This window comes from Nicotiana sylvestris, chromosome 3 (assembly GCF_000393655.2).
Source record: "Nicotiana sylvestris chromosome 3, ASM39365v2, whole genome shotgun sequence".
NCBI classification, from domain to species: Eukaryota; Viridiplantae; Streptophyta; class Magnoliopsida; order Solanales; family Solanaceae; genus Nicotiana; species Nicotiana sylvestris.
In genome coordinates this window covers 9,795,252-9,867,340 of record NC_091059.1, presented here as the reverse complement: position 1 = coordinate 9,867,340, position 72,089 = coordinate 9,795,252, and the positions used below count along the sequence as shown (strand labels likewise).

The window sequence follows — 72,089 nt, the reverse complement described above, 5'->3', positions numbered from 1 at the left end:
CTCGTGCGTCGCATGAAAACGGATGCGAAAAAGGAGAAAACTAAAGGCACAAAACACCAAAGTGAAGTGAAGTCACGGATTGCTTCGCGAACTGGAAAATTACAAAAGTGGAGTCTGCGTCCATGGGTGCGCAATGCGAAGGCAGACACGGATTCCAGCTCTCCTATCCGAGATTGTATTGTATTGGATGGCCCTTCACATTGCCTCGGTCATATAAATACATATTAAACATGATTTTTACAAAACTTTGGAGGAAGAGACACTACTTTAGGGTTACACAACACCTTTGGAGGCAAGAATACACTAGAAGCAAGGCGGAAGATTCAACCACGAGTTTTTCTTTTCTTCTTCATGTTTTCTATTTTTGGTTATGAATTTTAGTATTGTATTTTCATATACTACTATGAGTAGCTAATTTATTATTTAGGATTTTGATAGAACCATTTGGAGGATGAATTCTTGTTATGTTTGAATATAATTTAGCTTTTGAATTTCTTTACTTGTTCAACTACGTGTTTATTTTTGTTGATTGGATGACCATCAATTGACTGTGCCTATTTATTATGTATTGCTTGAGAAATATCGCATATTTAGGTAGTTGTTGAATAACTTCACTCCTAAGGAATCAGTATGGCAGGTTTAAATGTGGGAATAACAAAGTCTTGACGTGGTCAAAGTGAGCAGTAAGATTATGCCAGCTAGCGTAGTTCGGAAAGTAGTCACTCGGGAGAGCATTACAATATCTGAAGCGCTCACGATTAGTAGAGAATAATTACGTGAAATTATATGATATATAGCGGGAAGGATTCCGACAATTGGGGAAATCATAACTCTAGAACTCCTTAATCTTGTCTAACCTTTAGTATCTTTAGTTGTTAATTCAACCCCTTTAATTTGTTAGTTAATTAGTTAGACATAAGAATCTTGATATTTATAACTTAGGAATTATTCAAACGTGTCTTTTTGGTGATAGTGAACAATTGTAGCTAAACCTTAGTTCTCTGTGGGATTCGACTCATGACTTTTAAACCGGATTATATTTGCAACGACCGCTTATCCTTTTTAGGACTAGAGTTGGGCGTGATCAACCACCCATAAAATCAACACGTCGAGGAGCTCTCTTGTCCGACAAGGGCCATTTTAAAATTCTGAACAAAAATATGATATTATTCATCCAGCCTTCCTTATCCCCAATACGATAGTGCAAATCATAGGTCCAAAACCTCATCTCGCCCAATACAAGTAGCCCAACCAACAAGCCATACCAAAAGCCCCATGGAACCTCACACAATGCAATCTGTACACCCAACAAGCAATAACTCAGATACATATACAAAAATAGAAAGAAAATAAAGTACGAGGACTATTGTCATGACCCAAAACTAACTCGGTCGTGATGGCGCCTATCATAAAACTAGGTCAGCCGGCACAAACCTCAAAACCAACCAAACATTTATAATAAGGCATTTAAAGCCATTAATTAGCTAAAATTCCAAATATAAGTTAAAATCAACAGTGCAGAAACATAACACAGCCCGACATCAGGGTGTCACCAGTCATGAGCAACTACAACTCGTCCAGGAATAAGAAAGGACAACATAGTCTGAAAACAAATGCTAATACAAAGCTGAATAAGATAGGAAGGAGAAACATTAGGGTGTGAACGCCAAACAACTACCTAATCAACTTCGGAGACCTATTGGAAGACTGACCAGAACACACTATCGCGCCTCGAGATTCCTGGATCTGCACACAAGGTGCATAGAGTAATGTGAATACGTCAACTCAGTAAGTAATAAAAGTAAATGAAAGCTGAGCAGTAAGAAAACACGTAAAACATGTCATAACACTACAGTAAATACAATACATTTCCAAAATAGTACAGAAATCATTTACTTCATAAATCAAACTCGGTTTCAGTAAAACATTTTAAAACAACTTTCACTAGTTTCAGACGAGTGATGAAAACATCTTTTAATAGTTTCAAACAAGTGATGAAAACATCTTTCAATAGTTTCAAACGAGTGATGAAAATAGTGAGAAAAGGATAGAAACATAAACAGACCTTTGGGCAAAACATGTACCATAAACCACCCCTTGGGCTACCTCACAATCACTCATAATCAGCCCCTCAGGCATAACATGAATCAAGAACCGCCCCTCGGGCAACACATGGATCAAGAAAAGCCTCTCGGGCAACAATATGAAATAACAAAACCCCCTTGGGCTACATCACATCACTCACACTGGGTACCCGCGCTCACTAAGGGTGTTCAGACTCTGAAGGGGCTCCTACAACTCAAGCGGTATAACAAGCCATTTCGTGGTATAATCAAATAGGCCCTCGGCCTAATAATAAGCCACCTCGTGGCGTAACAAATCAGGCCCTCAGCCTCATAATCATGAATCAATAACAATACATTGTGGCGCGCAGTTCGATCCCGTAATATCCTTACAACACTGGCCCTCAGCCTCATTCAGTCAGAAATCTCTCAAGCCACTCAGGCAATAGTAAAACATGATGCTCAGCCCAAATTATCATTTAAAATATCAAAATTGAGTAAATATGGCTGAGTTATGAAAACGGTAAAGTACAGCATGACTGAGTACAAACATGAAGTCAAAACAGTGAGGAATATTAGTAAAAAGCCCCTAAGGGTCCAAAACAGTTGGCACGAGGCCCAAATACGACATTCAGCCCAAAACATGGCAATAATTTCCAAAACACAATGATATCAAGCAGGTTTTAATAAAATACGCGACTTAACAGTTGTACGGGATGGATCAAGTCACAATCCCCGACGGTGCATGGCCCCACGCTCGTCATCTAGCGTGTGTGTCACCTCAAAGTAGCACAACAATGTGAAATTTGAGGTTTCCTACCCTCAGGACAACATTTACAATCATTACTTACCTTAATTTGGTTCAAACTCTAGCTCGCGATGCCTTTGCCTCTCGACTCGGCCTCCAGATGCTCCAAATCTAGCCAAAAAAATACCATACCATCAAAATATGCTAAGGGAACAAAGCCCACTCGAAAATAATCAATTTACATTAAAAAATCCCACAATTGGCCAAACCCGACCCCCGAGCCCACGTCTTGGATTCCGACAGAAATTACAAAACTAGAATCCCTACACTCTCACGAGTTCATACATATTAAATACATCAAAATCCGACCACAAACGACCCCTCAAATCCTCAAATCAATGTCTCCAATTTCAAGCCCTAACTCCCTAATTTTAGGCTTTAGATTCCACAAATTTCATATCTAATTAGGTAGAAATCACAATAGGATTGAGTATTGAGTCCAAAAATCTTACCTCCAAGTGTTTCCCTTTGATTCCCTCTTCAATCCTTCTTAAAAATCTCCAAAATCACTCAAAAAGGGTGGAAGATAGCCAAAAATCGCGAACATGGCTATTTAAACATTCCGCCCAAGTGAAACTTCCTTCTTCGCGAACGCGGTCAAAGCCTCGTGTTCGCAAAGTACAAAAACTCATTGACCAAAAATCCTCTTACGCGAACGCGACCTCCTTAATGCGAACACAAAGTTTCATCTCCCTAGACCATCGCGAATGCGACACACACAACGCGAATGCGAAGAACAAACGACCAGGGCCCCCAGCCGCTCTAATTAGTCTATGTGAACGCGGGACACACATCGTGTTCACGATACACACTGAGCCTCTCCCTTCGCGAATGCGGGACGAACATCACCAATGCAAAGGCCAAATTTCCTGCCTTATACCACATCCCTTCACGAACGCGAAGGCCAAAACTTTGCAACACAAATAACAGAAAATCTGCAACTTCCCAAAGTAAGATTTGATCCGTTTAACCACCCGAAACTCACCTGAGGCCCTCGGTACCTCAAGCAAACATGCTAACATATCCCATAATGTCATTCAAACTTGTTCCAACCTTCCGAACACTTAAAACAATATCAAAACATCAAATCATCATTGGATTCAAGCCTAAAAATTTCCAAAACTTCCAAATTCCGCTTTCGATCAAAAAGTCTACAAATCTCATCCGAGTGACCTGAAATTTTGCACACATATCACAATTGACACAACGGACCTACTCCAACTTTCGAAATTCCATTCTGACCCCTATATCAAAATCTCCCCTATCAACCGGCAAAATACCAATATTCTTTTCGCCAATTCAAGCCTAAATCTACCTCGGACCTCCAAAACCCATTCCGATCATGCAAAGCTATCCGAACCATAAGAACCAATTTCCGAGATCATTTACTCATAAGTCAACTTTCGGTTGACTTTTTTAACTTTATAATCAACTTAAGAGACTAAGTGTCTCATTTCTCTCTATAATCATTCTAAACCCGAGCCAACCAACCCAAAACAACATAAAAGAGCTGAACCACACAAAATAAAGCAGAAATGGGGGAAACTGGGCTAAACTCTCGAAACAACCGATCGGGTCGTTACAACTATCCAACAAGTATGATTGATATAACAACAAAGCATAATCTCATGAACTCATCCCACAAAGTGGAAAACAAAATACACGAAATAAACACAATGAAGAGTATCACACATAACTCCATTATGGCGCAAACCGATCCCAAACATATCATTCCACATAAAGGTACCCATCGGACCATAATGCTTATGCTTACTAAGCACTTGTGCTTCAACATTAAGCATGATAGAGTGCGCAAATATGATTGTAAGAAGATGAAATGTGCATAATACAATATAGAAAAAGACAAGCACAACTAAGGTGCAATACGCAAATCAATATCACAAGAGACATTTCGCTCACATATCCCCACCAGGCCTAAACATGATACAACACATGTACGAATAATCAAGCAATTTCACAATTCATCATAGCATACAAAAGAACCACATAACATAAACCATGGAGTGAATAACATCCACTCCTCCCGATAATATACATGTGGTAACAAGTATGTAAAAATAAGCAAACCCGATTTGATATAGAATATACATTCTCATTAGGCTTACAAATAGCCCCCAAACATCCCCAAACAAGTATATAACCTTCCAAAAGTTCATAGAAACCTATCCACAATATACCATATGCTATCTAATTCTTAAAATATCTTCACAGTCTGTAACAAAGGAATAGTCTGCCTACGAGAACATCCAGTCTCTAAACCTTAAGAATAACAGAATCTCCATATCTGGTCCCAACTCCACTGCTCAGATGACTGATACATCACTCATACTCCATCATCTTACAGAAAATGCTCATATAGATCTCTTACGCCATGTAGCAAAACCTGAACCTCGGCAACCCAAAACCAGGCAATCACCGTAACACTAAGCAAGCATCCACAAGTCAAAACACAATGCGCCTTCTAAAATGCGCACTCTTCTCATGCGACATCAAATAGTTCCACCATTCTCTTAGACATCTAAAATCATTTGTGCCATCTAGAACCCATGGCCTTCCCTTCAAAATTATACCGCAACTTTATGCTCACAACTTTCAATCCCACACGGCACACCGCAGCCACCATCATGCTAACTCGTGAAATTAGGAAATTCTCATAATCAACTCTGAACCACAAGCAAGTTGAACACATCATCAACCGAGAACCTTCTATTTAACTCAGTATAGGAAGACATCACCACACACAATATACATTCTATACCTGTAGAAGATATCAACCCCGAGTCGTGGCCATAACCATCATGAATCCTTTAAAACCCATTAATAGATAATCAAGTCTTCAGAACTTATTTTCCTCTAATTCAACCGAGACACGCAGACTGCCAAACCCAAAAGTAACTCAATCTGAAATGCTCGCTCTGAAGGAATCTTATATGAATCCAAAGTCATTTCTTGCATCTCTCTAATATTGTTATGAAGACTCATTCGTGATATAGAAGTACCACAAATCCAGACAACATCCATTGCCGATCCTAAGACCTAAACATACACAAAGCTCAAAGTCCTTAAACACCACATGTGAATCTTGAACCCATCATGACCTTCTCGACAACCCTTTACCTTGCACTAATCTCTCATACATGGCCAATACACACCAAATAACCCGTGCTTCATCAGCACACGGATATTAAAAAAATCAACCAAGAAATTCCTTTTTCCTTGCACACCACATCACATCGAATATCAAGCTCGAAACATTCCTGAAGCCATTCTTTAAAAGTCATAGTTAATCCACAAGCGTCTCTTTGTCTCGAAATTGGTATGACACATGACCCTGCAATCCGATTGTCAATCCAATATTCCCTCACTTAGCTTGAAGCCATAGAAGACATCGTTGGTAACCCACATCACCCTTCCTTTATAACTGCCCCGATCCTGTAATGTAATCAGCTGGATACTTTATAAACTTAGGTAACGCTGGTCATAGAACACTCTGAAGACTCTGCTAAGTGCATACTCATCTTCGTGATGGTCAAGCAAAGTCCACCAAAGGCTCTGAATGATAATATATGCATCCCACTGAATGAAACCTCTTATGAAATACATGACCTCGAATCTTCACACAGGAAATAGCCCACCGGCTAGCCTCAAATCAACATCTCCTCATAACCCCACCATGGTCATAACAACTAGGGAACTAGTCGATCCTCTCGAGTCCATACTCATCAACTAGATACAAGAATCTGCTTCGTCCCACAAATGAATAACTGAAAGATCTATCAATGCATCTGCTCCCAAGACTAAACAATGCATTGCTATGATAATCAAGCATCTACAACTCCTTTTCAGCCTATCCGGAACACCACAAGTCATCAGTGTACAATAACATTTAGTGCTCTGCATTACATGCAATTGAATAAGAAGAATCAAAGTTGCAGGTTTCAAGTCGAAACAAGGTCGCACGATGAGGAAATACGTAATGGAAGTTTTCTATGTTCCATGTAGCCTCTTGAAGATAGGTGTAGACGTCATCATACCGATCCGCAAGACTCTACTAGACATTTGATCATGACTCGTAAACCTATGAACCTAGTGCTCTGACACCAACTTGTCACGATCCAAAATACAATTAGACCGTGATGACACCTAACCCTAATGTTAGGTAAGCCAAACATGGAATAAGATAACCAAAATGACAAATTATTCATATCAAGAAATAAAATGACTGAATTCTATATAACTTCCCAAGAATTGGTAGTACAAGTCGCGAGCGACTATGAAAAAGATTACAAATTGGCGAAATACATAAACTGCTCCTTTAAGTTATCCACACTGATCAAAAAACCACCTCAATTGACTCATTTACCATTTAGACACTTCAAGTAATTATTAAGTGAAGCAAGTAAACACCCGAGTATAGAAAACCATATGCGTGAGCTACACTTGCTAATAACGTGTCAAATGAGCCAATTAAAGAACGATACATGTAAATCATAATAAAAAAATTGACATATAATTAACAAAAAAGAAAAGGCTAATCTAAAGAAGAAAAAGAAACCTTTTTCCTTTATTTTTATCAAACCAGTGCTACCCCTCCCCCTTACCCCTTTCCCCTCCCTTTCATCTTCTTCTTTGTGCCATCCGTCCCACATCCCCTTTTCTTAAATCCACCCAAAAAATTAATAAAACTCACACAAATATGCAACAATATAGAATAACCAAATAGAGAACCCACTAAGGGATCGATACTGGACCTCGTAGGAAAGCTCATTATGCGACCCCTATTGCCAAAAGTTTGTTCTCCAAGCAAAGCTAAAAAAATAATTCTACTGGAATCTTCAATCATCTCTCCATTATTTTCTTGATTATGAATTTGGGCTTGTATTACTTTTTTTATCTAATTTGTTATTTGTGGTGTAAAATTTTCTGCTGTGAATATAAAATAGGGTGGAGAAATTATTTTCTTATATTGGAGATAAGGGTGGCAGGACTACTGAGAAAAAAAATTGGTAGTTTTTTGTAGCTCTTGTTGCTGCTTCTTTCAGCTGGGTTTGGACTGATTTTGGGTTGATGGAACTAGGCGAAGTTCCGAAGGTATGGGCAGTAGAGTTTTGTGGTGAAAGGTGACAATTTCTGGTGGTTTACAGTAACTTAGTTCAAGCTTTAATGGTTGCTTTCCTGACCTCCATAGTGATTTCATGATAGGTTGAGGTGGTTTAGCTAAGAAGAAAGCAAGAAAAAAGGCTAAGTTGTGGCTGCTTCAGCTAGCTACTATGCTGCTAAAAGGTTTCTTGATTTTTTTTCAACGAAAATAAATTAGACTGAAAAATGACTTCACGCAAAAATGACTTTACGCGCCCAAGATTTTGTTAGCAAACACGCATATGCCACATCAGAACCATGTATTTACTTCATTCACTTAATAATTACTTGAAGTGTCTAAATGGTAAATGGGTCAGTTGAGGTATTTGTTTGATCGTTAAGGACAACTTAAAGAGGCGATTTATGTATTTCTCCTTACATATTCAATTTGAGAAAAGATACATCATACATTTGAAATTTACATTAACAAATTTATAAATCCTAAACTACCGCGAACAAATGGTAGCCTGTATCTAGAGTGCTAATATGTATTCAATGCTAGGCTTCGTCCTCCAAGAAGTATAGTATGAGTATAACCGACCCCATGTACTCAATAAATATCTTGACTAACCTCGGTGAAGTAGTGGTAAGTTTTTTTAAGTCAAAAAATACTCACTAATATAACCTGTGTAGGTAGATTTGTAAAAGAAACAATACTAGGAATAACAGAGAAGAGTACAAGAACAAATATGCGAAGCAGTAAATAACTACTATAGAAATCATGGTCAATTTCCTTATATCACAACCAAACATTTTCTTAAATCGATAACCACCAAACAATATAGTAAATTCACGAATCTTCATAGTATGAGGAATGTGTTCAAGATATCAAGTCAAATGGCACGGTAACACCCTTCATGTTTTTATCTCATCTTCACCAAATATATGAAAGTATGTCAAATCAATAGGCACGTCAACACCATTCATGCATTTATCTCATCCTCACCAAATATATACATAACACTACCAACCAGGTAAAAAAATGCCAATAACATTAATAGTAAAGTGAAAATACACAGGTAGCGATAATGAACAAGGCAGAGTACACGAACAACGATAACAGACATTGTGGAAGGTACATACGCAATGATAGAAATTAAGGTAAGAGAGTATAAATTTCACTTTCTAGCAAAGTAGAAGGTTTAGATAAGAGCACAACAAACGAGAAAAAGACATAAATGTAAATATAACAAACAAGACGGAAAACATGATTGTGACTAGATAAACAGATAGGAAACATAAATAGCACAATAACAATTAAAGTAGGAAGCAAAGACGTGACAACAATAATAAGTCACATAAAAAGCATATGTGCAACAATGACAACTTGGAATGAAGACATAAATGTATATGTAATGGCACGAGATCTTCCTTCGTGTTTTACTCTCTTCCTCACATGATAATGTAAAATAATGGCACGACATTATCCTTCAAGCATAATAATGTATAGGAAATGGCACGACATCACCCTTCGTGCTTTACACTCTTCCTCACATGATAATGTATATGCAATGGCATGTCATCACCCTTCGTGCTTTACACTCTTCCTCACATGATAATGTATATATAATGACACGGCATCACCCTTCGTGCTTTATACTCGTCGTCATCAAGCGTATGTATAACAATGAAAACCAAGGTAGGAAGAATGGATAATATCAGGAAGAGTGGTTTAACAAACATACTGTCACACCTCCTTTTTGCGCGCCCGCCCCGAAGGGTTAAATGCGCGGGTGGAGTTTTTCCAATTTAAGTGACAATATTCGAAATGGGATTTTGTTTAATTCAGAGTCGCCACTTGGGAAAGGTTTGGCTTTTGGTGTCCCAAGTCACCGGTTTATCTTGAATCCCAAATCGAGGAAATTTTCGACTTTTCCAAATGAAGTCTGCGAACCAGAAATTCTAAGTAAGGAATTCTGTTGACCCGAGGGAAGGTGTTAGGCACCCTCGAATCCCGTGGTTCTAGCACGGTCGCTTAAATTGTTATAATGGCTAAATATCTGATTTAAATACATGTTGTGACTTATGTGCTTTTATTAAGTTTTAACCGCTTTTATTATTATCATTTACTTTTATAGAATTGCAACGTCGTGAAAATGTATCTCGAACCACGTCACAATCAATGCACCCGTAGTTGTTAACACATTTCGACTCCGTTGAGATTTGAAATTGGGTCACATAAATGCGCACCCGAATTTAAGAATGTGATTTGATTAAGTCGCGCCTAAAGAATCTAACGCGTTATTGTCTTCGGGGAGGGCAGTGGGAATTCACTAAACAGCCCGTCCCAAATTCTAAGTATTTATTATGACCAATTATTGAGGGCCCCGCAATTTGCCTTTTGATTTGGCGAGGCTCGTCTCATTATTTTAGAAGGGTACCCTACAAGAACTACATTTTACTACATTTATCTTTTAAGGGAAGGATGATGCCGAATTTTGCTGGTTTAGACAAATACGGACTGAATCCTTATTATGTTTGCCGAACCTAAACTTGTTTGATTACTTGATTGATTGTTCATGAGGTGAGAGCTACGGCATGCTTTGTCTTCAACAAGTGAATATGCTTATTAATTCGCTAAGTGAGATTGCAAACAAACTAACCACATATGTTGAGTTATGTTTTAACGACCTCCAAGTTCTATTCTTAACACTCTAAACTATTCGAAATTGATAAAGAAATCGGCTGTTTTATTAGGAAAAATTACTACTAATTGAACTCAAAAATGATTATCAGTTTTCTCAATAATCATTACATCATTTCGAAATAAAAATCTGTGATGAAACCCAGTATCGAACCTGTATTGGAACGAATGAACTGACAAGAGAACTGGCATTCATAGCCATACTCTTAGTGTGACTGTATGGGAGTTTGTTTGGGGATACATTTATCCCGGACCCCAGTATCGCAGTTTTGTCAATTCAGTGGTCTAGGCAAAATACATACAATGCTTACCATGACTCTATGTTATACAGTCATACTAAATCAAACAAGTGTTATACTTGAACTGAATGTATACTAAATCAAAACATGTTGTCCATGTCATACTGTCATTACTATTGAGCCATGCTATCTAACAGTTCATCTTAAACAAAATGTATGCTAGTTCCTACAGAATATTTGCAGTTCACAGTAAGAATACAGGCCCAAACAACATTCGAACTATCTTTTTACACCAATGCTATAACATAAACTGGCGTTCATTCCTTTATTTCTGCTTCAACTTCAAACTTTCAACAATACAAGGTTCAAAGGTTGTGTACCTGGGAATATTTGCAATTGAAGAAAAAGGGCAATCAGTAGAGTAACAATGAACAAATGCAGCAGCAGTAACAGCACCAACAGCAACAGGGCAGAATAGCAGCAGGCAAAACAAATAGCAAGAAACAGGCTCGAGTGCAGAGATGCAAATATGGCCAATAGAAAGTAATAGCCAAATAGCAGCAACACCCAGTGGAATAGAAACAGAAATCCAAACAGACCAGACCAGTAGTAAACCAATGAAAACACTCGACTAATAGACACAACTGGAATTTCAAAGAATCAGAATTGATTTGAAACAGGTTTAACAACTGAAACCCAGTAATAATAGGAGGAAAAAGCTTCTGATTGTTGGTTGTATAGCTTCTATCCCTTAACCTCTCTCTATCTGTGTTTTTGTTTTTCCTTTTCAGCTCTTAAAGTTCCCAATCCCCTCACTGTGTGTGTATATTTTCTTTTCAGGTCTGATCCTCTCTCTCTATCTCCCTCTTTTTTTCTTTTTGGTGTATGTCCCCCCTTCTCCTCCTTTTTTCTCTCCCTCCTTTATAAGCCTCAATCTTACTCCTTTTACAGCCTGATAGATCAAAAGAAACCCCTCCCATGTGCCCATCTTCTTTTCAGTTCTACTTTTAGCTATTTAATTATTAAACCCCATCATTCCCTTGGCAGGCTTAACTTTCCCATTTTATTAACTAAAAGCAGATATGGGCAGCGGAATATGTTGACAGCATATGCTGTCAAACCATTTTAAAATCAAACAAAGGACCTTTATGCAGGCTACAGGCTGTGCACAAAGCACATGAGATGCACCAGTGCACATGCTGTGCACGAGTGCACATGCCTTCCAATTCAGAATCTAAACACAAACAATCCAACAGCTATAAGTGAACTAAACTGGCTCTTAATTGATTCAGGCAAATGTTCAATAGAAGCAAATCGATTTAACTTTGCTCAGACAGTTGAAACTAATTGACGACACATGTCGACTCGACTATATTAGTTATAACTCATATAGTCGTAACAAAAAATCAGACATTTAACAGTATCGACACACGGTTCTAATTATACTGACTGAGCAAAGTGGTACTCGAGGAACCAATTGCTCAGTCAACATTTGAAGCTCAATTATTGCACAACAAATACATACATACACGCTTATCAGAACAAGTAGAAGAAGATACTCAATCAAAACAACAAAGGTTCAGGCAAAGTGGACAGGGCATAGTTGATAAAATTCGGGGACAACCATTACACAACAACAATAACAGCCTTTCAAACAAACATGGACTAAAGAACAAAGAAAAGAGAACAGAACTCACCTCAAATCCCGAAAAATCAAAACCTTAACTCGGACTCGGTCAGGCCTTTCTTAAGGCTGAACGGACTTTAATCGAAGTGTTTCTCAGATGAGAAACACTTCGATTAAAGTCTATTAGACCTTAATCCTTTGGTTTGAACAAAACACGGACCATCGACGAAAACCTTTAAAGTTCAAAAACCAGATCCGGGATTCACGCTTCCCTGGTCAGATTCGGACCAAACCAAGTATGGTTTGGTCACGAGGGGGGTCTGGGGAGTGTCTGGTATGATTTCAAGGCAGATCGGTGTAGATTAGGTTCCGACTCGAATCTTCAAATGAAGATTCGAGAAGGTGGGATCGGATTCGAGGCGTGTGGTTGGTAGATTTGGGTTCAGGACGTCAAGGGGGTTCTATGGTGTTAAAGGGAAGATCACCGGCGTTCATGCCGCCGGTTTTCATGGTGGGGGATACTAGGGCGGCTCTAGGGTTTGGGGGTTGTGGTGAGGACGACGAAGGCTGGGGTTTGGATAGGGGGGCAGGGTAGGATCAAAGGGTTTATATATGGAATAGGTGAGTTGATCTCAGCCGTTGGATCAACTGAGATCAATGGCTTGGATCTAAGGGCTTAGGGGAAACGGTGTCGTTTCAACTAATGGGGGTTTGGGTTGGTCCGGGTGGAATGGGTCGGGTTTTGTTCGTGGGTTGTGGGGAATTGATCTTGGCCGTTGATCACTCTGAGATCAACGGCCCAGATCGGACTGCAGTAAAACGGTGTCGTTTGGAATGCCCCCTGAGGCCAACTGGTCTGGACCGGGTTTAACATGGGGTTTGGGCTGAGTTGGTTTGGGCTTGTTTGTTTTGAAATCGGACTGGCCCAAGTCCGAACTCCTTCTTTCTTTCTTTTTTTTTTCTTTTTTTTCTTTTTTTTAATTCCTTAAAATAATTTGCCAAATAATACCATGTAAACATTGGACAACAATTATCACACAATTAATTATACTAAACACTTAATGACAAAATACAATGAAGGACGCACATATTTTATTTTTATTTTAATAAACAGACTACGGTTCACACGACATATACACATATATATTTATATATTTTTGAATAAAACAAACATGGGCAAAATCACAAATAACCAGCAAAAAATGCCACGTAAAAATCCAGCAAATGTACAGCAAGACCAATTGCTATTATTTTGTTTCTTTTGGAGTGATTGTCGCGTAAAAGCAAAAATCACGTGCTCACACATACCACGTAGACATCAATCTTAGCTCTCGAGCCAATAATAATCCAATAAACCTCAAGAACCTTATTATTCAAGTATCTCAATAAAACTCAAACGTGCTTTTCAACATAAATATGGAACCCAAGTACCTCAAAACTTCGGTTATTGACATGTAATTGTGATTAGGTATAGTGATGATCAAATCTAGCATATCAACATTTTCACAAAATGCCATAAAATTTAATCCAGTTATGACAAGTTGAATCATGGTTAAAATAATAGTCCTACAAAACACAAGGAATCGTATAATCTACCCCTAACATGGATATCCTGTCACATGCATATACGCTCGTCACCTCACATATACATCACCCCCGTATGTAGCAAACAATATCATTTAATTAGAAAAATTTCTCCAGCAAAGCTAGGCAAAACACTTACCTCTTCTGAAAATAAGTCAACAATCAACCACGGCTTTCCCTTTAGAACAAGCCTCCAAACCAATCAAATCTAGCCAAATATCGTTCAAATAATTCAAAAGAAGCTTTAGAAACTACCCACGAATGAAATGTTCAATCTTTAGCTAATTGAAAAAGTTAACAAAAGTCAACCCCATGCCCGCTTGGTCAAAATCCAAGATTCGGAGCAAAACTCAATTACCCATTCGCCCCCGGAGCTCAGTTATGTGATTTATTTTGAAATTTAACCTCAATTTGAGGCTAAATTTTAATTTTCTAAAATTCCTAAATTCTACCCAAAACCCTAATGTCTATCATGAAATTCTTAAATTGATGTTAAAAACTCATGAAAAGTAATTAAAATTGATTGAAAACTAGTTAAAAATGCTTACCAATGGATTGAAAAGAAAACGTTGTGCAAAACAAATCGCCTCTAGAGTGTTTAAGGTTGAAAATGAGCTAACTTCCTAATTTTTTCCTCTTTTACCAGTTGCCGATATCGCAATTGCAAATAAGATCTCAAAAGCGACCAGTGTAACATGCCCCAAGAAAGTAGCAATTGCGATAAAATATTTGCGTTGCGACTGCACCCTCGTGCGCACTTGCGAAGCTGGTCAGCCTTCCAAAGTGCCGCAAATGCGACAAGTATATCGCATTTGTGGAGCTCCCACAGTCCGCATTTGCGATCAAAACTTCGAATTTGCAAAGTGCCCATTCCCCAGCTCCCTTCACAGATGCGAGCAGTCACTCGCAAAAGTGAGGCTCGCATTTGCAAGCAATACTCTCGCATTTGCGAGAATTATTCTCGCATTTGTAAGATCTGCAAGTTGACACCAACAACAGCAGTTACAAACTCATCCGTAATGCACCCAAAACTCACCCGAGCCGCTCATGCTCTAAACTGAACATGCACACAAGTATAATAAAATTCTACAAACTTACTCACTACTTCAAATCATCAAATTAACACCAAATAACAAGAATCGATCATCAAAACCCAAGAATTTCAACTTTAGAACTCATTTTCATAATTTTTCACATAACGCATCGAAATGCGCTCGGTTCGCCCCAGAATCCAACCAAACATGCGCATAAGTCCAAAATATCATACGAACCTACTGGAATCGTCAAAATACCGATCCGATGTCATTTATTAAAAAACTTGACCATGGTTAACTCTAGCCTTTTTTAAGTCAAAAATATTTTCTTCAAAATTTTACATAAAATTTTTCAAAAAACAACACGGATCACGCACGCAAATCAATAAATATCATATAATGCTATGGGAGGTCTCAAAATACTGAAATTAAAGCTAGTACTCAAAGTGACCGGCCGGGTCATTACAAGTTAGAAAAAACCCATTTGATGAGGTCCAATTATGCCCTTGAACTATGTGAAATTGAGTGAATTTGCCCGTCATTATTACTTTAGCATAAACATACATATGTCTTCCAATACTTGATCCGAATATCTCTTGATTTTAAACGACCTCATATGGAGGCATATTTGGTCCCACATACATATTTTGAGGTCATATTTGGCCAATTGTAGTTCTTAAACTTTTATATTATTAAGTTATGTCTTGTTTGGTTCATGACAATATAATGATAAAATCTATCTTGGATTGATTGCTTTTCTTTTGTAACTCTTAAATACAAAAAAAGAGAAGCAAACTATAGAAGAAACTAAACTACTTTACAGGAAGAGAAACCTACACAATGCTAGGTTTCTCTTCCAATAAATGATTTATATTTTTATACACTTTGTTTCTCTTTGTTTCTAAACCGTATTTTTCTTTGTTCCTAAGCAAAATGTATCGTATTTTATTTGAATGGAACGAGTAAGTAATTTATTTTTCTATTGAGTTGAGATTTGATATATTTAATTGATGCAGTTGATTGGTTTATTGCTTATTATGGCTAAACTCGTCTATTATATTACTTTTATTGTTGTAATGTCAAGAGTGACTATTCAGTGGTGTTTTGAGGCAAATGAGGCTGTGGATATACTTATTGATATAGGTTTTCCAAGAAATGGTTTAACTTTTCTATTCTTTGCTTCTATTTGTTCGTATTTAAAATTTATTGAAGGAAAGTAATCAATTTTAACGGAATGTTATCATTACAACTTTCCTTGTATTACCAAAATACTCAATAAAATAAAAGTTTAAAAGGCCAAATATGACATCAAAGTATGCGTGTGCCTAAATATGTACTCCATATTAGGCCGTTTAAAATAAAAATATATTTGGAGCAAGTTTTGGACAATAAGGGCGTTCCTTCGGGACATCCGATAAAATTGGACAATAAGGACATATTTATGTCAAAAAGTATTAAGAATGGGCAAATCTGCTCACTTTCACATAGTTAAGGGCCATATGTGGACCTTTTCCGTAAGCTCTAAAAGGGCAAAAAAAGAAGGGGACTTAAAAGAAATTAAAAACTGAAATTCCAGCAGAGAGCAAAGAGGAAAAGCGCCAGTGCTAATCGAGTAGCGAATATCGTCTGAGTACTTGAACTTGTTCAGCAAAGCCCTAAATTTCAATTTTCTAGCTACAAAGTAAGCATTTTTTTTTTCATTGAATTGATTGAGCTATTATTGATTTATATGTCCTGATTAAATGATATAACACTATGCTGGCTTTGAGTTAGAGTTGTAGCATCCTAAAGAAATAATTGATTTTGGCTTTTTGCACAGCTTGAAGTAAACCAATGATCTATATTTATGGTTAATTAGTCGCCAGAATTGTTTGACTCTTACAGTTAATTCATCCAACTTGGCCGTCTAAATTTTGTCAACATATGTTTTCGTTTTTGCAATTGAAAATTTATTACTTGAATGCTCCCTCTTTTTGCAATGTGGCACTGTTTTGATTATGACACCGTACCCCTGATTATATTGTTTTACACAACTTGCATAATTTTCAAGGATTCAGATTCATTTAGGTATATCAAATGTATACTTTGGTGTAATGTTTTTCCCCCCCCCCTAGTGGAACGGACTTTCAATTGTTTTTCTAACTACTGCTTTTATAATTTAGCAGTCAAAATTAGCAGATGAAACTCTGTGATCAGCGAATAGTGTCACGTAAATTAGGGGAAATTGAGTAGTTGAGGACTTCTACCTTAGTTTGATACATTCTTACTATTTATTACTCCCTCTCTCCCAATTTATGCGACACATAGTTCTTTTTAGTCTGTCTCAAAAAGAATGATAACTTTCTATAGTTAGAAACGGTTTAACTTTAAGCTTCTCATTTTAACCCTTAATAAGATGATTTGTTGTCACACAAGTATATTTTATTCTTTCTTTCTTAAACTTCGTGCCTTGTCAAAGTGCATCACATAAAATGGGATGGAGGGAGTAATATGTTTAGGAATTTGGTCAGGTTATTAGATTTTGGACTAAAATCAATCTCTCTCTCTCTCTCTCTCTCTCTCTCTCTCTTTTGGGGTTCCTTTGTTGAGTTTCTTGTTGATGTTTTAGCTAAACTATTTATGCATGATGAGGTTGGTGTTGATTGCTATTTGGATTTGGCGGTGATGCCCATTTTCTTGCAATGATGTTAATCACATACGTGCCATGCATTCTAGTTTTTCTTATGGCCCATTGAATATGTTGCGTTTGATTCTGAAGTTATGATATCAATGAATCAATTCGGGGTGGTTTTAATTCTGATTAAATTGTGCTCTGTTGTTCTTGTGATATGTCATATGTGTGGAGGTGGTGCTTCTCTTTTAATACACATGTGCTGCTGTGCAGTTTGTGTGTTCTGAGAAGATGAGTTCTAGGAAGAAGACACCTTTCCAGAAACACCGAGAAGAGGAAGAGGCGAAGAAGAAAGTATGAACCCTTACTGTCTTTGGTTTACTTTGTGTAATGAAGTTTCTTGGTCTTGTAACATACATGTATTATGTTGGCAGAGAGCAGAAAACGAAACAGCTCGTCTGTACCAAGAGTTTGTAGAGTCATTTCAAGCGGATGATACACCTGGTTCTAAAGCTTTTGTTAGAGGGGGAACCATCAATCCGAATGATAAGTTGAAGATTGATTCTGAAGGTCCGTTGCAGCAATTTATGTTCTTAAATTTTCATTATACTCCTTATATATATGAATCATTCTCTATAAAATATGGTAAATAATTTCTCTTTACACGGACACATTTAATAAAAATATGGGCCTTTTCTATTCATTCACCGATGGCAGGTTCCAAAGATGAGGTTTCTGGTTTAAAGAAGGGAAGTAGGTAAACAAATGCTTTTTGATTGACCGTGCTGTAATACTACTGTATAAATTTAGGCCTTACGTACCTAGTCTTTTGGTAATGATATCACTGTTAACATTAGGGTGCAAATGTTTGTGGTAAAATATTATTTTGTCATTTAGAGTCTTTCTGAGTCATTTGATTAACTTCACTGCCAATCTTTCCTTGAATTTATCTGAAAGATAAATACTAATGCTGCTGCATGTGTCTTGAGAGCATGTGCGGTCAATCTGAGCATCTAATGTTCTCTTTTCATATATGTTTAGCTCTCTTTTTGCTGTTTACTCGTGCCAATAAGCAGTGTTATCAAAGGTGCGCTTAAAGCGCGCTTAAGCCTTGAAGCGTGGCTCAAAACATGTTGAGCGCTTTGCCTCGCTTAGCGGACTCTTCAGTGTTGTCATCAAGGCTTTAAGGCATACTTTCCCTTGCCAATGAGCGTAATATTGAAGAGGTGATACTAAATAATTGATATTTCACTTTATTGTAAATTTTCTTCAATTTCGTTGTCCATATATTTGGTATTCATGCTTATAGATATTAATCTTGGACTATACATGCATATTTATAGTTTTTCTCCATTTGCGCATTTCTTCATTAAAGCCTACGCTTAATTTGCGCTTTGCGCTTAAAGCCCCAACAGACCTTAGAGCTTTTTTGCGCTTTTTGCCTTTGATAATAAGATATACGGAAAGGTAAAGAGTACTACTGGTTTCTGGTGATGATACCGTTATTATTAGGGCTGCAAAGTTAATTACGTAAAATATTATTTTGTCCTTTTGAATTTTTCCGAGTCACTTGATTCACTTTAATAACGATCTTACCGTGCATCTCTCTGAAAGATAAATGCTAATGCAGCTGTGTGTGTATCTCAAGAGCATGTGCAGTCATGCTGAGGCGCTGAGCACTTAATGTTTCTTTTCATTTTTGTATAGCGCTTTTTTTGTTAATTACTCATACCAAGAAATAGATAGTATAGAAAGGCTAAGAATACTACCAATTTCTGGAATTGGGATTAACATCCTATGCACTTTGCTGGGCAAAATTTTGTGCCTGCATGTTATTTTCTGTTCTTTGTAAAAGCACAGAGATTATCAATGCTTGTTGCTAAATTTTGAGATTTAAAATATATTACAATGAAAAGAAGTCCTATTGGATGGAGCATATATTTTCAGCAGTCCTCTTGAGACAGCCATTCATCACCAGAAACACATTACTAAAGATGGCCTTTCTAATTCATCACCAGAAACACATTAAAAAAGAAGTCCTATTGGATGGAGCATCTATTTTCAGCAGTCCTCTTGAGACAGCCTTTCATCACCAAACACATTACTAAAGATGGCCTTTCTAGTTCATCACCAGAAACACATTACAAGAGATGAGAATGCGAATGCTTTGGAATCACTTTTTTGATAAGTCAATATTTCATTAGAGAACACTAAATCCATGCCAAAAAATACATGGACACTGAGTGGCTCCAGCCGAGTCATCCACAATGGTCTATTAAACTTTGTCAACTATCATTAGATTATAGTATTCTCCTTACACAAAAATGCAAATGAAATAAGAGGGATATTTTTATTGATAAGGTAAATTATTTACTTAGTGTTAGGAAGAAACTCATGTATACAAGTGGTAAACCAAAAAGTAGTCACTCAGTATACAAATAAATTGATACCTCATGGATGCACCAAAAAGAAACAAGGAATATGAGGCTATTCATCAACAATACAAAATCTTCCTCTATCCTTCAAAAGGTCTCATATTCCTCCCTTTCCAACCTATCCACATGAGTGAATGGAGCAACATATAAGATTGTTAATAGTTTGATAAAAAATACTAGTGTAATTGATCTTGACAACATTATTTGTTTTCATTCATCCGTGTCTCATTTAAGGCCACTGGAAAGTATATGCAACAGCTAAAAATCCAAAAATTGTATAGTGTAGAACACAAACAAAAGCAATGAATGTAATGTGAAGTTATAAATTGTCATTTGAATTAAACATCTACTATATTACTTGTTGAATTTTCTAATTGTGAAAGTATACCCTCTCCATATTTCTTCACCTGCGACCAAAAGCTCCATAATAGAAGGGTAAACTTTTGAAATCACTTAATAGTTGACTTAAACAGGTGGATTCATGTGATCATTGAAGTGTCTTGATACTTCCCATGGCTCAAAAATTAATGTTTTGTACGTGTAATTGATGTGTAATATTTTTATCAATATATTATTAGTAGGTTGAGTTTGGTATTTTCATTTTCTTTACGTGAAAATAAAAACCTCTTTTAGTTATCAAGTGCAGTTATAGGCTCACACATAAGCCTATGTATTTATGGTGAAAAACCTAGAAATCGGACCGAGGTTTGGTTCGATTCAATTGTTTTTAAAAATCTTTGACACCTCTTGCAACAATCCATGCATTTCTTCTTCGCTTTAGCCTAGTAAAAGCTCAGTTGAATAATGCCTCAATTGGGATCACTCAATATACCCCGAAATATCTCAAACTTTTCCGCCACAAGCGAGTAGCTACTTAGACATACTTCCATCTAGTGTTTCATGTGCAAATATCAGGTGAGACGTGGATCAACTGTTGCTACATCGTTAGGTGGCAACTCGCTTGTGCTGAGAGATCATGGGATGGTTCGGGTTAGAATGAACGATGACAAGCACAATGTAGGATACGCTGTTTAGTTGGATTAGATGAGTGCTTGTGGGGCAACTATTTCACGCCATCCATCTTCTCTCCTTTCTAGAATTCCATCTAAACAATGCATCCTACACTGTGTTTGGCATTGTTCATTGTATCCCAAACATCCCATGATCTCAGCAGAAGGGAGTTGCCACCTGACGATGTAGCAGGAGATGTCCACGCGTCGCCTGATTTTTCACACATGAAACACTAGATGGACGTATGTAATCTTCTTTTTTCGCAAATTCTCAGTTGTGAGATTTTTCTCTCTCATTGTCAACGAACTAAAAAAGCATATCTTTCTTGACATGCTGATAATTCAAACCGGTTAGTGCTGAAGATTTTATGGTAATGACTTTACTGTGAATCATCCTTTTCTCCTCGCTCCTCACCTCCACGAGTGTTGCTAGCACACATCCTTTGCTTGTATAACCTTTCAACTAGGCCTTAACACCCAGTGGAAAACTATCATATTGGATGGCAAAGTAAAATTGGGACATGAAGAAACACCCCTGGAGTAAAGGTGGTTGTAGAAATGGATCTGATGCCATTAAAACTAGTCATTGTTGCAAAAAGAACACTTGTATGGATTTGGTACCGAAAACGACAAGGTCTTCTATTCTCTTCTTGGAATGATATAGAATGGCTAATAATGCTTTAGCTGTGTGGTATAATGAAGGTACTGTGGTAGTTCCATAAAAAACTGAGTGATGAAAGGGGTGTGAATTAAACTTTTACTCCCTTTAATATTATGTGACATTTACATACTTTTTTTTTTAGTTTGTCCTAAAAAGAATGACACATTCCTATATAGGGACACAATTTAACTTTAAATTTTCCATTTTACCCTCAGTTACATGATCTCATAGCCAAACATGTCTATGGCATGTTTTAGACCACTTGTTTTAAAAGTCTTTTTTCCTTTCTTAAATCGTGCCCAGTTAAACACCACCACATAAATTGGGACGAAACTATTTTATTTCTCATCCAGCGGGAAACTGTCAGATCTGAGGGCAAAGTAGAACTGGGAAGTGAAGAAACAATAGCAAAGGAGGCGGTAAAAATGGATTTTATGCCCTTAAACTAGTCATTGTTGCAAGAAGAAGGCTTTGTATGGATCTGGTACTGAATTCTGCAAAGTCTTCTCTCCTTTTCTTGGGATGATACAGAATGGCTAATAATGCTCTAGCTGTGTGGTATAATGATGGTACCATGGTCGTTCCACAAAAAACTGAGTGAGGAAAGGGATGCGTAATATATTTTTAGTTGAAAAAGCGACGGAACAACGAGTGTTCTTCATGATACCTTATGTCACAAACTTGGCATATCATTATGACTCCTAAACCTAGTAATTTGGCAGAAGTAAACTCCTCTTAAAATGACTGAAGAAGTCGCGCGCAAGTTAAGAACATATGGTAGGTTAGGATTTCTACTGTAGTAGGTATTGTTCCCTGGTTTAGACAACAATTTAATCAAAGCTTTTACGAGGAGGGATGGAACACCTGACACACGTCAGAAAGAGGAAACTGTAAATAATGAGATTGATTTTGTAAGCTGAAACTTGGTGATTTTCTCTGCCAAAGTGGCCATTCTTTCAGAAGATATATACATCACTTTCTTTCTTTGTTAAATGCTTGTATTGGTAAATTGATTGTGTCAATTGAAAGCATGTTCAATTCAGCTAATGATAATATCGCCACCCACATGTAAAAGATTGATTCTATCATTGTTTAAGAATATGTTTTTAAAAAAAAAATGTTTTCAGTTATTGGTGGTAGATTCTGGAATGTAGTTCATGTATCTGCAGGTATGTTCCATCTTTTTTACCACCTCCTACGGCAACCAAGAGCAGAGATTATGAGAAGGTATGTTGGGCAGTTGAAACATCTCTAGTACTAGAGTAGAAAAGTTGTACCTTTTTGATATTTACATATAAATATGTTGGTCTACATTATGCTGCAGGAGGAGAAAACAAGGGAAAAGGAGAAAGGAAAACCAAGGAACATCGACTATTTTATGGAGGAACTGAAGCATGAGCAAGAAATGAGGGAAAGGCGTAACCAAGAACGTGAACACTGGCGCGACCGTCATACTGATAATCCAGCTGTAAGTGGCTCTAAGGATATTGGTAGAGTGTATGAAATTAAGCCATTCAATCTTCCCTTCCTTTAAGATGAAATATCGGACAAACTTTTTCTTGTCTTTTTTCAATGAGATTCTGTTTAAATGGGTTGAAACAATTGCAGTCCAACGTGAATGTTATGATTTAGATGGTTGATGCTCTTTGGCAGTGGTCTGAGTACTTGAATCTTTTAGGAAGAAGATAAGTTATTGGTTGTTCTTATAGCATTACTGGTGCCTTTCATCTGCTTTTGATACACATTTTATGCACAGACATCAGAGTCTTCCTTGAAACATCATGCCACATCTGCTGATATATGCACGATACATTTATTAGTAAAGTTGCTGCAATAGCGCTAAAATTTACTGTAAAAATCACTTATTGTCAAACTACTTCCTTTTATATCTAATCTGCATTTTTGGTGTGCTTTGTATTACTTTTCTCATGTTTTATGACAAACTTTCCTCAGCTGTCTAGTCGGTTTGATGAGCTGCCAGATGATTTTGATCCTAGTGGAAGGCCTGGATCATTGGATGATGGGGACCCACAGACCACAAATCTATATGTTGGAAATTTATCGCCTCAGGTAATGCTTTTCTTATTAATGTCACTTTTGTTGCTTTAAGCACTGTGAAGCTGTCTTGAGTTTCTTTATCACCCTATTCTCCTTTCTTGTTTGGTTTACCCTTTTGATTATTTTCCTTATAGGTTGATGAAAATTTCCTTTTGCGTACTTTTGGGAGATTTGGCCCTATTGCGAGTGTAAAAATAATGTGGCCGAGGACAGAAGAGGAAAGAAAGCGACAGAGGAATTGTGGATTTGTATCTTTCATGAATAGGGCTGATGCTCAGGCTGCAAATGATGAGATGCAAGGTTAGGCTTTAGCTACTACAACTGAAACTTTTGCTTAATCCTATATCTGTGAATAGCGTTTCCCTCTTCTTATTTTCCTTCCCGTGATATTTCTTTTTAAAGAAAAGTTAAATATCTTCCCTTGCTATTTTGTTGATCAGGTAAAGATAAATTTCATTCATCAAGCATCCAGTCGATGCAAATGTGTTATAAAATAGAATTAGTTCCTGTACATGCCTTTGACTCCTAGCTAAAACTTAAGGAGATGACAAATCCAAAAAAAGATATTATTTCAATATGAAGTTTACGCCAAGCAATAGCTTAAGGAGATGACAAAATCCAAAAAAGATAACATTTATTACAATATGAAGTTTAGACCAAGCAAAGAGATTCGTTAAACATCCAGCCTTCAAAACATGAGTCAGAGTTGAAATTCCTTGCTATTATGAATGTCTCATTATTCTTTTCCTAGTTTCATACAACATAACAAATTTACCATGATGTTCTTGTTGTTCAAGCTTTTAATACACAGTTATAAGGAGTTAGAGATGCTGATGTTCAAGCAAAACTATGGCATATTGATAAGTGGAGTAGGTTATAAGGGTTATTCCACTACCTGCATTTATAGCTTTTGAGTGTACAAACCTGTTAAACTGAAAAAGGGAAAATGTTTTGATGGTGCAATATTGTGTATTATGTACTTGTACAGTAAGTGCCCGTTTGCTTAGTGTTTTGAGGAGAATTAATCTGTTGCTAAAACCCAGCATAACATTTACTTTGTTTGGTTGGTGAAATAAGGAGAGTTAATCTATGCATAGAAGCCAACATAGCATATACATTTTCGGTTAGCATTTACTTTCTTCCTAACTTCCGTACCAAATCGGTCGATCCGGAATGGATCGGTTAAACATTCACCGGCACAAGTTATGAGGAAATACATGTATGATTTTATGTGGGCTAGGATATCTAATAAGAATATGGGTATTACTAATACATGGATTAAAATAATATGATAAAATAAACTTGATGCCACCTGGATAGAATAGAAACTTCTTGCAGCTTATTTACTGGAAAAATGCAGAGAACGTCACCCCAACTTCTTCGGTACACAGATAAGATAAGTGAATCACTGTAATTTAGAGTCTTTAGTTTTTCTTCTGATAGAGTTGCGGTTGTACTGAGTATTGCTGTGTTTAAGGAGCAAAACCTGAAGTTGTCTACTACAGAAAAACACCCTAGCCCATTGACTCTTCCCTTATTTTTAAATATTAAAGGAAGACACAGATTTTAAATCATACAATGCGTACTATTTTTTAATACAAAAAAACCAAACATCCAATAAGAAATAATTCTTACATTATAATCCTTACATTACTATTTCCTGCATTACTCTAAAAAAAGGGCAGCCCGGTGCATTAAGCTCCTGCTATGCGCGGGGTCCGGGAAAGGGCTGGACCATAAGGGTATATCATACGCATCCTTACCCTGCATTACTCTCTCTCCATTAATAATCCCTGTATAACAATCTCTAGTTCTCTACAGTACTAATCCTTGCATTACAATCGCATTACAATCTCTGCATTACTAATTCCGGCATAACTTGTTTTCGAACCAAACGACGGCGACGACAACATCATACCCAGTGTATTCTCACAAGTGGGGTCTGGGGAGGATAGTATGTATGGAGTCCTTACCCTACCTTGTGAAGTTAGAGAGGCTGTTTCCGGAAGACCCTCGGCGCAATACATCAAAATCACAGTAGTTATGACAACGAACTACGTAAAACGAACTAGCAACGACAGCCAGAAAAAATAAAAACGAAGGACAGGAAACATCAGGTAATAATATCGTTCTAAAATAAAGGGAACATGAGGAGTTTTTGAACCAAACGATGCCTAATAAACGTGTCTTTTTTTTGCGTTGCTTTTTTTGTCTTCTCCTTGGGAGATTCGTCCCTTCAACTCTTGTGGGTGTCGCCTCCTGTTTGCTATGCCCATTTTGGGTTTGCTGGCACTGGAGATATTTGGCTAAATAAGAGGGAATGCAGTAGATATTAGAATCTATATTTCTAATATTTGCTCATGTCTATCCAGGATATATCAACTCTTGCTCAGTTTCCCAGTGTTTGAACTCATCCTTGTGCAAAGATCTTGCTTCACCTGGGACACAGTAGTGAGAGGCAGAATGGAGACTGACGATGGACTTGTTTTGGTTGTTTTAACAGCAGTGTGCTCTTGATAATGTTACCTGCTACATAACTATTACACAGAGCTCATGGAATTTGTTTTATTGCTATGTGGCTGTCTACTCTGTTTGCTTATGTCATCGTTCTTTTTGATTATTATTCGTTATCTCTTGCAAGTACATACAACTTTAAGCAGTGAAGCAATTAAATACCAAATTTTCTTTTTATGATCCAGGAGTGGTGGTATATGAGTACGAGTTGAAGATCGGGTGGGGCAAATCTGTCTCTTTACCATCCCAATCACTCCCTGCACCCCCTCCGGGACAAATGGCAATCAGGAGCAAGGAGGTTCGTTGTGCTCTATAGAGAATATGATTTGTTAAATGCATGTTATGAATGCATAACTTGGCAAGCTTAGGTGTTTATCTTTCAATATGTTCTAAAGGTGTATGATTTCTTGATGAGCTATATATGTGTGTAGATAATACACTGATTCTTCTATCTAGGAATGTATGATCAGTTGAATGCATGCCATGAAGATAGATGAATGGTCAAACTTGTTTTTTTTTTTTTTTTGAGATGATAACAGTTTTATATATTCAAAAGGCACAAAGGCTGTGCTGGCCATAATTACAGGAGGTTGTACCAAAATATACATCTGAAATTTCTATCCTATTACAGGGATCCTAGAACATCTATTATAGCTTCTAGATCCTCTGTATAATCCTGCTTACACCAAAAATAAAACAACAACAAAGAGTCCATTTTTATCTTCTGAATTGAGCTGCCCTTGTCCTCAAAACACCTTGAGTTCCTTTCTTTCCAAATAGACCACCATATGCAAGCAGGAATTAAATCCCATCTGTTCTTCTGAGCTAAGGGACTACTCCCTTTATTCCAACATGACAGTATTTCCTTTGTGTTGTTTGGCATGACCCAGTGTACCCCTGCTAGTGCTAAAAATATATTCCAAACTTGTACTGTCACTGAACAATGTAAGAAAAGGTGATTAATAGTTTCTGCCTCCCTTCCACATAGATGACATCTTGAACAAGAGTGGTAGACCCCTTTTCATCAGGTTATCCTCTGTTAAACAGGCCTTTCTAGCTACCAGCCAAACAAAACGTGACACTTTATAAGGAATCTTTACTTTCCAAATATACCTCCAGGGCCAAAACTCAGTTATAACATTAGTTTGATTGATCGCTTGATAAGAAGATCTAACAGAGAAGCTACCTGACTTGTGTCCCAGCCACCAAACCTTGTCATCATTCTGAGTGACACCTGTGAATTGATTGATTGTGTTGAAGAAGTCTGCAATTCTAATGATTTCCCAATCATTCAATAATCTCCTAAAGGTGAGATTCCACCCTTGGACCAGTGTTTTGGAAAGCGTTAAGCGCAAAAAAGCGACGAGGCCTCGCTTCACAGAAGCGAGAAGCGCGAAGCGAAGCGCGCGCTTTTTTGCTGTGAAGCGCAATTTAACACAAAAATAAATAAAAAAATAGCTAAGAACTCGTTAAAAATAACATATTAAGCAAATGTTTCATAATAGATACTAAAACTAGATAGTGAATAATCCTCAAAAATCATAATATCTTAAGCAAATGCAAAACAAAACCACAAAAGGAGCAACATCCTATTCTTCAACAAGATCTCCAAACTCTTGAAGTGTCATCACGTTCGAGTTATTATATTGGTCATCATCTTCTTCTTCTTCTTCATCAACTTCATTAGTTAGGGTTCTACTTGTACATGTACTTGTACTTGTAGATGTCTGGATACATTGTCTTCAAAGGTTGCTGCCCCATCCAATTATCTTCCCAGAAGAAGATTTTTTGCCCATTTCCCACTCTATGATTGATTTTATTGCTAAAAATCTGCCACAAATTTCTGACGGTCTTCCAAACACTTACTCCACAGACATTGTTCACTGCCTTAGTTTTCCAGGGTCCTTCCTCACCATATTTGTCTGTGATTACCCTCCTCCATAATGAGTGTTCTTCATTTGTGTATCTCCAGAGCCATTTCATGAGAAGGCTTTGATTTTGTTTCTTCAAATTTTTAACTCCCATGCCGCCCTGTTTTTTGCTTAAGGTGATAGTTTTCCATTTAACTAAATGGAACCCTCTTCTAACTTTGTTGCCTTGCCATAGAAAGTTTCTCCTTAAAAAATCCATTCTTTTTTCTATCTTTGCCGGGATAGGAAACAGTGACATCATATATGTAGGGAGAGCATCTAACACACTGTTTATAAGCACTAATCTACCTCCTAATGAGAGGTATTTGGCTTTTCCACCTAGCAAGCCTCTTCTCACATTTTTCCAGAACTCCGCTCCATATATCAATGGATTTACTTTTTGCCCCAGAGGCATTCCAAGATATACAGTTGGGAGGGTACCTATTTCACCTCCAAGAATCTCAGCGAACTGCTGAATTTGTTGAGGTTCATTAATCGGATATATTAAACTTTTCCTCCAGTTTATGTGGAGTCCTGATATCCCTTCAAAAATTGTCAAGACTACTCTTAACATTCTTATCTGATCTGTCTCAGCATCACAAAGAATGATTGCGTCGTCTGCATAAAAGAGATGAGTAATCTCCAAACTTCCCCCTTGTCTGTTGCTAACCTTGAATCCCCTGATCCAGTTGTTCTGTTGGGCTGTTTGAAGCATATTATTCATCCCTTCCATAGCAATAATAAATAGGAAAGGGGATAACGGATCCCCCCTGACTTAGACCCCTATATGATGGAAAGAAACCTTCTGGACTCCCGTTAACCAACACTGAAAAACTTGCTGTGCTTATGCAAAATCTGATCCAGTTAATCCACTTTGTACCAAAACCCATATTCTTCAACGTGTTTGTCAAGAAGTCCCAATTCACATGATCGAAGGTTTTTTCTATGTCTAGTTTACACAGGACTCCAGGCTTCTTTTCCTTCATTCTAGAATCAACACACTCATTGGCAATAAGAGCAACATCCATTATTTGTCTTCCTTTGATGAATGCCATTTGATGTTTGCCAATCAATTTTGAGATCACTGATTTGAGCCTTTTCGATAGGAGTTTGGAGATGATTTTATATACACCGCCTATCAAACTGATTGGCCTGTAATCCTTTAACTCTTTTGCACCATTCTTCTTTGGAATCAAAGCTATGAAGCTGACATTTAGACTTTTTTCAAAGTATTCTTGATTGTGGAAGTTCTGGATGGTTTGCATTATATCTCCCTTGATGATTTCCCAGCACTTGGAGTAAAAACCCATACTGAAACCGTCAGGCCCCGGACTTTTATCAGTTGCACAAAGTTTAATGCATTCATGTACCTCCTGCTCCTCAAAAGGCCTTTGCAGCCATTCTTTCTCTTTTTCTGTGATTTCAGGACCATCAATCATGTTGAAATTTGGTCTCCATGCTTCTGATTCAGTAAAGAGGTGTTGGTAAAACCTGACTATCTCCCCTTTTATCGCAGTTAGATCCTCCATTGTTACACCATTAACCACTAGCTGATCAATATTGTTGTACCTCTTATGTGCATTGGCTGTCCTTTGGAAGAATTTAGTATTCCTGTCTCCTTCTTTCAGCCACAGGGCTCTGGACCTTTGTCTCCAGGCTATCTCTTCTTTCTTTGCAACCTCTTCAAATTCCATGAAAAGATTAGTTTTTAACTGTGCTTCCTCTTCATTCAGACTCCTCTGTTCCTGTATTAAGTCCAGTTCTGATATTTGATTGAGAATATTGATCTTATTGGCCTCAAGGTTCCCATGCTTTGTTAAATTCCACTCCTTAAGCTTTCCTTTCAAAGCTTTTAGTTTACTAGCCAAAACGTAGTCTGGTCTGCCATCCACCTCAAAAGAGTCCCACCAGATCTTCACTTGCTCATTGAAACCCTCTACTCTTAACCACCAGTTTTCGAATTTAAAGTAGGATTTGTTATGGTCCCAATTCCCACATTGAAGTGATTGGGGGAAATGGTCTGAAACAACCCGCTGCAACATGGACTGCTTAACACTCCTGAATTCCTCATCCCATTTGGTTGAGATGAGGAATTTGTCAATTCTGGAAGAAGAATCTTGGCTGCCTCCCCAATTCCATGTGTATAGACCTCCATTTAGTGGGAGATCCACAAGCTCCATGTCGTCTATGAAATTTGAGAATTCAGTCATATCTCTGATGACCGTAGTGCAGTTCTTCTTTTCTGAAATGAACCTGGGAGTATTAAAATCCCCACATACCACCCACAGATCTCCACAAAGACCACTAGCTGCTCCGATTTCTCGCCACATACCTTGCCTTTCTCTTCTGCTGTTTGGGGCATATGCCTCTGTTAGATGCCATGAAAAATATTGAGTCATTGCAATGAAATTACTAGTTAAGGAATTAATTCCAGTGCATGTAACTTCCCCCTTCCAAACTCGACTGTCCCACATCATTAGAATCCCCCCTCTAGTACCACTTGCCGGTAAACATTCATACTTCATCCATCTATTGGCCCAGAGTTGCTTCACATATTCATCTATATCCCCTTCGACCTTAGTTTCTTGTAAACAGTAAATATCAGCTTTCCACATGTGTATCAAACTCTGTATCGTGCTCCTTTTCCCCCTATCGTTTATTCCCCTAACATTCCATGAGATTATATTTATCTTCATGGATCAACAACTGATTGTAGCTTCCCCCTGTTTCTGTCCCCATTGCTTTTGAAATTGACATTAAACTTAACAAGACTTTTGAGTTCCTGTGTACCTTTCTATCTCGAATTTGGAGGAGTCTCTGGAACTTGAACTGGGTTGTTATTCTTCCTCCTGCTATCAATTTTCCTGAAAAGAGCAAAAGCCTCTTTTTCGCACCCTTTAAAATCCACTCCAAATTTGTTGCTCAATCTAATTATATTGCTATGTACCCAGAGAGTTGCATCCATCTCATCATCTTGTGCTTGGACATTGATTGGCTCTGCATATTCTAACACCCATGGTTGTTCCCCTGTAACTTCAATCAATTGCATATTTGAAGTTTTCTGGCCACTTTGTTGAGGAATCACTACTTCTTCTATGCTTGTAACCACCTTCTATCTGATCTTCGTCTATCTCTGAAGAGTTGAAATTGAGAGCAGGTTGGATTTGGTTTTCCATAATTTCTATGTTGTTCTCCATGGGAATAATCGAACAGCCTGCAGCTGTCTTGTGTGGGTGTGTTTGTAATTCAAGAATCATGGGATCTGATCCATAAATTATGTCCATCTGGCCTTGGACTACACTTATTATTATAGGATCAATTGGGCCTGGCTGCATTCGGCCCAAAGTCAAATTGTGAATAAGAAGAGGATCAGGTATTTGTGGGTTTAAAATATCATGTGCGTCCTCACGTGCCTCCTCACATATCTTTAATTTGAGATTCTTTGCATCCTTCGATGTGCCCACGTGATCTAGGGTTTGGTGAGAAAACCCAGTACCCTTATCCCCCTCTTTATAGAGTCTGCTGACCCTAGACTCTGTAGCTGCAACAGTACTTTTTTCACCAAACCTGTCGCCAACCCTCACTGTTGCCGGAATCTCGCACCAGATCGGAATAGTGTAAATATACCCATCGCTTTCGACCTCCACTACCTTTGGAACATTTTCTCCATCTCCCTTCACTTTAATCCTAGCCCATCTCATATGATTTCGTAGGCTGGTTTCTTCTTCTGTTTCAATCCATCCGCCGCAAAAGTTTCCAATTTCTTGAAAGACCTTTTGAGACCATAGGTTTAGAGGAAGCCCTTAAAGACGGATCCAGACCCAGCTTCTTTCTGTCGTATTTGGCCAACATCCGACTGTAGGACTCCACCAATCAAGACTCATCTTCACCTTTTTCCAACTCCATTCACCTTTAAGAATATGTTCAGCAGCTTTCCTTGTCGGAAGTTCAAACAGAAAGTAAGAATCATTCATCTCATAGACATTGATTCCGTGTGCCGTCTTCCAGACTGAGGTGACCCATCTCCGGACATCATTGAGTGTTGGGGTGTCCTGTAAAGGGTTGTTGAATCTACCGATGATACTTCTCCGTAGAATATCTCTGTCTGTTGTTTCAGAGCTTCCAGAGATGACGATTCTGGATTTTGGAGTTCTTATCGGCGATGCTTTGATCCCTGCTGTTGACCATTTGTTGACCCTGACTGCTTCAGCAAAAGGAGAATTGATGGGAGCACTGGAGACATTCTGTATTGTCATGTGTGATGCATTTGTGAATCTTTCTATCTTTAATGCTATCTTCCCCCAGCCTTCCTTAAATTCCCCTCAGGAATAGTTGTGATTGATCTACTTTCTCCTTGTACTGCAATAATGCTGATGTACCTTCCATATTTGTTGTATTTGAGTGTACCATAGAACTGCGCAAAGAGATATTCTGTTTTCCAACGTTTGACTGACAATGTCTGGACCTTAGATGCCATGTTAAGAACATGTACAATCCACTTCATGACTTTATAACTCAAAGTAACTCTCCTAAACAAATTCCTGCTGCGTTCAACCCAGTCAAACCGGATTTCAGACCTTGAATATGTTCTTGTAATTTCATAGGATTTGAAACCTGAGTTAAAATAAATCTTATCTTCCTCCATAAAGAAACAAAAGAAGTTTTAGGATTAATCACTGATGAATGATTAAAAATAAAACTCTGAAAAGGACGCCGGAAACTTTTAGATCATGCCGGAAAAGAAGTGGTCTTTTCTAGCCTCGAAAAGTGTGCCTGGGAGCTTCAACTAGTTATATGTATCAATCATGTTAATTTAATAGATAGATACAGAGTACCTTCTATGGGTTAATTATTCATTCTTGGCAATGGATATTTGGTTTTCTATCTGAAGCTAGTTATATTTCCTTTAAACTGCAATTTTCTGTGGCAAGGTTTCCCTTCTGCTGTCCTCTCTGCCTTCTCTTTCTTAATACATTCCTTTGAGCTCCTGAAACTAATTTAAGTGATTATCTTATGTGGTTTCAGGGTAGCACTGTCATCTTATCTGGTCCATCAGGTCCTCCAGTTACTTCTATACCAAGCCAGAACTCTGAACTGGTATGTTAGCTGTCTGAATAGTTATATAATACAAAAATCAAATCACAGTTGAATGGTGCAACATAAAATTTGATGTAGTAGTCCTTAAGAATTCTCAGTTCTCTGGTAGTCTTATTAACCAGTTGGTAATATGCTTGTGCTTTGTAGGTTCTTACCCCAAATGTACCTGATATTATGGTTGTCCCACCGGAAGATGATCACCTTTGCCATGTTATTGATACCATGTCTCTGTATGTTCTCGATGGAGGCTGTGCTTTTGAGCAGGCCATAATGGAGCGAGGCCGTGGGAATTCTCTCTTCAACTTCTTATTTGAGCTTGGCTCCAAGGAGCATACATATTATGTTTGGAGACTTTATTCTTTTGCTCAGGTAAAGCCTATCATGGCTCTGAAATATGAATTGATAAAATGACCTTTCTTCCTTTTGTTTCCTGATAAGGAAGTGACCTGGTGACCTAACTTCATCAATTGCTTTTAAAATCAATCCATATTTCTCTTATAAGATGGTGAAGAAACAAATTTACACTGTGCTAGCTAAGATCTTTTTGGTTCTTGTGAAATAATAGGGGGATACTCTTCAACGCTGGCGCACAGAACCTTTTATCATGATAAGTGGTAGTGGAAGGTAACTAACTGTTTTTTTTTTGCCTTTTGGATTGGAGTTTCTGGTGCAGATATTGTGGGTCCTAATGCAAAGCGTTTGAAATCAGTCTCTACCGTATATATGCATATAAAGGGGTCGTCTGATATGCGTTACTAACCACATGGAGTGGAATGATTTTTATTCAACCTAAACCTGCTATTGGTAGGCCTCCGGGTAGATTAAGTTATATGGATAAACCTCTCTTATCCCATGGTGTTGCTCAGATAAGTTATCGGGGCCAGGTGATAAGTTATCACCTTTGACCTGTGCCAAACTCTACTTTTGCGTTCTGCTGTTCCCCGTGAGTGGTCTACCAATCTCTGAAAGGGCCAACATGACTAAAATGTCCTGCTAATATAAGACATTTTTATTTTCTTTGTTTCTTGTGTATTCCTTTTCTGTGAATTGTTTTGAAATTTGATGAGGGTCATTTTGGAAATGACGGTGAAAATTTCAATCCCCTGTATAATCTTCTTTAACAATCCAATCCGGAGGGACTGGATACCACCTTATTCAGTCCCTCATATTGAACGACCTGAATAGAAAGCATCTGGAAAGTACCTTACATAGTGGATATGCTTAATGGAAAACTTAAACTATCTATTTAGTATGTAACTGAACTCGTCTATTTTATTGTTGCAAAAGTTAGAATCATGTGTGGATGGAGGGACGAAGCCCTTTGTTTTTTTGGAGTTTTAGATTGAGTATTGTATGTCGTTGACCAAACTTTTGTTAATACTTGTAGGTGGATACCACCTCCTCTGCCTACATCAAAAGGAGACGAGAATGAAAAGGAATTGGGGACTGCATATGCTGCAGGAAAAAGCAGGGTACATTCATGATGCTAGAGATTCATGTCAAGTTAATTTTGATTTTTTGGGATCTTCATTCTGAAAGTGTAAGGGATTTTCTTTTCATCTGACTAATGTTTTCTTATTTAACTTTTTATCTTTTAACATTTGCAGCGTGTAGAAGTAGAAAGGACATTAACTGATGCACAGAGAGATGAATTTGAAGATATGCTACGTTCATTGACTCTTGAAAGAAGTCAGATAAGAGAAGCAATGGGTTTTGCTCTAGACAATGCTGATGCTGCTGGAGAGGTAAATTTTCAGTTGGTGTTTTACAAATTTTCCGTTATTTTTGTACTGCACTTTTTGTCTATTCAAATACTTGAACCGTCTGGAAGTGGAAGAGGGCATTCTGTTGAGGCTACATTCATTATTTGGTATTTTACTATTTACCTTTCAAAGCTTCTATTTCATGTTTAGCAGTTGAATAAACAAACCTGCTGGTGATTTCCACATCTAATTTTCAAAGTGCCATCAGCTTCTTTGAAGGTTTTTTATATTATTTAGCATAAAGATGAGACTTGAACATTAATTCTAATTGTAATAAATAGGACCATGAATGAATTGAGGGATCCTGTGATCGTAATTGTTTCCATTGTATTTTCCTGAAATAGTTACCCTGTTGCTACTGAGTTGCAGGTAGTTGAAGTTCTAACAGAGTCTTTGACGCTTAAAGAAACTCCAATACCAACAAAAGTTGCCCGGCTTATGCTTGTCTCAGATATTCTCCACAATAGTAGTGCTCCTATTAAGAATGCATCAGCATATCGCACTAAATTTGAAGCCACTTTACCAGACATAATGGAAAGTTTCAATGACTTGTATCGTAGTATTACAGGAAGGATTACTGCTGAGGCCCTCAAAGTAAGCCATTCCCATTACCATACTGGTTTTGCAAATGTTGGATTTTTAGCCTGTTTCTATCCTCCTTGATGTGTTGCTAAGCTTTGCTTGACACGTTGCAGGAGAGAGTTCTGAAAGTTCTTCAAGTGTGGGCTGATTGGTTTTTATTTTCCGATGCTTATGTCAATGGTTTACGGGCAACTTTTCTTCGATCTGGGAACTCCGGTGTCATCCTCTTTCATTCTCTTGGTGGTGATGCCCCTGAACTAGAACAAACGATCAGCACTAAAACTGCCCTGGATGGTGACAAGGTTAACCAAGATGCTGCACTGGCAATTGGGAAAGGAGCTGCCATGAAAGAGCTACTGAGTCTTCCGCTTCCGGAGTTAGAAAGACGATGCAGGCACAATGGTTTGTCTCTCATAGGTGGTAGGGAAATGATGGTTTCTCGGTTACTTTACCTTGAGGAAGCAGAGAAACAGAGAGGATATGAACTGGATGATGATCTAAAACATGTAAACCGTCCAAATTCTGACAGATACCTTAGTAGCCAAAAAGAGACCAATAATAAGTTGGATCAGATGGCTTCAGGCTGGAATAGTTATGTGAATGACGACAAACAACTCGAAGGCAAAGTCTCTATGTCGTCGGTTCCCTCAAATTCTAGTCCACAGTTTGATTCAAATGACTTATTTGATGAGGGTAAAAATGGGTCTATTTTGCCAGCCTCTAAATGGGCCAGGGAGGATAATGATAGTGATGATGAACAAAAGAGAGATATGAGAGACCTGGGGCTGACATATTCATCTTCTGGAAGTGAAAATGCTGGAGATGGCATTGGTAAGATTGAGGAGATGGGACTTACAACTGACACGAGCAATTCAACACATCTAGAAAGTGGAATGACTGAAGAACAGAGGTAAATATGTAAATATAGATGTGTTGTTTGATGCATCGAAATAGGTTTTGTTTTGCTAAAAAAATTTTGATCTTCAAGTCTTCATGTCGTGTTAGTTTTTGACATTTGAGTGTACTCCTTTTGTCGAAGGAAGGTAGTAACATTTACTTACTATTTTCAAGTAGATTAGTCTTGAATTAGATTGTCTTTTATAGGTAGAATGTAGAGAAGTAGTGAGTAAATGGAAAAACTATGAACAATGATTTTGTATTTCAAGTTTAATGCTTTGGCAAATTTGGTTGAAGAATTTGAGTTTCGGAAGTAAAAAAAAGACACTCTTTTTGGACAAAAAGAATAACACACAACCTAATGAGTCTTGCTTTTTTGCATACACACTACCCTCCTGAGACCCCACTTGTGGGATTCCATTGGGGGGGTTGTTGGTTGAGGGGTCTGGTGTCATGTTCGTTTATTGTTTTTGCCCATTCATAAAACTGAAGTCTCCCTCTAGCGCACCATTATTTCAGAGAAATCAAATGCGCTCCTTCATTATTCTTTTCCTGAATGTTACCATATTTGCAGTGGAAATAGGTTATTAAGCCCCGTCAACATTTGAAAATCTTGCAAATTACCTCCCTTCTTGTTAGTGTGTTCCAGAGCTTAATGTACGGTTCAATGACGTGTACAACCATCAAAACGTGTATCTTAATTGAGATGATGGATGTGGCCCTTACAGTTTAAAATCCAGTTTTGTTGACGTGTAGCTTTAACATAATTTTGTCAATCATTCCTTTTTACAGAATGAGGAATATTTTAGATAAAATTATAAACTACAGGTGCAGAAGTAACTGTAGTTTTGATCTAGCAGAATCTTTAGAGAGAAACAGAAAGAATTAAAACTAAAATGGCATGACTGCTCTGCATTCTTAATGTTGAGTCAGAAGTTTGTCAGAGGGGTACACTCTGTGAAAAGAGTAAGAGAAGGGAGAAGACTTATTGAATTGGTTATTCACGACGTACGAGATGGCTCCTTATGTAGGAGTTCTGGGCTACATGAAATTGAGTTTTCTAAATCGTGAAATTCCTTATTATTATAACATGCACATTGATAATATTCTACAGTCTTCTAAATGTTTTTGGAACAAGTACAGAGTCATTAAGAGCATTCTACATAATATTCGTATTGATTCTTTTTGACCCTGAACTGAAAGATTGAAATTTTGGCATTCTATAATTGCCCAATAATCATGATAATGTGGTTAGCAGGAAGCTACAGAACCCGGGTCCTAATCTTGCTGTAGATCAAGTTAAGATTTACCATAACAATAACAACAACAACGACCCAGTAAAATCCCACAAAGTGGAGTCTGGGGAGGGTAGTGTGTACGCAGACCTTACCCCCTACCCTGATGGGACAGAGAGGCTGTTCCGATAGGCTCTCGGCTCAGGAAGACGGAAATAAAATAAGAAGAGACAATTCATCAGTAATGTCAGCAGAAACCATAGAAATAGTAATAGAAGCATAAAAACCATAAAATAGATGACATGCAATAACCATAACCAGTAATTAAGGCCCGGGCTATGATAAACACAAAGGATAGTGCGGACTCAACATTAACCACTAACCGTCTAAGATCAACCCTATCAAACCCGCCTCACCCCTGGTATTAAGATTTACCATAAAACTAAAGGAAATTGAAATACAACTTCTTCTCCATGTTGTACCTCCAGTTTAATCTAGTTTTACTTACAAGTGGTTATCAATTTCGGAAAAGAAAGCTAGCATAAACGTACAACTTGAAGAAAAGAGAATGAAAGAAAGGATAAGAGAGGAAATGTATTGGAGAATGTCAGACTTCAACTGTCACATATTGAGTTTTGAAGATGGATAGGCAAACTCCTGTCTCTAGCGCACACAGTTGACCTAGACTAGTTCCTTTTTGTGTCTTCTTTCAGTTGAATACTAGTTTTTAATGAATATACTTGTGCTCAATGCTTCCTCAAAGTATGATGTGCATGCTACGCAGTATAGTAAATGACAGCCTGAGGTCATTTAGTAAGCTTAGTAAATTGGAGGAGGTAAAATGAACTATGAATTTCTGGCAACTTACAGAGAAGATTTCATCTGTCACAATCTTCAACTAATATGGATAGAGATTTTTATCTTTCTATCGATAAATAGATCTATTGAGAAATGGATATTGATCTGGTTTCAAGATCTATGAACAAGAGAGATCCCTAAATATCCATTTGAAAAAATAGATGAATAGATAGGGCGAAGCCAGCTGAAGCAAGGTTGCGTTAGCGCCCTTTATTTCACTAAAGCAAGAAGGGAGAAAGCTTACTTTGAAAAAGAAGGGCTTCTATTTAGATTAGTTTCTTAGTAAAGGATAACAACAACAACATACCCAGTCTTATCCCACACCGTGGGGTCTAGTGTGTACGCAGAAGCAAAGGCGGATAAGGCAAGAAGCAAAGGCGTAGCAGCTGCGCGAAGTTGCGCCGTAGCACATCCGTTTTCTTGCTAACACCATTGAATTGCTATAAATTTGATTCCGAATTATTTATATTACATTCTTCAATCCTGTCTTTTTTTTTTGGATTTTGATTGGTATACGACTTGCTCATGGCAGACAAAAGTTGAGGCGCCTTGAGGTTGCTTTGATTGAATATCGCGAATCTCTTGAAGAGCGAGGGATAAATAATCCAGATGAAATAGAAAAGAAAGTTGAAATCCATCGGCAACGGCTTCAATCTGAATATGGTTTAGCAAATTTCAGTCAAGATGTTTCAAGAAAGAGTAAGTGATAAATCTGCAAGTAGTTTGCCATTTCTATATCTTTTGTGTTCAGGTTTAAGATTTCTCAGATTCTTTGGAAAAGATATCTTCTATCATATAATTTTGCACCCGTTACGGCTGTCCAATTTCCTATTGATCTCGAAGTAGGTTAATTCCAATTAACAAAAGTTTGTTGCTTCCTTTTATGTCTAATCCACTGGACCCCTCAAATGGCATTCTTCCTTCTCCAAGAATTTAAACTAAGATGCAGGGAGTATGTTATTTTAATCTTGACGTGATATCTTTTCAACTAAATATTTTGACTTTGTACTTTCAATAACCCCCCCTTTTCTGTCCCCCTTTTTTTTGTACAAGTAGTTACTTATTTCTGCTTTTGCCAGTGGTCTTTCTCTTACACAGTTAAAGCCTGCATTTTATCTCGGTTAAGTTGATAAGTTCTCGGATACCCAGGTGACTGGTGGAAGTTAGGATGTTCTCATAGACATTAACTGAAGCCTGTTGCTCTAATCTCATTATATGCTCTTTGGAAAGCACTATCAGATATTTTGTGTCAAGCATCTCTGACTCCTCTTGTTTGTAGAGGAGTGTTCTTCTTCTTTTGTATCTGGTGATAAACACAAAAATGGAGTGAGGCAAATATTATCAGATATCCTTTTTTCTTTTGACTGAAATATCATGCCTCGAACACTTGTTCATCTTCTTTGCATTTATTGCGAAGGCAGTGATGGTTAATGTTTATTGCCAACAGTTACGAGATTCCTCATAGTTTATACCGTATTTGGAGGGCATGTATGAGATGAATCGTTTCTTGCTTGCGACTGTTAATCATCTTCTTTGTTACATTAAGATAAGATGTACATTTCCCAGATAATAGACACAGCAAAATTTTGCTGTCTGCACCAGTGTTATTAAAAGCGCTCGCTTCTCGCTTTAAATGCGGAAGCGAGGCGAGGCGCTGGGCTATCGCTTTTCTGCCCCAAAAGCGACTCACATTTAAAAAGCGCAAACCGCTTCAGCGAGAAGCGCCTCGATGGAAAAAGCGCAAAAAAGCGCGCTTAAGCGATGTGAGGGCATCTGCTAGTTTTTTTTTTTTTTTTTTAATTTGGCAAATAAACCATCTGTTAACAAATAAACATACGCTCTTCTGCTGCTCCTGTTAGATAGTTATGTGTAAATAGTCCTGGTCCCATATATAGTAGGTAAAATATGTCCTAGTCCCATATGTAGTAGGAGTAGAATAAGTCTACTCCCATATGTGGTAGGAGTAGAATATGTATTATATATAGGCTCATTGTATCATTGTTAATAGTAGATTTTTCTCCCGTGCATTCTCACAGCTCCAATGACTGCTTCTTCTCCGGTCTCTGTAAGTTTCTTCTTCTTCTTCTTCTTCTGTTCTTCTTCTTCTTCTGTTCTTCTTCTTTTTTCTATTTTTCTTCTGTTCTTCTTCTTCTTCTTCTGGTCGACTCCTTTTTTCTCTTTTTCTTTCTATTTTTCACTTTCTATTGCTCTGTTCTACACATCTAATTTATGTCTGTTCTTCTGCCCTATTTTTCTCTTCTTCTTTCAATTTTTTTCACTTTTTTAAGCGTTGATTTTGTGCCCTAAAACTATGCTCTGTTTTCTGGTTTATTGCTCTGTTTTGTACCCTAAAACTATGCTCTGTTTTCTGTTTTTGTGATTTTGTTTGCATTTGCTTAATATGTTATGATTTTTGAGGATTATTCACTATCTTGTTTTAGTATCTATTGTTTGCTTGATTTAAGAAGTGAAACATTTGCTTAATATGTTATTTCTAATGAGTTCTTAGCTATTTATCTATGCCTATTTTTTTTTTTAATTTACGTGTTAAATTGCGCTTCACATGAAAAAAGCACGCGCTTCGCTTCTCGCTTCGATGAAGCGAGGCCTCGTCGCTTTTTTGCGCTTAACGCTTTCCAAAACACTGGTCTTTACTTTCTGCACACCTACCAATGTGAAGGTGCTTTACTTTCTGCCTTCAAGCTGAAACTAATTCCTGTATTGTATCTGTTCTTCCAAATTAAACAGCGAGTAAGTTAACTTCAGAGAGGAGGGATAAGAGAGAGGATCCCCGGGAAACTTCAAGGAAACGTCATCGAAGCAGAAGTGGAAGTGAAAGCCCTCAGAGGAAATCTTCCAGCAGAGACAGGGAAAATGATGTGAACAGAGACAAGGAAAAACGACGAGAGAGGGAAAGGGTTCACGATGTAGAAAGTGAAAAACAGAGAGACAGTGGACGGGAGAGTAAGAGAGGAAGCAGGGAGAGGGATGACGATAGTAGAGACAGATCCAGGGAGAGAAGACGAGTCAGATGAATACATTGTGCTGTTACTGTATCTTGATTGATGGTAATCGTGTTTGCTCGCCTTTCATTTTGTAGAAATATCTTTAGTTTGCTAATCTTATTTTCTAGGCATCTAAGGTTCATAGTGAAAATCCGTAATGTGAAGCTGTTTGGCCAATGGAAGGGACCTGTAGACTGCATTATGTTCCGGAAAAGATGCATCACTTGAAGAACGTCTCATGTTTGTATTTCCAAGTAGGACCTTGAACAGTAGATTTTGCTCTTGTATGTAGCCTTTTTTATCTAAATTTTAGAAAATCGTTTGGATTTCCTATTGAAGATTTGCATTTCTCTCGTTCAACAAAGGCGGCGGTTGTCACCAAAACTCGTTCTCTTTTGTATTTGCCTAAAAAAGTGCAAATATTTGGTGTGCTCCTGCTCGGTAAAATTTAGGCTAGTATTATTTGCTTATTTTTGATGATCGTATTCGTAGCAAACTTTTCTAGACTTATTTAATGCGTGACAAATCAAAAACCATCGCTAGATTCTAAGAACTTCACGCAGTGTTTGTTAATGTTTGGTTCATTGCTGGATGTCTGTACAACTCATTCGAGAAGATTTAGCAGAAAGGACTTTAAAGGCGACTCTTTGACCAAACATTGTTTATCCTTTACACAATGTATCCTATATGCAAAAGGGTAAAACTTGATTAAGTGAAAATGGGGGCAGAATTATAGGGGCAAAAGTGTAAACAAGAGAATTTTGGAGCTGCCTGAAAATCGAAATTGGTTTATAACAAATGGTCGATTGGTAGCATGACACGTGAAATCGAAAATAGCCAAAAGGCAAGTCAAGTAACAACTAGTACCGGATACAAAAGTTACAAATGACATGGGGTAAATTCCGAAGGGAGCGTAGCCAGCAGGAGCAGATCGAGTATTTGTCATTGGATAACATTCAGTGAGAGAATATTCTCTAGCACTAAATGGACAACTGTTACAGGGAATATTTGTATTTATGGCCTGCCATTACATATTCATCAGTGACACTTTATTATCATTTAAGAGGAGCTTGATCCTTCCCTAGATAAATCTATAAATAGTTGGCTCAATAGCCATTGTAAGGAAGGAATTTCTTTGCAAACATCTGCTATATTTTACATTTGCTTTCAATCAAACAACTTTACTTTTTTTTATCATGACTTTCGCTTTTATCCCCGGGGATATTGCATCGGAGCCAGGCTTGTCATCTTCTTCAATTTTAATTACTAAATCTCATTTTTAATCTTATTTCTTTAACATTTTTGGATAAAATCAGTTCGCTTGTCTATAAACGACGTAACAAATTTAAATGTGCCATTTTACGCGTAAATAATTTGGCACCCACCGTGGGGCTTAGACAGTTGCATAATTGCTTTGATCCTTATGTTTGTCACTAACTTGTTTGATTTTTTCCCCCAGTAAGAAATCAGATATGGCAGCTAATGATGTCAACACCACACACAACATAGAGGGGCACAAAGATTTGCCTCAACGTGATGACTCAATCAGCGACACCCGTAGTAAAGGGGATGAAACAACCCCGATTCGTGAAGGGCAATATCTAGGACATGTGCGTGAGCCAACTCCCGATGATGCAGAGGAGGAACATGTGGTGGAAACAATGAAAATCTTAAAAGAACAGCAGAAAGCAATCATGAGATAGTCACCTCCTAAGGTAGGACCGAGTAATGACAAAGTTAAAAAAGCGTTGTCAAAGTACAAATGAAAGGGGTCCAGTTCCTTCCAGCGTTCCTGTAAATTAAATAGCTCAGAGGGTCGACAATAACACCCCAAGGGGTGAAGTCGATTTCGATGGTGCCGGGGCAACCAATAGCAGATGTGGGAATGACAACAGGAATGACCCCTTCAAAACTGAACTCATGAGGTTTATGAGGGAAATGAACGAACGGATGGATCAAAATGCAAAGGTGTTTCATGCTCGGATGGACCATATTTCAGATGCACCGCCAATTCTGAAAAGCCCAAATTCGAAAAAATACATGCAATTACCATTTAAGCTAGTGCATCGTCAGAGTTAATTTCGAAAACGTTCAAAATGCCGAACATACCAAAGTACGATGGGACCTTGGATCCATAAGAGCACATCACAACCTGCACCATCATTGTGAAGGGGAACGATTTGGCTCAACATGAGATCAAGTCGGTCTTGCTGAAGAAGTTTGTAAAAACCCTCACAAAAAGGGCCCTAACATGGTATTCACTCTTACTCGAGCATTCAATTGACTCTTATGAGATGCTTGTAGACTTATTCATTAAGGTCCATGTCGGGGCAATGGAGGTCAAATCCAGGAAGGCGGACATATTCAGGATTGCACAAGGTAAGTCCGAATTGATGCGAGAATTCATGATCCAGTTCCAGAAAGAGAGGATGTTGCTACCGGCTGTACCAGATGAGTAGGCAGCGAAGACATTCACAAAGGGTTTGAATCCATGGATCTCCGACGCCACCTAGAAATTGAAGGAAAACATGCTCGAATTTCAGGCAAGCACATGAGTGGATGTCCATAACTATTATGAGTAGAAAATAACCATATAGGATGATCAGCTCGAGTTCTTGACATCAACCGAGTGACGAAACCGAGATAAGAATCAGGGCAAGTTTAAATGTGACTTCGATGCAGATCGACGATCTTCTAAAGGTCGTTTCCTGCCATATGAAAGAACCAAGGGTCTCAACAACAAATGGTTTCAGTCCTCAGATAGGTTCTCTCCTGATAGAAGAACCGACCGTGGCCGGAAGCCCGGAACAACATGTCATTACAAGAAAAAGAGGTACTAGGGGCCCCAGACTCCACTTATACCAAGTTATCGGATTATACCTTCAACATCATCTTAGTGTAGTTGGTATCGGCAATGAGGAATATCAAAGAAGCACAGTTTTAGAAGCCAATTAGATCCCAGCGAGAGGGATCTCAACTTGTGGTGTGAATATTATAGGACTCGCGGCCATAGAACTGGGGACTGCCAGCATCTACGTGAAGAGGTGGAGACATTATTAAAGAATGGCCATCTTAGGGAATTTTTAAGTGATCGAGCCAAGAACAACTACGGCCAAATCTGGGACAATGCAGAACCTTCAAAGGCGGTAGAAGACACCCTTCGATTGACCATTAATATGATTTTTGGAGGGAACATAATTAACGGTGTAACCTTCTCGACGACCAAAAAAATAAGGATATCGGTAACTCACAATAAGAGACTTTGTAAAGTCACGGAGGAAGACATTGACGAACTTCTTCTACCACATAATGACACCCTGGTAATATCTATTAATATTTTAGATTTTAAAATTAAGCGTGTTTTAGTTGACCTAGGGAGCTCGGCCAACATTATCCAATGGAGTTTGCTGGAGCAAGAAAAGCTAGCTTGAAGCATCATACCGACGAGAAAAGTCATAGCTGGATTCAATTTGACAAGTGTGACAATATGATGAGAGATCCTGTTGCCCATGAGTGCTGAATGGGTAACCAAAACTACCTTATTCGAAGGTGTAGATGGTGACATGGGCTAAAATATAATTCCCGGGAAGCAGTGGATACACGAGATAAAGGCCGTACCCTCGACATATCATTAGTTATTGAAATTTCTAACACCGGAAGGGATTTAGCAGACAAGAGGGGACTAACCGACAACAAGGGAAATGAACACAGTAACAATTTCCAGCCGCAAGGGGAAAGAGCCCAACAAATAGCAATTACAGGAACCGATGTCTTCTCCCTTTCCGAATAAAGATGGTAAAGTCAAGGAATAATCCGAATCCCACCAAGTGTCGAGATACTTTCAGGTACCGGAGGAGACAAATGCGACCAAGTCAATCGCAGAGGACAAAAGTTCTTGGAGAGGAAGTTACACCTGGGGACAGGATTAAACCCCGAGCTCAGGTTGGGGTTTATCAATTTTCTTAAAGCTAACATCGACTGTTTTGCATGGTCACACTCGGATATGACATGTATCCCATTAGAGGTGGCCGTGCAAAATCTAAGCCTGGGTCCAAATTTCCCACCAGTAAGGCAAAAGAAACGCTCGATGGCGGAGGTACAAAACAGGCTTGGTAAAGAAGAGGTAACCTGATTACTAGATATTAGTTCCATTTGAGAGGTAAAATACCCATAATGGCTAGCCAACGTAGTTGTAGTACTAAATAAGAATAACATAGAATGTGCACAGACTATAAGGATTTAAATAAGGCGTGTCCTAAAGACATGTTTACATTGCTGAACATTGATCAATGATTGATGCTACGACCGTACACGAGTTAATGAGTTTCCTTGATGCTTACTCCGAGTACAATCAAATTAAGATGAATCCGGAAGATTAAGAAAAAACATCTTTCATAACAAACTTTGGCACATATTTCTATAATGTGATGTCATTTGGGCTTAAGAACACCGAAGCCACTTATTAGAGGCTCGTCAACAAAATGTTTGAAAATCAGATAGGAAAAACAATGGAGATATACATTGATGACATGTTAGTCAAGTATTTGAATGCAAGATATCATTTGAAACACCTCAAAGAAACTTTCAGTATCTTGAGAAAGCATAACATGAAACTCAATCCGGAAAATATACATTTGGGGTTGGTCCAAAAAATTCTTGGGATTCTTGATCTCACAAAGAGGGATCAAGGTAAATCCCAACAAAATCAAAGCTATCGAGGACATTCTGGTCCAATTGACAAATGTAAAGGAGATACAGAGGCTGACCGAAATATTGGTGGCCCTAAGTAGATTCATCTCGAGATCCTCTAAAAAGTGTCATCACTTTTTCTCACTCCTCAAAAAGAAAAACAATTTCGAATGGACTCTGGGATGCCAACAGACCTTGAAAGACCTAAAAAGGTTAAAATAGCACGGTATAGCCAATTTTCAAACTGGTCATTCAAAAATAGCCACCGTTTACAAAGTCAATAAAAAATAGCCACTATTTTGCTGCTACAGAGATCGGTCCCGCATAATATACGGGAGTTCGGTGCATCTGTGTACAAACTCCAGTATATTATGCTGGACCTGTATACTTTGCTGACTCCTGTATAATATACGGGAGATTGGAGAACCGGTGCTCCAAACTCTAGTATATTATACGGGACATTTATACTTGCTGGAACTCCAGTATATTATGCTGGAGTTCTAGTGTACTTATGCTGGAACTCCAACATATTATGCTGGAGTTCCAGCATAGTTATCCTGTAACTCCCATATAATATGCGAGAGTTCAAGCATACTTATGCTGGAACTCCAGTATAATATACGGGCGTATTTTTCTGGTTTTGAACAATATTTTCGCTCAGATTTATCTTTACATGAAAAGTGGCTAAATTTCGATTACTTTTAAAACTGGGCTATTTTTGAATGACCAGCTGTAAATATGGCTATTTTTAAATTTCTCCCCCTAAAAAGGTACCCATCAAGCCCCACGTTACTGTCAAAACTGGGGGAAGGAGAGAAATTGCTAATATATCTAGTGGTCTTGGAAGTAGCGGTAAGTGCTGTTTTAGTCTGAGAGGAAGAAGGTATGCAATTTTTTTATTATGTGAGTAAAATATTATCGGGAGAGGAGACTCACTATCCGCATCTCGAAAAGCTGGCTTCTGCTCTCGTAGTCGCCTCTCAAAATCTTAGGCCTTATTTTTAGTGCGACCCCATAGATATTTTAACAACATTTCCCTTAAGGAATGTCCTTTACAAGCCTGAGTTGTCAGGCCGTTTAGCTAAATGGGTAGTCAAAATTAGTGAGTTCAACATTGAGTACAAAACTAGGACTGTGATCAAGTCACACGTTTTGGCCGTCTTTGTGGCCGGTTTCACTCCCGGTTTAATGCCCTTGGCTGCTAAGGAAGTAGTGCCGGTGTCGGAAATGACATAAGGAATCTGTACCTTGTTTACGGATGGAGCTTCCAACATAAAAAGGTCCGGTCTCGGGATAGTTCTGATCACGCCCTCGAGAGAAACCCTGAGGCAGGACATTAAGATTATTCCATTAACTAAAAAATAAGCCAATTATGAGGCTTTGGTTGCGGGACTTGAATTGGTTCGAAGACTCAGCTCCAAGGTTATCGAGATAAAATGTAATTCCCAACTGGTAGTAAATCAAGTATATGGGATTTTTGACGCAAAGGAAGAGCATATGCACCAATATGTGAACAAGGTTCATGTATTGCTCACATGGTTCAAGGAGTGATCGATCTTACACATTCCAAGGGAAGAAAATGTGGAAGCAGATGCATTGGCCAATTTGGATCATCTACGGAGATGAAAGGATCTGACTCTAGTATAGTTGTTCAACTTCTGTATTCGGTGCTGGATGTTGATGGTTACTGCGAGGTCAATTCAACTAATTTAGTTTGGGACTGGAGGAATGAGGTCGTCAAATACCTTCGGCATGGCAAGTTACCCGAAGACCCGAAGGTATCCCGGGCATTACAAACCAAAACAACTCATTACTGCCTCGTAGATGGGCGTTATATAGAAGGTCATACCAAAGACCATTAGCCTGATATATGGGACCCTCAGAGGCAGACTACGTGATGAGCGATGTCCATAAAGAAATTTGTGAGAACCATTCAAATGCAGATTCATTAGTTCTAAAGGCGGTTAGGGCAAGTTACTATTAGCCCCGAATGGAGTAAGACGCAAAGGCATTCGTTCAAATATGTGACAAATGTCAACACCATGCGCAATTGGTGCACCAAACAGCAAAACGATAGCATTCGGTGTTGTCCCCATGGCTATTCATGAAATGGGGAATTGTCATTATCGGTCCTCTGCCACCCGACCCCAAAAAGGTAAGATTTCTTTTAGTTTTAACTGACTACTTCACTAAATTGGTTGAAGCAGATCCTTACCAAAAGATCGGTGATGTCATGACCCATGTTTTCCACCTTCGGGAGTCGTGATGGCACCTACTAATGGGAGCTAGGCAAGCGAAACTTTAATTACTTTTTCATTAATAACATACTCTTTTTAACAATTATCGGCAATAATGTAAAAGCAACAAAATTAAATAAATAAGCGAAAGTCTTAAATTAAAGAAACTGAATAGAAATTTAGAAATTCAACATAAGCCTCTACCCAAGACGGGTGTCACAATACTCAGGAACCACTAAGAATACTAAATACAATCGTCTGAAAGAAAATATAACTGTTTGTCTCGAATACAATGAGATAACAGACTAAAATAAAGATAGAGGAGACGCCGGGCCTGCGGATGCCTGCAAGGCTACCTCGGTGTCTCGCTGGACTGAAGGCTGGCTTTCGTGCTACTGTTGCTGCTATCCAAGACCTAGATCTGTGCAAAAGAGCACCAAGCGTAGTATCAGCACAACCAACTACATGTGCTGGTAAGTGCCTAGCCTAACCTCGGCAAAATAGTGACGAGCATAAGACCAGACTACCAATTAAACCTGTGCAGTTCAAATGTATATATATACAACGAAAAAGAAGTACAATAGATAACCAGTCAATGCGGGAGAGGAAACATGCTGTGAGGGGGATAACAGTTTCGAATAGAAAACATCAAATAATGAAAGAACAACATAACTCGGATAATAACCAAGAATCAGAAATCAACCAATGCACGACATCACCCTTCGTGCTTTTACTTTCATCCTCACCCAAGCAATATTTATAACAGAACTGTGCACGACATCACCCTTCGTGCTTTTACTCTAGACCTCACCAAATCAATCGTATCAATAATCATGTGCATGACATAACCCTTCGTGCTTTTACTCTCTTTCCTAACAATTTAGTCAAAAAATATCAGTACGGAATGGTATATCGTACGACACGGCATCACCCTTCGTGCTTTACACTCTTTCCTCACAATAGCAAATAGTGCACGACATCACCCTTCGTGCTTTAACACTCTTCCTCACCCAAACAACAATCACAAACAAGGGGCAAGGGAGTAAACAGAGTAATAATGGAAATCCCGGCAAAGGAACAACAATTAAACAATTAAATCCCGGCAAGGGAACAACATCAATAATCTCGACATCCCAGCAAGGGAGATAATCAAATAAGCAACAATAACCCGGCAAGGGGACATTTTAGTAATTCTTTCTCTTTCTTTCACTTCCATCTTATAACTCACATTATCACTTGAACCAATGCTCCAAAGGATTCAATTACCTCATATAGCTTCCCAATTCATATTACAACTCGAGCCAATGCTCCTCGAAGTTAAAAGATCACAATTTCTTTCACATGCTCTTTACAACATATAGAAATCATTGTCGACCGCCCCCTTTTCCATCCAAATCGGGGTTCAGAATCGGGTATACGACATTATGGGAGGACAACTCTTATTCCCTTGCGAGAATTGGGTTTTGGAATTTGGATAGTCACCACCTAATGATTATAATGCATTAGGACACTTTTAAAGAAGAAGAAAAAGAGATTTGAGAAAAATAACCAGAGTTTGGGTAAGGGCTTTGAGATTATCTCAAGGGGAAAGTGTTAGACACCCCTCAAGATCCACTAGTGTGGTTCCCGGCCATACTACAATTGTGACTTTAGAATATGGAAGAAGCAAATAAGGTTTTCACATAATTATTGCAAATAGGTTCAAACGTTTTAAAAGAAAGAAAAAAAAAGAAATGGAAAGTTTTAGAAAGTTAGTTAAAAGAGACCAAAATTAAAAGAAACATTATAAGTAAAGGGAAAGGGGGTCCTAGGTTTATACATAATATGGATCACATCAATGCAATACCCGGCATACACTCCTTAGAAGAGGGGTCACACGTGATATTAGCGCACCGTTCATCATATCCATATTCTACCCTTCCCACTCCGTTAAGGTATTAAAGTGCGAATAGTCTCGTTTACTTATTGCATGCTAGTACCCACCCAATCCTATTAGTCCCGAGGCATTAGTGTAATGACCCGACTAGTCATTTTGTATTTTAGAACCCCGTTCCCTTAAATAAAACTTCCCGCACTTGCTTTGACTAATTTATGACTTGCGGGGATGGGCGGTTCGGGAGTTAGAAGAGTTTTGAGCAAGAATATGTCTATTTACTTCTTTAAGTTTTTCTAAAAAGGCCAGGTTTGACTTCGGTCAACTTTCTTGGGAAACGGACCTGGATTCGTTATTTGACAATCCCGAAGGGTCCATGGGAAAAAATGGGACTTGGGCGTATGCCCGGAATCGAATTTCGAAGTCCCTAGCCCGAGTAGTGAATTTTTCTGTGAAATTGTTAACTTAGAGTTTTAAGGAATTAAATAAACTAAATAATCATTGATTTCCTAGGTATCAGGCTCGGATTTTAGTTCCAAAACTTGGTACATGTCCGAAATATCAGTTAAGACTTACCCGTAAAATTCGGTGTCAATCCGAGTAGTTTAAGGGCGTTTTGACCTGTTAGAAGGAAATTTAGAACTTGAAGATTCAATGATTTGATCTATTTGGTGTTGGGGTTAATTCCTCGATTTAGAGTTGTTTTGAGTGTTTCGAGGGTTCGAGTAGGTCCGCCTCGTGATTTCGGACTTGTCGATATGTTCGGGCAGGGCTCGGGATCCCCGAGCGTCAAATGGTCGAGGTTCGAGTGAAGTTAGAATTTGAAAAGAACCAAGAACTGCTGCTTCTGTCATAACCGCTTCTGCGGCTCTTGGACCGCAGAAGCGGGACCACAAAAGGGGTCGACCGCTCATAGAAGCAAAAAGGGCTCAGGTGTGGGAGAACCGCAGAAGCGGTCCCGCCTTTGAGAACCGTGGACCGCAGAAGCGGTTTTGCCCATTTTGCTTGGAACCGCAGAAGCGTCTCAAATTCCGCCGATGCGGGACCGCAGAAGTAGAAACAACTGGGTAGAAGGGTTCATTTAATTCGAACCCAAAGCCATTTCTATCTTTTCTTATCTAACACTTAGGCGATTTTGGTGATTCCAAAGAAGGGGTTTCAACATAACATTGCAAGGTAAGTAATCCCCACTCACTTTTAGTTCAAATACATAATCATTAGGTAGATTTAGCACTAAAAATTTAGTAAAATCAAGGGGTTAGAGCTATACCTAGGGTTTTAATAAAATTAAAATTTAACCACGTAATTTGCTATGTGATGAACTAGAAATCACATATTAGTGATCCTTAGGTTATAGAGGATGATTTTCTACGAAGAATCTCGGAATCCAGGCACGTGGGCCCGGGGTCGAAATTTAGGAAATTTATGGGAAAGGTTGGGAAATCACTTAAATAGTTAGAATTCAACCTTGGAAGCCTTAATTGACTAGTTCTTACTCTATTTTAACTAGTTGTGCTCGTTCGGCTTCGAATTGAGGTTTGGGCTTATTCTTGATATTGGAAGTGCGCTTCAGAGCGAGGTGAGTCTCCTTTCTAACCTTGTGAGAGGGAATTGTCCCCATAGGATTAATGAACAAATAATTATTGCTAAATGCGGGGGCTACATAGGCACCTAGTGACGAGAGTCCGTGCGTAGCTACTACTATGTTGATTGTCCTGGTAGTTTAGGACCCACATCATGCTTATTTATGAAAAATCTCCTTATTAATTGTCTAGTGAGATCACTTAGGATGTATTAGAGACTTGAAAGAAAATAAAAGCAACTTGCACAACTTGTTGAACATGGTATGGTATACTTGACTTTAAATGTCCTTTTGTGCGTATTCTTGATATTTCCTGATATTTGTGGATCGTGTTGATCACCTCGGTATGAATAAATGCATCTATAGGCGCGCCGTCGACCCTCGGCAAGTGCACAATTTCTTTTTGTTGGTTCCGGCCGTTGCCTCGGTATTATGTGTGCATGTTTAATTGTGAGAAAGCTATACTTGCCTTATTTTGCTATCATCTTAAAATGATAAATTATAAACTCAATGTAGTGAAGAACTTGACTTATGTCACTTGCCATAAACTGTTGATACTTGTAATTTCCATGATTGAACACATTATACTTATATGTATTATTTGACCTTAGTAAGTATCGAGTCGACTTCTCATCTCTATTTCTTCGAGATTAGGCGGGATACTTACGGGGTACATGTTGTTTATGTACTCATGCTACACTTCTGTACTTAAATATACAGGATTTGAGGCAGGCGGATCTGGACATCACTCTGGTGCATATCAGTGAGCACATCTGGGACTTCTATGGTGAGCTGCTTCTCTTTTATGCCGATCCGCAGCCGAAGAAGTCTTTCTCTATATTTTTGGTTTCTATCTATCCTGATTCAGACAATAGGATAATATATTATTCTTTTGTGTATATTCTACTAGTTGCCCGTAGCTTGTGACACCAGGTTCTGGCACACACGTTAGTAGACATTCATTTTTGGGATTGTATAACTATTTTATTTCAGTGTTATCACGCTTGACTTTAGCTTTAACTTTGAAAAGTCTATTATATTTGGTTTTTGGTCAAGGTAAGAATAAGAACTTAATTATACTTCTGCATTGGCTAGCCTGACAACGGTGTCGGGCGCCATCATGACCTATTATGAAAAATGGGTCGTGACAATTAGGACTTCTAATCCTAAAGGGGAGAAAGGGATGGGGCCTTTATGGAGTTTAAAGGACAAAATACTAGTTCGACATTCAAAACACGTATCAAATAAGGGAAGAGCAATCCAACAAATAAGGCTAAAATAAACTCCTTAAATCAGATGTGTCATGTGATTTAGCATGTCTTTGCAAATACTGGTTTGGTCTTAAATTAGATTAAGCGGTGAGCGGACTGGTCCGACACATATATTTAGACAGAAAGTCTGCATTAGGCATACTCGGATGCAGTTGTCAGAGATTAAATCACTTGATTAACACGGATTGAATAAGATTACTGACTTTAGAAAACACACTAGTATAGAAAGGTTTTGAAGAAAAGGTATGCTGTAGACTCAGAAAAAAGAATGGTTTAGAGACGAATTCAAAAGAGAAACATACTACCGAGTTGTAGATAAACACAGAAAGAGTAATTTTAAAAGTTCCAGAAGAGGCAAATTGTTTAAAGAAAATAGTGAATTGTAGGACGGGTTTAAAGACGACAAGTTCAAAAAAATGGGATTGAGTTGGAAAAAAAACATTTGTCAGTTTATTAGAAAGGCAGTAGATTTCAGAAAGAGTATACATTGATTTGAGAAAAGTTTATCAAAAAAGATTAAGTTTTTAGAAAAGATATACTGATCTAAGCGTGGAGGAACCAGTTGTTTTAATCAATTGTTACTACTTTCAGAGGGGCGAGGCGAATTTGATTTTAAAACTCCTATAGGCATGATCTCTATGAGTCATTGATTTTAAACCCCTTTTAAACGTCAATAAACTTGTAAACACAGATGCTGATTTGATTAATCCTAAAAGTTCGCCTAATGTCATGAATATGCACATTCCTATAGGCATGATATCTACATGCAAGATTACAGAAAGTTAAGCGTTAACTCCTATAAGCATGATTTCTATGTGATTGAATCCACATATAAACGGTAAAGATCCTAGAAACATGATTTCTACCCTTTAGTGCAGAAAATTAAACCCCTACCCTTTTCAATAGATTCCCCGAGTTTGTACAAGTTATTACAGACCAGAAAAGATAGAGAAAATACATCAGAAACTAACAGCTAGATCCGAGCAGCCTAATTCAGACTTGGTGCCCAATAATATGCAATTGAGCCACTTCTGGAATCCAGATTTTCAAAGCCTTCTCTTTATCTAGGGTGTTTCAAAGTTCCAAGGAATTTTGGGGATTCCCGGCATTGCATACACCTAAGATACCCATTAAAATATAAATAGTGCAGTGTGGAAAGGCCAGCTCTCAGGCATCCAAGTTCAGAGGGAGCTCAAGGGTCCCAAGGCAAGGCTTGCAAGAGATGAGCAAAACTTAATTTCTAAGAATGAGTGTAGGTAAAAGGGATTGGGGGAAACCATGATAGATTAGTGGTCATACCCAGCCATAAGGCAGGCTGGCACACCCGTGACCAACCTATTTGGTCAAACAAATAAGAGCAGACCTATTGAAGGTCGGACTCTGGTCTGGACAGTGATTAAGACACTGCCAGACCAAGGTCTTAGGCTCAAAGCATACATAAGGGAAAAAGGGAATGGGATTTGATAGAGTTTAGGACTCAAAGAGTCCAATTCATATGCATGAAAAACAACACCAAATGCTGTCATGCTTTCTGAATCATAGCTCACATATAAAGGGGTTGAAGGAGAGGGAGTTCAGGCAAGAGCAAATTCGCAGTGAAAGTAGTAAACATTCATAGAAATGAAGCATAATCATAAAAGGACTGAAAGGGTAAACACATAAGGAAGGGGGCAGTATTAAACTAAAGAGACGTACCAGTTGCAAAGGGTAAACACAAAGAGAAGCAAAACACTTGCAGCCACAGGTAAACAGAGAAAACTAAATCAAGACTTCTGCAGAAGGCTCGAAAGAGCTTTGCAGAAAACTTAGAAGTATTTGAGAAAGAGAAGTAGTGAGTGTAATGTGTTCGTTAGAACTTGTTTGTGTGTTTGAAAGAGGAGAGGGGGAGAGGTATTTATAGCTTTTGAAAACGAGTAAATAGTAAGGCAAGCAGTATGATTTAACACAAATAAGGAAATAATCACAAGTTAGAATCAATTAACCCAAGTGACTACCCTTTAATTAGGGAGTCATTGTCTAACGGGTGACAACAAGTTTAATTATGGAAAGAAAATCAATTCAAGGACAGACTGATTGTTGTCATACATAGGGTAGTAAAAGCATAGAGTAGGCAATCAAGTCTAAGTATAAAATATGCTTATTTTTGGGAAAGACTAAGTAAGGTAAACATATAACAGTAAAGGGAAAAGAATAAATTGACTTTAAACATCGAGTGAAATCAGGGTTTGTGAGAAAACTTTTGAAACCAGTCACAGAATCAAGATCAATCATGATTCTGCACTTCAACATATAAATAGAGCGAATAGAAACATCAGTCATGCAAGGCCAAGCATATTCAAAAAACAAACGCCATACAATAGTAGCAGAAGTAAGCATAGGATTCAGTATATAGTCAGGATTCACACACATAGTCAAATTGAGGAAGAGAGTCAGAACAAGTAAAAGTCTCAAAGTAACAAGTGAGGAAAAACCCTTATGAGAGATTAGGGTTTCATCGATGGTCGAGTTGAAAGATAGTAAAACTCAGAATCAAATGAGTTACATAAAGAAAAGAGAGCCCGAAGCAAGGAATCAACTTTAAACAGACAAGATGCACAAACAAATTCAAAGAACTTGAAAAGTCCCCAAAACAACTAGGGTTTTAAAAAAAATCAGTTAAGTCTAGAGACGATAACAGGTGAATCAAACAACTCAGAGTTCCGAGTAAAAACCCCCTTAAGATTAGGGTTTCAACTATTAATCAGTAGGCCAAATAGACAGGCTCAGGAACTCAAATAAATCCCCAAAATTCAGGGCTTTTAAACATCAGATAAACTTAGAGAAGATAGGCATGTAAATCGAATGAAATCATGACGAACAAACTTAAACAAAATCACTAAAAAGTTATGTTTTTCTAGTCATGCTTTCACGGATAAAGAAAGTAACATGAGTAAAACATAGAAACATGCTGAGAATAAGAAAGGAAATTCGAAAAATCCCTTAACACAAAATCCTAGTTAAAGGGACAGAGAGTTTTAAAAACAAAAAATTAGGGAAACTTCGAGAAACACGCTCAGAAAACTCAAACACACATAGATCTAGGGCAGATCTAAAAAATAAATCGAAAGAACCTTAGAGTTGGGGTTTCGAAGAACCCAGAGAAGATGAGAGAGGCTTTGAAAACTCCCGATCTAAGAAGGATAGTCACGGATCTGTCTCGAACGGCCATGGCTGGCCGGAGAAAGGTCAAGGATGGACGGAGAAGAGCCATCAAGCAAAGGCCTGGTTAAGACCCCTTCAAAGTTTGGTCATGGGACCTCAGAGGTGAGCACATAGAGGCCATGGGAGGCCGATATAGGTCTTAGACGAGTCTAAGAAGCCATAGATTAGGGTTTCAGGTGAGGCGGAGGCTAGGGTTTGAGAGGTAAGTTAAGAGAGAACGAGAGTGACGAGGGATTCAGGGGCGGCGTGTGGTGAGAAATGAGATAGGGTTTGGGGTCGTTTGAAAATTAAAAAGAAAAGGGGGAATCTGGGCCGTTGATCAAAATGATCAACGGCTTAGATTAAAAAGAACACGGGCCGTTGGTTAAGTGGGTATTGGGTCGGGTGGATTAAGTAATTGGGCTGGGGTGGTTTGGGTTTAATTTTGGGGTCAAATTGGGGTGCAAAACTGTCTATAATTGAAATAAAAATTGGGCTCACATTTAAATATCCAATTTTCCATATTTGATTTATAAAAATAGTAGTAACAATTTTAAAATAAAATTAAAAGTACTGAGTAAATAACTATTATATAAATATTAATTTTAAAAAATATTGGAGTTAATTTTATAGGTATAGAACATTATACATTACAATATAGGCCATAATTGCAATTGTATGCTATTTTACTTTAAAATGCCAAATGAATTTGTAAAAAATGTGCAAAAATTACCTTAATTATATTTTAGTGTAAATAGGAAGATTAAATAAGTTATTCGCCAAAAATGATAATTTTGGGAATAATTTGGGATTTTTGTGGTATAAAATAGATAATAAAATGGTTTTTAAAAATCATTAAAAATACCAAAACTCATGGGTGTGCTTATATATGCACTTATATGCTATTTTTGGAAGTATTTTGGGTACAAAAATACATAGAGAAAAATTGGGTATCAACAGCTGCCCCTCTTTACACGAGGAGGATGAAAGAGTTGTCAGGTAAAGACAAGATGACCAATTTTGATCGGAAACGGCGATTAAAAGAGAAAGACTTTGACTGAGCCCTAGTTTCTGAACTGCCTACATATCCCTAGTTTTACAGGAATCAGGCCATATGTAGTTCCAGAGCCATTGACGGAATGTGCCGATGGAGATTTGAAAAGAGCGGACGCGATGCTTAAGTTGCAAGAGTATTTGAAATCTAATAGGCTGCGGGAACTGGAGCGGGATCGCTCCTACTGAGACGACCATTTTCTAGACGGTGTACCTGCAAGTGTGCGATACAACGTATATTGTGCATACTTTTAAACGTGATGCAAGTTCTCGTTGGACCATGAATGCTGTCTTCGGACGGTTAGGATGACGTCCTGGTCCATGAGAGAATTATAAATAAAGATTCGTATTCCATGGAATGGTGTTCTTGGGCTATGTAGATGATGCCTCCAAACTATGATGCCTTTGAATAAGTTGGCGATCTTTTAGCCTATGAAAAGGTGGCAATCTTTCAGCCGATGAATGCAAAGGGTGGCGATATTTCAGCCAATGAATGCAAAGGGTGGTAATCTTTCAGCGAAAGTGAAAATTCAAATGCAGGTGGCGATATTGTAGCCATACGGAAAAAATAAAGTGGCGATGTTTCAGCCATGCAGGAATGAGACAGTGCTTAGTCTCAGAAGGCAGATAAGTAGCCTTATGCAAGTAATGCAAGATGGAGACAATGCTTAGTCTCGAAAGGCAGATAAGTGGCCTTATGCAAATGGAGGTAGAGATTAACCTCGGAAGGCAGATAAGTAGCCTTATGCAAGATGGAGACAGAGCTTAGTCTCGGAAGGCAGATAAGTAGCCTTATGCAAAAATGTAGATAGAGGTAGAGCTTAACCTCGGAAGACAGATAAGTAGCCTTATGCAAGATGGAGACTGAGCTTAGTCTCGGAAGGCAGGTAAGTAGCCTTATGCAAAAAATGTAGATGGAGGTAGAGCTTAACCTCGGAAGGCAGATGAGTAGCCTTATGCAAGATGGAGATAGAGCTTAGTCTCGGAAGGCAGATAAGTAGTCTTATGCAAAAAAATGCAGATGGAGGTAGAGCTTAACCTCAGAAGGTAGATAAGTAGCCTTATGCAATCCAAGAATGTAAAGGTGAGTAGCGGTAAGATTTCTTAGCTGATAGCCGATTACGATGTCATGACTGTTGGGGATGTTGTGTGCCGATAGAGATTTGTGAATAAGCGATTGTTCTAAAAGTTTTACTCCTTCAAAGTACGATATATTCAACGATTTGCGTCATGGGTGCCTGCATCTAAAGAAAAATCGTGAGTTCTGTAGAACGGGAGATGTTAGTTCGTATCCCCTGGCTCCTGACGTCGCGTATCATTGGGGTAGCGTTGCTAAAAAATAGCGATTCAGATGATAATTATGCATGATTTAGTAAATATAACATAAGTATATAATCGAAAATGATTTTCTTTGAATGAACCAATAACTGCGACGTGGTTCAAGACATTGAAACCTCTCTTGCTCCGGAATTTTGAGGGTCTTCCTCAAGATTCTACCCCAGTTTACTAGGCTGACACTCTTGACGGCTGCACTGAATGACTGAAAAAATCATCCTCGGAATTTTGAGGGACCCCCTCAAAATTCTGCCCTAGTTTACTGGGTTGACACTTCTGGCGATGAAAATGCTGAAACTGACTTCGGAATTTTGAGGGTCCTCCTCAAAATTCTGCCCTAGTTCCAATAGTGGGGAAAATGGAATTTTATTAAGTTGTGACCGAACCCATAGGGATGCCTACGTATCCCCTCTTAAATGAGAATCAAGTCAGGCGTAGTTCAAATTACATCATAAAAAATTCATAAATGATTACACAGAGTATCGTTTTACTGCATCTGAATTGATTGGCTTCGGCCAGACTTCTCCGTCCATTTCTGCAAGAATAAGGGCTCCTCCGGTTAGAACCCGGTGAACCATGTACAGACCTTGCCAGTTGGGAGAGAATTTCCCCTTGGCTTCGTCTTGATGCGGGAATATTTTCTTCAACACTAGCTGCCCCGGTGTAAACTTCCTCGGCTTGACTCTTTTGTTGAAGGCTCTGGACATTCTGTTCTGATACAACTGACCATGACAAACTACATTCATCCTCTTCCCATCTATGAGAGATAACTGTTCGTAGCGACCTTTTAACCATTCTGCGTTATACAACTCTGCTTCTTGTATGACTCTTAAAAAGGGAATTTCTACTTCGGCGGGAATGACCGCCTCGGTACCATAAACTAGAATGTAGGGAGTTGCTCTGGTCGACGTGCGGACTGTGGTGCGGTATCCCAATAAAGCGAATGATAGTTTCTCATGCCATTGCTTATGCCTTTCAATCATCTTCCTCAGTATCTTCTTGATATTCTTGTTTGCCGCCTCCACAGCTCCATTCATCTGAGGTTTGTAGACTGTAGAGTTCTTGTGTTTGATCTTGAATGTCTCACGCATCGCTTTCATCTGGTCGCTGTTGATATTGGAACCATTATTAGTGATGATTGATTCCGAAATTCCGAAGCGACAAACGATTTGATCGTGGACGAAATCTACCATAACTTTCTTGGTTACTGCTTTATATGATGCTGCTTCGACCCATTTGGTAAAGTAATCAATTGCCACTAAGATGGACCTGTGTCCGTTTGATGAGGCAGGATCGATCGGTCTGATAACATCCATTCCCCAAGTGGTGAATGGCCATGGTGAGCTTGTTGCGGTAGGCTCGTTTGAAGGCACATTTATCATGTCTGCATGTATCTGACAACGATAGCATTTGCGAACATAGTCTGTTTTCATAGTCATCCAAAAGTACCCTGCTCGGAGTATCTTCTTTGCTAGAACAAAACCGTTCATGTGTGGTCCGCAGGTCTCCACATGCACATCTTCTAGTAACCTGGATGCCTCCTTTGCCTCGACACACCTTAGCAATCCCAAATAGGGAGTCCTCATGTACATGATTCCTCCGTTGTGAAAGAAGTTGTTAGATAACCTCCGAAGTGTGCGCTTCTGAGTAGCATTGGCAAATTCTGGGTATTCTCCTGTTGTCAAGTATTCTTTGATGTCGTGGAACCATGGTTTCCCATCGGCTTCTTCCTCAATGTGAGCACAATAAGCTGGTTGGTCATAAATCTTTACTTGAATGGGATCAATGAAATTTGTATCTGGATGCTGGATCATGGGTGATAAAGTAGCTAATGCATCAGTGAACTCGTTCTGTATTCTGGGGACATGCTGAAATTTGGTCTTCGTGAATATCTTCCACATCTCCTGTATGTGATGCAGATAAGGGAGTATCTTAGAGTTCTTGGTCGCCCACTCTTCTCGAACCTGATGTATGAGTAGGCCCGAATCTCCGATCACTAACAACTCCTGAATATTCATATCAATGGCCAACTTGAGCCCCAAGATGCAGGCTTCTTATTCGGCTATGTTGTTGGTGCATGGAAACCTGAGCTTGGTGGATACCGGATAATGTTGACCGATTTCTGATACCAAGACTGCTCCTATACCAACTCCTTTGAAATTTGCGGCCCCATCGAAAAACATCCCCCAATCGTCATAGGATTCTGCAATGTCTTCTCCTATGAAAGATACCTCCTCATCAGGAAAATACTTTTTTCAAGGCTCGTATTCTCCGCCCACGGGATTCTCGGCGAGATGATCCGCTATGGCTTGTCCCTTGACTGCCTTCTGAGTTATGTAGACAATATCGAATTCACTTAGCAGGATTTGCCACTTGGCGAGCTTGCCAGTAGGCATGGGCTTCTGGAAAATATACTTTAGTGGGTCCATTCTGGAGATAAGATAAGTGGTGTAGGCACAAAAATAATGCCTTAATTTCTGAGCTACCCAAGTCAAAGCACAGCAGGTGCGTTCTAATAGGGAATACCCAGCCTCATACGAGGTAAACGTCTTGCTGAGATAGTAGACGGCTTGCTCCTTTCTTCCCGTTTCATCATGTTGTCCCAAAACACAACTGATTGCTCCATCCAATACTGCGAGGTAAAGCAATAGAGGTCTTCCTAGTTCAGGGGGAACAAAGACTGGAGGCGTTGACAAGTATTCCTTAATTCTGTTGAAAGCTTTCTAACGGTCGTCAGTCCATTTGGTGGCAGCAGCCTTCTTCATCATCTTGAAGATAGGTTTGCAAATGACAGTGGACTGAGCTATGAACTGGCTGAAATAGTTGAGTCTTCCTAGAAAGCTCATCACGTCCTTCTTGTTCTTTGGCGGTGGCAAATCTTGAATGGCCTTGACCTTTGATGGATCCAATTCTATTCCTCGGCGACTCACGATGAAGCCCAGTAATTGTCTAGCAGGAATCCCGAATGCACACTTGGCGGGATTCAATTTAAGATTGTATCTTCTCAGACTGTTGAAGAATTTCCTCAAGTCTTCCATATGATTTGTGGCTTTCTTAGATTTTATGATGACATCATTCACATACACCTCGATTTCTTTATGTATCATGTCATGAAAAATGGTAGTCATGGACCTCATGTAGGTGGCACAAGCATTCTTCAAACCAAACGACATCATTCTGTAACAATACATCCCCTATGGTGTGATAAAAGTTGTTTTCTCTGCATCTTCTTCATCCATCCATATCTGATGTTATCCAGCAAAACAATCGACGAATGACTGTAGCTCATGCTTGGAGCAGTTGTCAATTAGAATGTGTATGTTTGGCAAGGGGAAGTCGTCCTTGAGACTGGCCCGGTTGAGATCCCGGTAGTCGACATAGACTCTAACCTTCCCATCTCTCTTCGGTATTGGCACGATGTTGGCTAACCATGTCGGATACTCTACTACCCTGAGAACCCTAGCTTTGACTTGCTTGGTAACCTCTTCTTTGATTTTCAAACTCATGTCGGGTTTGAACTTTCTAAGCTTCTGTTTTACTGGTGGACATGTTGGATTTGTTGGTAACTTGTGGGCTACGATGGATGTACTAAGACCAGTCATGTCATCATACGACCGGGCAAAGATGTCCTCATATTATTTTAGGAACTCTGTGTACTCCTTTTTTTCTGACGGTGACAAGTGCACATTGATACGCGTTTCCTTGACATTCTCTATATCTCCCAAATTAATGACCTCAGTCTTATCCAGGTTAGACTTAGTCCTATTCTCAAAATTCTCGACCTCTTTGACGACCTCTTCTGGTATATCATCCTCTTCTGAATCTATATCTGTTTGTTGCGTTGTCTCATTGCAAGTCATAGTTGTTGGTTCATCATCAAGATAGGTAATAGTAATGCTGTTTAAATAAAGTAAATGATAGGGAAAATAATAAGAGCGAGATATATAATGCATTGATTAAATTCATAATAGTTTGGAACATCGGAGCTCTTTTCGAAATTAAAGACAGTGCAGAAAGAAAAAATCAACTAGTGAAAAGTAAATATGCAATGCATGGTGCGCTGTTTAGCCTTGCTACCCCGAAGCTTTCCGGGCTCTGGTGGTCCTGATCGACCGATTATTGAGGCGTTTCCCTCGATTCACAGCTTGTATGGAAGGGCCTTCCTCCCCTTTCTCCTCGAAGATAACACAATAGTCCATATCATCTTCCAGAAACGGGTTCCTCATTGCTGCCAATGCCTTATCTTCCTCTGATCCATATATGATGTCAGCTGGATGGAAAGTCTGCTCTAGACGAGGTATAGGGTGATCCAGTGGATAGTATGGGCCGCTCCATAGTGGCGACCAATCATCAAACTCTTTCCATGTATACTCATACCCCAGGCCAAAAGTAGTACTATGTTTCTTCAGCTTGATGGGCTTGGTGATACCCTGGAGGATTTTGCCGAGTCCCTTTCCAGACTCATACCTGCACCAATTTAGGATACTTTCAATCTTGTTATCCTACCATTTATCTTTGTCCACAGCGTTGACCCGCTCGATGTGGTGGTATGTTTCTCCGCCTATTCTCCCTCTGCCTCCAATCATCGGGATGGTTTGGCGACTATATATGGGGTTGCTACCATCGCCATGAATGATCACCTCTTGATGATTCCATTCGAACTTCACTACTTGATGCAGGGTTGATGCTACAGCTCCAGCGGTGTAGATCCATGGTCGCCCCAACAACAAGTTGTAGGATGCTGGGACGTCTATCACTTAAAAGTCAACGTCGAACCAGGTTGGTCCCATTTGCAGGCATAAGCTGATTTCTCCAATATTGGATCTTTAGGACCCATCGAAGGCTTTAACATTGATAGCCCCATCTTTAATCTCGTGCAGGCCTTTCCCCAACGTCCTGAGAGTTATCAGTGGACAAATGTTGAGGCTGGATCCTCCGTCGACCAAAATTCTAGTGATGAAGTAATCTTCGCATTGCATAGTGATGTGCAATGCCTTGTTGTGACTTAGTCCTTCCGGTGGTAGCTCATCCTCGTGGAAAGTAATCTTGTGACTCTCCTACACTTGTCCCACCATATTTTCCATCTCGCCTCCAGTTATATTGCCGGGAACATACACTTCACTCAATATCTTCATCAAGGCATGTTTGTGTGCATCAGAACTTTGTAAAAGAGCCAGGATGGAGATCTATGCTGGTGTTTTGTTCAACTGCTCAACGACTGAGTACTCCTTAGCTTTTATTTTCCTCCAAAGATCATCAAGCTGAGTTTCAATAGGCCGTCCAGAGGCTTGTTTGTTGGACTCAGCTAAATGTTCCGGAGTGTATACCCTGCCTGTTCGGGTCATGCCCTATGCGACAATTGCTTCTCCGGCTTTGGTTTTCCCTTTTCTCCTAGCTTCAGTTGTGTAATCCCATGATATGGCGTTTGAGCTAAATGGGGTAACATCCATCATTGTAACCGGAATAGGAGCCCTTGGAGGCAACACAACAACTTCAAACGGTGCAGGTGCTCTTGGAATTCCAAACTCGACCTCAATTGGTCTTGGTGCCTTTGAAAGAGGTGCTTCGAACTCGAGCGGTATGGATATATTCACCTCATCGCCCTCAGAGGGCTGGATTTGGACAACAATTGGGTTGAGTGTGACTGTCGGCTTCTTTGGTTCATCCCCTTTGGCAATCAATCCAATTGACCCTTTGAGGTCCCAATCATCCTCGATCTCAATCATGTGAAAGGCCCCACCCTTGTGGTCAGGCAGAGGGTTTTTTGCGGACATTAGCAGTGGGCTCTTTTGTTATGATGACCTTATTATCAATTAAGGCCTGGATCTTATCTTTCAACGAGCGGCATTTGTCGATGGTATGACCTTTCATTCTGGAATGGTATGCGCAAGTTTTGCTCGGATTGATCCATTAAGAGGGATTTTCTAGAGTTATGACCGGGATAGAAGTAACGTAACCGGCTGCTTTGAGTCTTTCGTATAGTTGGTCAATTGGTTCGGCGATGGCTATATATTGTTTGGGCGGTCTGCGGTCGAAATTTGGTTTGGGTCGAGGAATGTTTTGGCGAGTGGGTGGTGATTGATAGTGAGAAGGTTGGGAATTATAGGCTTGGTACACGGGTGCGAGTTGAAAGTATCTTGGTGAAGTGGGTTGATATGTGGGTGATGGAGATAATCGGTAGGTGGGTGGTGGAATTTGATATGTGGGTGAGCGTGATTGGTAATTTAGGGAAGCCTGATATGTGAGTGAAGTTAAGGGGTATGTTTTGTATTTCATTGGGTATTTGGTTCTCCACACAGCCATTACAGAATTCACATCTTTCTTTTTTGACGTGCCACCAGACTGTAAGTCTGTAAGGCTTTGTTAGTGGCCTGCAATGCTTCAAGATTAGTGACCATACCATTTTTAATTCCCTCTTCAATTCTTTCTCCCAACTTGATGATGTCGGAGAACTTCTGGCCTTCTATCAACATTAATCTTTCGTAATATTGCGGGTCCTGAGCCCGGACAAAGAACCTGTTCATCTGCTCTTCTTTTAAGGCCGGCCTGACCTTAGCGGTTTCTGACCTCTAACGAGTAGCATATTCGTGGAAGGTTTCTGTGGGTTTCTTCCTCAGATTCTAGATGTAGAATACATCCGGTGCGTTCTCTGTGTTAAACCTAAATCGGTCCATAAAATCAGACGCCATACCTATCCAGCTTGTCCATTTCTTTTAAACTTGGCTGATGTACCAAGACAAGGCATCCCTTTTCAGACTCCTCATGAACAGCTTCATGCAGATTTTCTCATCCCTTCCAACTTCTACCAGCTTATCACAATATGTCCTCAAGTGGACCCTAGGATCACCTGTACCGTCGAACATCTCGAACTTGGGAGGTTTGTACCCCTCCGGGAGTTCAACATCCGGCTAAATGAAAAGATCTTCATAGCTTAGCCCCTCAATGCCTTTGCTACCTTCGATACCCTGGACCCGGCTAGTTAACTTCTTGAGTTCCGCGGACAAGTTTCTAATGAGGGAGGCTTTGTTATCTTATTCAGAAGCACTTGAGATTGGTTGACTATAGTGGGGTATAGTGTCCACAAAGATAGGAGTGTTGTGGAGGTGGTCGTTTGTAGCGTTTGGTGGTTCGGGAATGAGTAATGGAGCGTTGTTGCATGTGTAGCAGGTTTGAGTCTGAGTAGGTTGTATTTGTGGTTGTGGGGTATTTTGTGGAGGTACGGGGTTTTGGGTGTTGACATCAGGAGCTGCAAGAGAGAATGATAGGCTCGCCAAGTTCCGAACTTGGTCCAATTCCTCCTGGAATTTCAGCAGTTTCTGTTCAAGCTGAGAAGTAGTTCCCTTAGTAATTGGGGTACCCTGAGAAGTTTTCTCTCATTCAATCTCCTTTCTAGCACTTGCGTCTCCCATTCTACCTTTGTTCTTATTCCGGATAGGACTCGGAGGAGGAGGAGGTAGAGGGCCCTTGGATCTTGTATAGTATGCTGATGGTGCTAGAATGCATGAACTAACCTTTGGGGAGGGGAATAATAAAAATAAAAGAAAAACAAAAGGTAAAAAGTTAGTGCGGATTCTGAGAAAGAGAATATTGCGATATTTAAACACATTGTGCAAGAATATAAGTCGTGTCCTAATTTGGGTGCCTCGTTGTGCCCGAGGTAGGCCTAGCGACAAATTAGCTTTGGAGAACTTATAACGCTAAATGCCTCATTTATTGATGAAAATAAGACGAGTCTTAAAACAACTAAATAACGGGAAATGAAAATATCACTAATGGCCAGTGGCCTTATTATATTATGAAAGCAGAAAATAACTAAAAGATCCTAACTACTTGGTCCCAGAAGGACCTTCCCCAGATTCGGTATTCTTGTCTCCCTCGTACAGCTTCATCAGCTCGCGCAGTCCTAGCAGCAAATAGGCTCGGGCCAGATGTCCGCCTGTATTTCCCTTAGTATTTTAATGGTCTTCAATCCTCTTCAAGAAATTTCCCTCCAGCTCTACTAGACCTCGTTCCAGATACCCTATCCGCTTATTGGCGTTGACAACCATATCCTTCCACTCGTCGATCAATTTCTGGTGAGCTTCTTGTATTTCCCAATGATCACTTTCACATTCTCGAATTCTTTTGCGCAATTAATTATACTTAACTTGCGCTTCAGCCTTTTTATCAATAAGCCTGTGACCTCAGATGAACCTAGGATGAACTAAACCGGTGTGATTATCTTCCAACCAACCTGAGTAGTGTGGAACACACACGGTGTGATGCCTATTTGGCTAAATAGATTCTCTTTCCAGGACAAGTTTACAATGCCATATGTGCTGAGCTTGACACCTATGAGGGCTATCATCGTCCTGGAAGTCATCCCTAAAGTGACTCATTTTGTCCACCCTTGGTATGATTTGCTTTCTTCCTGCCCGCCTCATGGCTCGGAGAGGAACATAGGTATAGGTTCCCCTCAGACCAATGAGTATGAGGAATAGTGCATCCCGAGAATGAACAATGAACTCCCCTGTTGGGAACCACTCATACATCTACTGTACTTGATCTTCCTTTAGATTCTCAAATAGTTCTACCCATCCTCTAGCATCCTCTGGCTGAGCGAACATGTTAGGCATGAAATTCATTCGCTTTGGGTGGTGGAAAGCGATATGATCATCCCAATCTCTACGTACAATTTCCTATCGGTAATCAACTTTTTGAAGATGTTCTATAAGCCAAAGTTGAAGCAACAGGTTACAACCCTCGAAATGTTTGGCTCCTTGTTGACATTTTTCCAGGGCTCGATATATCTCGGCGATAATCATGGGTACTATGCTGAAAGACTGTCCGTCCATCCCTTCCATCAGGGTCTTGGTTACCATGGCTAGTCTGGTGTGGATCCTATCCTTCTTCATAGGAAAGATTATCATCCCCAGAAAATATAACATGAAGATGAAAACCCTTCTATGGATATGCCCTAAGGAGGTGAGAGCAAATTCCTCGGGGTAGGTGCCGTATGACTTGCTATGGCCGTACCTCTCGTACAAGTAATCAAATGGAATGTAGGAGTCTTTCAAGCAAGTCAAGTCTGGGTTTTTCTTGAGTCCCATCATTTTGTGAAAGCCCCTACCTTTGCGATTTTCCAGCACAAGCAGACCCAGAGTCTCCCAAGGAATACCAGCTAAACCGCCTATTTCCTCAAGCAAAAGGGTCATTTCAAGGTCCCCGAACCGAAACACTGATCGGTCACTATCCCAGAACAAAGTTGCAGCCTCTATAATTTTGTTGTCAGGCTGGATTTCCACAAGTGAAGGCAAATTCCCTAAGTATTTGCGGACAACGGTCCGATCACTGGCATGGAGATCCTCCCACCAGCTTAGCAGCATTGGGTGAGTGTTGGTTACCATACTGAATCTGGGGACTTCGTGCCTCATTTTCTGCAAAACAAAGCGTTAGACCTTTACCCTACCAGACTCGACTAGTTAAATCAACAATTAGCATGATAGACATTTAGTTCTCCAAATAAATGCACAGAATATGGAGGTGTCCGTTTGGGTTTCAGGGAAACCCGGTGGACTTTGGACTAGGATATCTTAATGAGTCATTATGCGGACGACATAACTGACTCACCTAGGTTTGACCATGATGCATGTACAGTTAAACAGAGTAAGGTTTCTATTTGAGGTACTATACTGGTACCCTTGAGCGGACAACTCAAGAGGGAAAGGCACGGAAGCGTCGACTACACCGTTGATCGACTGGTTTTACCGCAAATACGCCTTTGCCAAATTTAAGGGTAATAATATCGGAAGAGCGCAATCACTCATTATAAGCGTTGCTATAGGATTTGTTTGGGCACGCGTGGAATATGATGTTGAAGATGCAATTTACAAGAATGAAACAAATTAACATTTATTTTCACGTACATAAGATAAATGATTATAATAATTTCTCGAAATTACAACGGTATTGAAATAATTAAAGCAGTAAAAGAAAGCAGTAAAAGGAAAGAAAAGACATGAAGAGCCAAGTTAGTTTCATGATGAAAGAATAAAGGCAGGAAATAAAGGCAATTAATAAAGTCACAAATAGCATGTAATGGTAAAAATCCTAAAGACATCCCCAGCAGAGTCACCATGTTGTCGACAGCCCCCTTTTCCATCCAAACCGGGGTTCGGAATCGGGTATACGACATTATGGGAGGACAACTCTTATTCCCTGGTGAGAATTGGGTTTTGAAATTTAGAGAGTCGCCACCTAATGATTATAGTGCATTAGGAAACTTTTAAAGAAGAAGAAAAAGAGATTTGAGAAGAAGAACCAAAGTTTGGGTAAGAGCTTTGAGATTATCTCAAGGGGAAGGTGTTAGGCACCCCTCATGATCCACTAGTGTGGTTCCCGGTCATACTACAATTGTGACATTAGAAGATGGAAGAAGCAAATAAGGTTTTCACATAATTATTGCAAATATGTTCACAAGTTTTAAAAGAAAGAAAAAAAAGAAATGGAAAGTTTTAGAAAGTTAGTTAAAAGAGACCAAAATTAAAAGAAACATTATAAGTAAAGGGAAAGGGGGTCCTAGGTTTATACATAATATGGATCACATCAATGCAATACCCGACATACACTCCTCAGAAGAGGGGTCGCACGTGATAGTAGCGCACCGGTCATCATATCCATATTCTACCATTCCCACCCCGTTAAGGTATTAAAGCGCGAATAGTCTCGTTTACTTATTGCATGCTAGTACCCGCCCAATCCTATTAGTCCCGGGGCATTAGGACTTCTAATCCTAAAGGGGAGAAAGGGATGGGGCCTTTATGGAGTTTAAAGGACAAATACTAGTTCGACATTCAAAACACATATCAAATAAGGGAAGAGCAATCAAACAATTAAGGCTCAAATAAAACCCTTAAATCAGATAAGTCATGTGGTTTAGCATGTCTTTGCAAATACTAGTTTGGTCTTAAATTAGATTAAGCGGCTAGCGGACTGGTCCGACACATATATTTAGACAGAAAGTCTGCATTAGGCATACTCGAATACAATTGTCAGAGATTAAAACACTTGATTAGCACGGATTGAATAAGATTACTGACTTTAGAAAACACACTAGTATAGAAAGGTTTTGAAGAAAAGGTATGCTGCAGACTCAGAAAAAAGAATGGTTTGGAGACGAATTCAAAAGAGAAACAGACTACCGAGTTGTAGATAAACACAGAAAGAGTAATTTTAAAAGTTCCAGAAGAGGCAGATTGTTTAAGAAAATAGTGAATTGCAGGACGGGTTTAAAGACGACATGTTAAAAAAAATGGGACTGAGTTGGAAAAAAACATTTGTCAGATTATTAGAAAGGCAGTAGATCTCAGAAAGAGTATACATTGATTTGAGAAAAGTTTATCAAAAAAGATTAAGTTTTTAGAAAAAGATATACTGATCTAAGCGTGGAGGAACCAATTGTTTTAATCAATTGTTACTACTTTCAGACGGGCAAGGCAAATTTGATTTTAAAACTCCTATAGGCATGATCTCTACGAGTCATTGATTTTAAACCCCTTTTAAAAGTCAATAAACTTGTAAAGAGATGCTGATTTGATTAATACTAAAAATTCGCCTAATGTCATGAATATGCACATTCCTATAGGCATGATATCTACACACAAGATTATAGAAAGTTAAGCATTAACTCCTATAGGCATGATTTTTGTGTGATTGAATCCACATATAAACGGTAAAGATCCTAGAAACATGATTTCTACCCTTTAGTGCAGAAAAGTAAACCCCTACCTTTTCACTAGATTCCCCGAGTTTGTACAAGTTATTATAGACCAGAAAAAATAGAGAAAATACATTAGAAACTAATAGCTAGATCCGAGAGGCCTAATTAAGACTTAGTGTCCAATAATATGCGATTGAGCCACTTCCGGAATCCATATTTTCAAAGACTTCTCTTTATCTAGGGTGTTTCAAAGTTCCAAGGAATTTCGGGGATTCCCGGCATTGCTTACACCCAAGATACCCATTAGAATTAGAAACAGTGCAGTGTGGAAAGGCCAGCTCTCAGGCATCCAAGTTCAGAGGGAGCTCAGGGGTCCCAAGGCAAGGCTTGCAAGAGAGGGGCAAAACTTAATTGCTAAGAATGAGTGTAGATGAAAGGGATTGGGGGAAACCATGATAGATTGGTGGTCATACCCAGCCATAAGGCAGGCTGTCACACCCCTGACCAACCTATTTGGTCAAACAAATAAGAGCAGACCTATTGAAGGTCGGACTATGGTGTGGACAGTGATTAAGACACTGCCAGACCAAGGTCTTAGGCTCAAAGCACACATAAGGGAAACGGGGAATGAGATTTGACTGAGTTTAGGACTCAAAGAGTCTAGTTCATATGCATGAACAACAACATCAAATGCTGTCATGCTTTCTGAACCATAGCTCACATATAAAGGGGTTGAAGGAGAGGGAGTTTAGGCAAGAGCAAATTTGTAGAGAAAGCAGTAGAGTAAACATTCATAGAACTGAAGCATAATCATAAAAGGATTGAAAGAGTAAATACATAAAGAAGGGGGAAATATTAAACTAAAGAGACATACCAGTTGCAAAGGATAAACACAAAGAGAAGCAGAACACTTGCAGCCACAGGTAAACAGAGAAAACTAAATCAGGACTTCAGCAGAAGGCTCGAAAGAGCTGAGCAGAAAACTTAGAAGTATTTGAGAAAGAGAAGTAGTGAGTGTAATGTGTTCGTTAGAACTTGTCTGTGTGTTTGAAAGAGGAGAGGGGGAGAGGTATTTATAGCTTTTGAAAATGAGTAAATAGTAAGGCAAGCAGTATGATTTAACACAAATAAGGAAATAATCACAAGTTAGAATCAATTAACCCAAGTGACTACCCTTTAATTAGGGAGTCACTGTCTAACGGGTGTCAACAAGTTTAATTAAGGAAAGAAAATCAATTCAAGGACAGACTGATTGTTGTCATACAAAGGGTAGTAAAAGTATGGAGTAGGCAATCGGGTCTAAGTACAAAATATGCTTATTTTTTGGGAAATACTAAGTAAGGTAAACATATAACAATAAAGGGAAAAGAATCATT

General features: G+C 38.9%; 1 protein-coding gene across 2 annotated transcripts; it reads left to right on the top strand.

The window, feature by feature from the left end:
• The first annotated feature begins 16,649 nt into the window (after nt 1–16,649).
• LOC104247895 (protein RRC1-like) lies at nt 16,650–42,133 on the top strand. Of its 2 annotated transcripts, XM_070170658.1 has the most exons (18): nt 16,650–16,840; nt 18,044–18,124; nt 18,205–18,340; nt 18,488–18,527; nt 23,046–23,103; nt 23,201–23,344; nt 23,830–23,946; nt 24,069–24,234; nt 26,634–26,746; nt 33,384–33,455; nt 33,603–33,824; nt 34,021–34,079; nt 34,843–34,927; nt 35,063–35,200; nt 35,588–35,812; nt 35,914–36,710; nt 39,323–39,489; nt 41,539–42,133. In XM_070170658.1, exons 2-18 carry the CDS (start codon nt 18,062–18,064, stop codon nt 41,823–41,825), a joined length of 2,889 nt encoding a protein of 962 aa, XP_070026759.1. In that variant the 5' UTR covers nt 16,650–16,840; nt 18,044–18,061; the 3' UTR covers nt 41,826–42,133. The 2 variants fall into 2 exon arrangements, with proteins under 2 accessions (XP_070026759.1, XP_070026760.1); XM_070170659.1 differs by lacking the exons at nt 16,650–16,840; nt 18,044–18,124; nt 18,488–18,527 and having other exon boundaries at nt 18,213–18,340.
• The last annotated feature ends 29,956 nt before the right edge of the window (nt 42,134–72,089 follow it).

What these genes read in the sequence shown, in the direction of transcription:
- LOC104247895 (XM_070170658.1), top strand. Translation starts at nt 18,062, where the DNA reads ATGAGTTCTAGGAAGAAGACACCTTTCCAGAAACACCGAGAAGAGGAA. An exon ending in ATGCTGCAGGAAAAAGCAGG is followed by an intron (nt 34,928 to 35,062) that starts GTACATTCATGA and finishes TAACATTTGCAG; the next exon opens with CGTGTAGAAGTAGAAAGGAC. An exon ending in GGAATGACTGAAGAACAGAG is followed by an intron (nt 36,711 to 39,322) that starts GTAAATATGTAA and finishes TGCTCATGGCAG; the next exon opens with ACAAAAGTTGAGGCGCCTTG.